The sequence below is a fragment of the Centroberyx affinis genome, unplaced genomic scaffold (genome assembly GCF_046629955.1).
Source record: "Centroberyx affinis isolate AG114_WGS23_722 - 3 ecotype Tasmania unplaced genomic scaffold, CSIRO-AGI_Caff_v1 ptg000243l_1, whole genome shotgun sequence".
Classification (NCBI taxonomy): Eukaryota; Metazoa; Chordata; class Actinopteri; order Beryciformes; family Berycidae; genus Centroberyx; species Centroberyx affinis.
This window is the reverse complement of record NW_027278927.1, coordinates 169,548-222,764: the sequence shown is the minus strand read 5'-3', so window position 1 is coordinate 222,764 and position 53,217 is coordinate 169,548. Positions and strand designations below refer to the sequence as shown.

Genomic DNA, 53,217 nt, shown 5'->3' with positions numbered 1-53,217 from the left:
ATCAAAGTTACATTCTGAGGTAGTCTATAAAAGCACATTATGCAGGATCACACAATCCTTAATTTTGCCATGGTATGCTTAAAACATCCAGAAGCAGAACGCTTGCGCTACACCAAATAGACTTAACAGCCTGTATCTCTCCGGTTCTCTCACTCTTTAAATGAAGAAAAATGAAACACCCGCTGTGCAACAATAGAAATGTAAATTTTAGCTGTTCCACTCAATAAACAGGTAATGTAATTGCAGATTTGCATTAGGAATTCCATAGACCTTCTGATCTTATGTAAATGAAACCCATTGGTTGTTTATTATAACGGAGGCCTGTAGGTTAGGCTGCAGTAAAGGGGTAAATGTGAATAAATGACTACATTAACACATGGACAAGGGTCAATGGGCAACGGAAGAAGATAATAGAAAACCAAACCAGGCTTTGCATCAAACCTCAGGCCAGATTGGCTGAGAACGGACATCAATAACCTTCCACCGGTGCCGGCAATATTTCATGGTGCTGTCAGAGACTAAGTGGCCCACTGCTCTCCATTCATAGCAGAAGATACCGCACCCGTCATGGAAACAGCCTTTATGTCTCAACCGCCATACATCTACACTGACCATATGGTGCTGCTGTGGTCTGCACCTTGCATCAGAGAAACACAGCGGTTGTTCCACGTCAGCAAAAGCCTGCAAAAACAATGGGCTGCATTTTTACATGCATGTCCAGGATGCTTATTAATCCCATTTCGCCGCCATCCAGCCTACCTTGACTCTCTGAGATGAGACTTCCGTCTAGATGGAAGGGCAGCCTTGTATTTCCATGTTATTGATAACGATGGCGGCAGGTGCAGCGCCGGGGGCCAGATGCAGCCCGGGGATGCTGATCCTCTCTGAAGCGGTGATAATGGAGAAGAGCGCGGAGCGGCTTTGCCGTTAACGGCGCATCGCCGTGGACTGCGGCTGTGCAAGAAGCAGCGAGCAGAGCAGCGGCGGAAGAGAAGGAGGGAGGGGGAGGGAGAGGGGGGTGAGAGTCCCAAACGGGCCAGACTCCGAGAGACTGAACAACTCCGCTGAACAGCTCAATGGTCCCTGCCGTCTCAAGGGCACAGACAGATGCGCGCGCGTGCGTGTGCGTGTGAACTCACCTATAGGCCATCTTACCCTATATATTGTTACATGCATTGTGAGAAGGTAAAATTCGTGTAGATGTTTATAACATTGCAAAACATCGTTTACTGCACCATTATTTAAATTAAAATGTTTATTTTGAAAGATTTGTTCCTCAACCATTCATGCCAATAACGTTCATTTTGACTCGAGTCACCTGCAGAATGCATGAGATATGACACATGTTATCTGCAGTCCGATGTTAGTTTCAGTAACTGCGCTTTTGGATTGTCCGGGTTCAGTTTCAGATGCCAATAAGACGCGGAGACTTTCTTTCCTCCAAGCCTCCTGTGTCGCCCTGCTATTCTGGTCCTGTCTGTGCTATTAACAGTAACCATGATCTGTGTCACCAACCCCCTCCCCTCTCCCACTTTCTCTGTCTCCCCCGTCCTCCATCTTCTCTCCCTCACCTCTCCATCCATGTGGCAGTGCTTTCAAAACGCCTCCAAGAAAGAATAAATTAGTTCAAAAGTAAATTCTGGGTGAGCTGCTACTGCCATGCATACATATGTCCGCAGTAAGCTGACCAAGCATTATCTCGCTAGTGTGTGGGCGGTTTAATGGAGTACCTGATGCCTTTAGGTCTGAATGGATTAAAAATAGCTCCTGTTGCAGTAGAAGGCAGGGCTACCACGTACCACCGCTAAGGGGCGATGCTGAGCTCATATGAGTCATCAGTGCGCACCTGTGGGAGAGAGACAGACAGACAGGCACGCACACCCAGCCTGAATCTTATTGGCTTTATTTATTTTTCTTTAAAACAGAAAATGATCGCTTCACAACAGGCCTTTCAAGCAAACCCTCACGTTAAACTTGCCAACACCTACAAAACGGTATCAAAAGTGCACCATAGTGTTAATACATCTGCTTAAGGTCTAACATTTTCCAATGATAATATTATCTTCTTGTAATATTTATACAAATACCATTCTGTACACTGTAGAAATACACAACCTGGTGTGTCCCATACTTGGGACACTCACACCCCCCATTCTCCTCCTCCTCTTCTTTCTATCCACACTCCAAAAGATGACCCGCTCCAAGTAAAACCCATTGCAGAATTACAGTGTGAGCGGGGGTGAAGACACCAGGCCAATATTACATCATATGAATTATTAAATACCCATTCACCCCACACCCAAGGCAAAAACCAGCACGCCACTCATACAACCAACCGACTTCTGTACAACCCTCATTCAACGTCTTTTAAAAACAATCTTGACACGATTTTCATTCATCATCGCCACGGCTCATTGTCCCTGCAGCAGCAGCGGCGGCAGCATCCAGCCAGAATGAGGAGGGGAGTCGGCAGGAGGGACGCGGCCAGGAGGGGCAGCTGGTGCTGAGGGGAAGTTCCACAGCTGAGCTGCGGCAACTGTGCGCGTAAAGCACAGGTATGAATTACAGCTGTGCAGGCAGGGGTCACACCACATGGGCCGTTGTGGTGTGTTTATGGTCCACGACTCCCCTCAGACAGGGAACAGAGCTTTTCTCCGCTCCACTTTCAGTCTCTGGACTGGTAAAAGAGGATGTAGCCCGACTCAGAGTTCTTGGAGATTTCAGAGGTGAGACCGTAGAATTCTTCTATGGCCTGGGCATCAATTTTCTACAGGAGGGGAAAGATGAAATTTAGCAGGGTTACAAAAAACAAAACAAAACAGAATCCCTAAAGAGGCATGCAATGCTATTGTGAATAAATCAAACTTCAGAAAAATCAGACTGAGGAGTCACTCACCTCTACAATATCATCGTCAAACAGCAGCCAGAAGTCATGACTCTTCACGATGGCAATGTAGTGACCCCTGTTTGGACCACTGGAAATGAAAGACATTTGTGTCAGTTCTAGAAAGTAAAAGTTAGCCTATCCTATCTTATTACCCTGACCTGTATGGAAAGTGAAACACGTGTGCTGCCACAAACTAGATGTAAAAATTGGAGGACACCTAATGCCTAGGACGGACTAAACAGACTCTGGCCGTTTGTCATGACACTTTTTTTTCCCAAACATCTTTGACTTTGCCAGGTCGGGCTCATGTTGTGTGAAGTGGTCCAAGACTTTAGCTCAAGGGGAAAAACTGATGCAACAGTGCTAACCACTGAGCTACTGTGGTGTCCCTCTTGATAAGTTGCTATCTGGAGGAATAAATCTCATATAAAATGGTATAAAATGACAGTGTCTTTGGATCAATCCACATGAGCAGAAAATTACAAACGAAGTTAAGGGCTTAAGAACATCTTTAAGAGACTGTGCCAGGGTGTGGGACTGCTTTTTAGCAGGTTTTAGGGTGTTGTTTGCAGGTCGGCTATTCTGGGGGTTTTGAGGCAGTTTTCAGGCAGCATGTCATCCCACACACCTCCCACAATGCACCACCACAGCAACCAGGTCGTAGAGCCTCTCAGGATTGGTGGCGTCTCCGGAGGTGTTGAAGAGGCGGAGCTCCAGCGGGAAGACGACGCGATAGGACAGCTTGGTGTAGCGCTGCAGCTGTTCCATGTACTTGAAGCGCTTCAGGTGCAGTGCCAGGATCATTGGCAGCTTCTTTACACGCATCCTACATCACAAATACAACAGTGGATCAAACATAAATGCCCAGACACATAAAGAAATGCTTAAACATACACACCAGCCTAACAGTACACTTAAAGAATTAACCTGTATACTGACCTTTTGTGTGCCTCCTGCTTACTTCTACATTCTTCACAGTAGTATTTGTACTCGCTGCACAGAGTCTCTGTGTTACTGAAACCTCTGGATGGAGAAGGAAAGAGCCACAAAGATAAAATTAGTCCAGATGCATTGTGGAGTCCTCATCTACAAATCAAGGTTTTGATTTCAAAACAATATCCATTCCCTTCCTGCAGTTTGGTGTGCTACTCCCTGATGAAAGCCACAGCATAGCTGAAACACGTCGGGACATGTTTTTTTATTAGGTTCTTCTTAAATAGCCATGCAATAAAGGCTTTTTAAAATTTCTGCTTGAACACTTCACTGGAAGTCAATTATCATTGAAAGCCCAAACCAAACAGTAGAAACACTCTATCCTCTCTTCTTTGAATCACTATAACATCCATTTTGGGAACAAAAACAACAACTGATGATTATAAGCTCTAAAATAGTATTTTGTAAGTTTTGTGCTCAAGATAACTAATAACCTCAATATTCAATACTGAGTGGTACTGTCATGTCAGCAAACATTTTGTCTGTGTAGTCTTCATATTTTTCAAATTGCGGATATCATTTTGGAATGAAACTCTTCATGTACAAAGCCTGGTGCTGCTCTATTTGTGCATGTTGTGGTGTTGCCTTACCTGAGGCAGTGTGTGATGGAGGTATTCTGTTCTACATCCACTGAAAGGTCCAGAAAGTCCTCATCTTTGCTGCTTATCTGAAGACAAAAGTGAACATCAAACCATGCTAACATAAACAATCCCAAATAATTAGCCAGATACATCAACCTGGTCAATTCTGATGTAGTTTTACAGTGAAAACTAATAGTCTTCACAATGTTAACTAAGCATTTCAAATGGTTGGACAACTGATAATACATTTATTCAATAATACTGAAAAGGAGGCCACTGCACTTTAAACAATACACAATGAAGGTTGTGTATGGCAATAAAAATCCTATTCTATTCAGTTTTATCAAAAACACATGTGCACACACACACACACACACACACACACACACACACACACACACACACACACATAGAATCTGGTGCAAACAGTATAGGCCAGTGCAATCAGTGTCAGAAATCTCACTGGTCCAAGGTGTACTAATCAGTGAAATCAGCGGCTGTAGCGTTTGGCTGGAACGAAAACTTCAGTAAACATGGCTCTTGATGTGTAAGCCACTGAAATGTCCCACTCACACACCGACATCAGCGAGGTATCTTACCGTTTCACAGGTGAGACAGCGTGTCTCGTTGGTCAGCGTGCCTTGGAAGATCTCGTGGACCCAGGTGGGAGCGGGTGTGGCGTTGCTGTTGTTGTTCTGGGAGTCCAACGTGCCATTGGCCAGGCGGCCGTTGGTCTTGTCCTGCTTCCTCTCCTCCTGCAGCAGATCAGCGATGGTGTTGAGCAGGTAGTTCAGGAACTCGTGGGCATCCTGTTGCATGTAGTTGTCAAACAGCTCTGAGGTAGAAAATGACAGATAGAGAGCGACAGTTAAAATTCAGCTATTTTAGGTGTTCAGCGAATCGTTCAGGAACTTCTGGGCATCTTGTCTAGCAGCTCTGCAGGAGTCAGCAGCCAACAAGTGGCAAGGAGTTTTGAAGCAGCTGATAAAGTGATGATTTGACACAGTGTTCTCTGCTACCGTTACAGTTTACCTCCATGCCTGTCTCCTTCACACACTGTTGAACTCCAAGGGAAAATAATCCTGTCTATCTCATTCCTTAGCTCTTATTTTGCCAACAGTTCTCTCTTACATTATCATTCTTTGGTCAGAGGAATATTGTAAACGTAACCTTTGCTTTCCTTAGTATTGTTTGCTTGTAATTTCGGTGATCTAGGAATTTAAGTTTATTCTACAGTTGCACTCATTCTAAGCTGCTACGGATAAGAGCGTCAAGTCAATGCTTAAAATGCAGATGTAAATTACAGCCTTTTGCCTTTAACTTCTACTGTTCTCTCTCCTACAACTGTGTATTCTAAGCGGAGCACATCCACCCTCCCAGGGTTCATCAAGGCTACATCCCTTCCCTGTCTCACCATTCTCCTTGCGTAGCCGTGTGATGAACTTCTTGGGCGGTATGACGCCCACCTTCCTCTTCTGGTTGGCGATACTGTGGAAAAGGTCGGCCAGGCAAGTGAGCAGGTTCTCCTTCCGCCGTGGCTGACTGCGGTACGCCAAGATCTTCTCCCGGAAAGGTCGGCAGAAGTACAGAGCCTGCAGCACTGAGTTACAGTAGCAGGTGTTCCCAAACTGAAAGGAGTAACACATAAGACACAGACTCAGTATGAGTCAGGCAGACACACACAAAGCAGTGACGCAGAACCAGCAGAGTATATCATGTACTTACATTGACCAGGCCAAAGTAGTGCTCATTGACGGGAAACTGCTCAGAGCCAATCTCTTTCTCCAGAGCAGAGGCATTGGCGCCCTGCAAATACACAGGAGCCAAACAATTCAGTATTTTCCTGATACAAGATAGGATACACCTCTGCTATTATTTTGATAAGGACAACTGTAAAAACACACAAACACTGTACTTTAATCAGTAAGCAAATCACCAAATCACCCTCAAGGTCATCTATTGCTGGGATCACATAAAATCAGATAACTGTTGTGTGGTTAAAAGATCAAAGACTAAGCATTTTTGCATCCCCACTTTATGCTATTAATAATTTACCATTTGGCAAATAATAATACAAAAAGTGTACACCAATTATCTTTAACTGACGGTTGAAAATTATTGCAGATGTAACATGAAACTGTCCCTGGCCAAAGCTTACACCCATCCAAACGGGCTTTAAAAATGCAACAAATCTGTACGGATGACGACACTGGGAAAATTACATGTGTCAGGACAGGATGTTGTCAAGTGCAGACGGTTTTAATATTAGCCCAGTAATCACTGGTTGTTTTAAGCATTGCGTAATCACTCGTGTATGATTTCACAAGATCAATTAATATCCACTGATGCGATATATAGGAAGCGATCAGCTGTACATGGACCTGGACCTGGACCGAGCCCCCAACTGCGCAGCTAACCATGTCGCCATTCGCTGCGCTAATTACGTTAGCTTGTCAAAGGCCAGCGCGTAAATCTAGCTTCTTCTTTTTTTGAACGGTTGGGCTAAATATATTTCAGCTTAACTGACTATTCATCTGAAATCACCTATCCAGCTGTTTGTTCCAGCTGTTGGCAAGCAGGAAGATTAGCTAGCTTGAGTAACATTAGCTAGTTAGCTGCGAGTCACAGCTGCAGCAGGTGCACTGTCACTGTGCAAAATCATGCTGCACCAAGGAAGCGGTCATAAATTATACCCGGACAAGTCGTTACATTAGATGAGTTAAAGTGGAAATAGTCAGGATTCAACTATCCATCTACTAACGTTAGCAAAGGAACCAGCGGAGAAGATAGTGGGTGGCTGCTGTGCTCGGAAAAGTGCTTGGCTAGCATAGAGACCAGAGTTGAATGTTTTTGATCATTTCACGGCTCAGAACACAAATAGTAATAAAGCCACGGTTGTCCTGTTACCCTATGGCCTAATTAATAATCGAACGAGAATGCCATGTACTCACCATGGTACAAAAAGAGGCAAATTTGGAGACTGTCATTAGGATTTCCATTCGGCTAGCGCCATCTTCCACCCAATCGCCGCGAGTAGGCGAGGACAGGGCTCCCTCGTGAGAGCAAGCAGGTCTGTTCTGCTGAGCTCGCGATGGAAGGTCCTTCGTCCTATCTCAAGAAACTATGCGGGCGAAGCGAGAGGTTTCACTCCTGCGTACTTCCGCCTTCGCTTAAATCCAGTCTACCGCAATAATAAAGAAGAAGAAGAGTGACATTTTGCGGGAGGCGTATCTGATTTAGCCAGAGTAATGTTTCAAGTCTTAAGTTAGTAAGCTACCGATGACATTATGAGACCTAGGCAGGTTTTTAAATTATATATGTATATAAAAAAAAGTTTAGCTTGCGCACTTGTTTCGCGCGTGCGTAGTATCGAGATGTCTGACTTTTGCAATAAATATTCACTCACAATTTCTTGCATGAATTTGCTGCTGTATGTATTATCTACTATCCTGATAGTTGAGTAATTTTAGGTAATTAATTTTAGCTAGTTGTACGGTGTTCTGGCGCAGTGGCCACGGATTTCCATAGGCTGGAATAGGATGTGAACTATCTATATAGATATGTTTTTTGCTATGGTAGTGTAAGAATCAGTTTATCTTTGGTAGTACTCGTTAATATAGAACCTCCTTGGTATGTAGGCCTGCTGTACTAAGTGCGAGAAACCTCATTTACATACTGTAGCATAGCTGGCTAATGTGCCTAAGAAAATAACACCAAAGGAAGTAGCAGGGTCACAAAGTTTCAGCTTGTAAACATGAGTCAGTCTCTTTTTAGAAAACGTGTAGCCCTCTTGCTCAGATTGTCAACTGAGGTAAACAAACCAGGGAAAACCGCAAAATATCAACGACTATATCTGATCAAGGACCAGTTTATATATAGAATTAATGGTTGGAGTACATTAATATCTGTGAATGCGCTGACTGTGGGTCTGCTGGCCGCTTCCATTCCTTCAGTTCCGCATGCATTTGGTTCAGGCAATATTACGGCACGCCTAAATTATATTTTACAAGGCGGAGTTTCGGGTCCTTCAATCTCTCTTTCCGCCGTACCCGCCATCTTGTAGTGACCGGGGGTAAGATATGCTCCGTATTTATAGATCATTTTTACATTTATTCGAATAGTATGTGTACACAATTCCACACATGTAAACACGCAAAATTTTTCTTTACATCTCAGTTGGTTAATCTGCCTTTAAATCGCGTCCCAAAGAGAGATTAATCCGTTATAAGTGAACAGGAGCAGCAGCGTGTCTCTCCATGTGGGCCTATCGGGCTATTCCAATAGGCCACGAAAGGCTCATTAGAAACAGCATTTTACCCTGACAGTCTCCTAAGTCTGCTCTGTTATAACCCGGCGTTGCAGTTGTCACGATATTTGTTCGTTTTATTTACTAGACATTGTAAAATTGTAGATCCAGTGCCGCCTATTGTTTTGGTGAAACGCACGACTAACTAACGTTCACGTTGACGTTTTTCCCTAACACAGTCGGTGTTATCACCGTTTAGTACCCTCTTCATGCGTTGAAACAAACCCCTGGAAAACTAAAGATTGATTGGGATATACTTATAATTTGTTGCCGTACACTTGGATCAGCTAAGAGAGCAGAATTAACTCTCCTTCCACTTCTGTAGCAGTATCTCATTTACTCCCTATCTGTGGAATACACCTACTATAACTACAGTCTGTTCTCCCACAGTAATCAGGCATCATGACGAACACCAGAGGCAAGAGGAGGGGGACGAGGTACATGTTCAGCAGGCAGTTCCGCAAACATGGTGAGTCCTTATTTTAAATGTGTAACTTTATAATACCAGCCTCACAGTCCATGTCTTTGTGTTGTAGAGGAATGCCAATGGTTTACACTCTTAAGACAAGCAGTGCAACATGCATCAGTAACTTGGCTGAATGTTTTACAGGCCCGATTCCCCTGTCCACATACATGCGCATCTACAAGAAGGGAGATATCGTAGACATCAAGGTAAGACTTCATGGGCGTCTTAGATGTTTTTAATAGATGACAGTGAATTGCGTACAATAGTGTTTTATCTGTATCTCGGAAAGATCATCACATCAAACTCTTGCAAATTCTGGCTGTTAATTGTTGCTAATAGGCAAACATGCACACCTTTCAGAACATCACTGCAAGGTTACTGAATCCTTGCAGTGCACTGGTAAATTTGACATATTTTCAATTAGCTCTACTTTAAGAAAAGTAGTAGTGAAAAGTGCAAATTAAAAGTTGACATTTCATCAAGTAAGAGCTGCTTGGAGTAATATATGGGAAAATTACCAGTGTCCTGTAAGGATTTGGAAAAGGCATAAAGTCATTTTCTGCTAGGTAAATATGCTTGCCAATCACCTAGACAACTTTAAACTGCCTGAACTTTCAATTAACTTAAACATAACATTCTCTTTCACACAAAAGAGAACAAACTTTGAACAGCATGTTTTGGCTTGCAGCAAATACCCTTGCACTTATGAATTGGTGTCCTGGGTACATTAGTTTGAACGGGCACCATGCATTTTGTTGTTGCCGCATGTTTTCATTGTTTAAATATCTAAAATCTTAATATGTGACTCTCTCCAGGGCACAGGTACCATTCAGAAAGGAATGCCTCATAAGTGCTATCACGGCAAGACGGGACGTGTTTACAATGTAACCCAACATGCTGTGGGTATCATCGTCAACAAGCAGGTCAAGTAAGTAGAAAATATCCTTGATGTATACACTCCTAATTTAGACGTCATCTAGAAATGATTGATGATAACCCCATCTTCACTTTGCCACCAGGACTGTGTTTATGTCCTCAGTGGTCATTCATGTGGGGCAAAGTATTTTATCCTTAAGCATCCCAGCCTTACTGCTGTTTGAACTGGAGTTGCAATGAGGAGACAGCAGAGAACTACAGATATTCAGACTCATGATAAATAACTCTTAGCCACTTATCCAGTTTCTTCAGTATAACGTTTTGATTCCCTCGTGGGATGTGAGCTCATTTGTGCTCTCTGCCCTTGCAGGGGCAAGATCCTGGCCAAGAGGATTAACGTGCGTATTGAGCACGTGAAGCACTCAAAGAGCAGGGACAGTTTCCTGCAGCGCGTCAAGGAGAACGAGAAGAAGAAGCTGGAGGCCAAGCAGCAGGGCACCTGGGTGGAACTGAAGCGTCAGGTATGAACGGACCCAAAATGCCTTGTTTCCTTTTTAATTTTGGCTGTTATTAAATTGTTAGTATTTTAGTTGTAACTTAGGAAGTTGATTGAAAAGCTCAGTGGAAGTGTTTGAGACAGAACTTAAGAATAAGATTCAACTATAGAGTGATAATGCCTAGTAGACTGTCATATTTCCCAGCTGCCATAAGCATACATGAATACTGGTCAAGGTCTCAAATGTCTGGAATTTTTAAATGGTAAATGTGTAGGAATCCTGATATTATAATTGGTGTTCTGAATAAATGGTAGTGTAACTCTTCTGTTTGGAAACTCAAACGGCAACAAATACAGTAGTACAGACAAATCTTGATACATTTGCGTTACTTGTATTCAGGAATACGGTAATGGTCAGTCTTTTAGTTTTGTTTGGGTTTTTCTTGCCTATCACAGATTTAACATCAGTGGTGAAAAATGCTCAGTCACATCTACTTTTTGATCTCCTGAAATTCTTTGTCGTTTCTCTTCTCTGCAGCCTGCTGCTCCCCGTGAAGCCCACTTTGTCACCACCAAGAACAACGTGCCCCAGCTGCTGGAGCCCATCCCCTATGAGTTCATGGCCTAAAGTGCTGACCAAAATAAAAAATGTTTGTACACATGCTCCTTGTCCTGCGTTGTTCTTTCACACACTGACTTGTCCTGTATGTTTAGATGACATGGTATGCTGTCGCTCAGTGATGATTCTCCTCCTATGATTGCAACAATGAAATTAAATGCAATTTTTATTTCACCGGCGAACTGAGAGTGACCAGCAAACATGTCACAAGCATACCACATTATACCACTTATACCTTTGAAGTCTAGCACACACAGCTGGTTTATCCTACTGGGCTTGTCCATTGCTCTGCCAGCAATCACCACTTGACCATGTACATAGTGCATCTGCCCTGTCAAGTACACACACAATTAGATAGGTTGGGCTAAAGTAGAATTGCTCAATGTACAGCTATTGAAGACAGCTGAGATGGCATCTGTTTTTAGAAGGCAATTTAAACTTTAATTGTGTGATCTCGGCATTTAGCGGTACAACCCCAGATGGCATCTAGGCATGCTAGTGAATTGAGAACAAAGTTGTAGACAAGGTAACCACAGTCCCATTTTATTCGTGTAGGCCCCAAGTTATTTGGGTAATATAGAGTTATGCTGTTTTGCAGCTGGTGCACTAGATGGCAGCGTGCACAAGGATATGGGCCAAGATCTGAATAAGCAGCAGGTTTCATTCTGCTGTAGGACAATGGCAAATTCATTATAGTGTATATGACTTGACAATATTGAAGAACAGTTGGAGATAGGTGTACAACAGAAAGTCTTGCTTGGACTGAGCAGTGGATCTGACTATTTACAGTTCAGTATGAGCAATGGCTTCTTGTATATTCTGTTACTCCTGGAATAGCTATGGACTTCAACAGATATATCCAAATGGTGGACAATAGAGGGCAGTGTGCACAAAGATAAAGTCTATTTCCCTGGTCAAGAGGTAGAGTGCAGTTACATTTGTGTGTCATCAGGTGTAATGTAGTGTTAAAAGCCCTTGCATGTCATTTCCATAAATTTTTCTTGTTATATGGATTTATAAAGATGCAAAAAGAAAAGACTGTGGCCCTTAATTCTACAGCGAATATATAGACTAAATTCTTATGCATTTCTATAATAGTTATTCTGTATCTTGTTGTAACCTGTTTTCCTTTGGACTGAAAAATATAATTGATCAGTCATAGCTGCTCTCTGTGATGCTGCTGCAGGAGTGTGTGTGGACACCCCCTGTCCTACCATGATGTGTGCTATTTAATCAGTGGAGGCTGAATGGCTGACTGGTTATGTGACAAATAGGTTATCTCATCCCACCTCAGTACTTTACCCAATATTTACACCAATTAGGACCAGTTTGCAGAGATAGTGGCAGCAGCTGGGAGGATGAAGTGGGTGTGTGAGAGAGAAAAATCAGGAGAGAAGAGGCTAACAGAAAATCTGTGTTCAATGAGGATTATTTTTTCGTGTATATAGGTGTATAAATTGTAGAATATTCTGAAAACAGATTAAGAACTGAAAAGATGGCCCAAGGATTATTTTGCAAAAAGGGGACATTTTTTGTCTAAAGGGGATACAGGGGATATTTGAGTATACAAAGTATATATTCAAAAAAAGGATAAGGTGCAAAATGAATGTGGAAATCCCCCATCGGACCTCAGTGGCCCCCCACAGAGATAAACATTCAGAGGTTGTGCTCCCCGCTCATAACCCAAGGCCTAAGGTCAGGGAATCTAGACACAGGTCTTATCAGGACAGAGTAATAAGTATCCAACAACCTAAATAGATAATACCAGGAAACAGAAAGCAAAATAAAATGCAATCAATCAATGAATGGGTGGCACCCAAAGCCCTTGTTATTGATCGGCAAGGGCTGGATTTAGCTTGTAGTATTTAGATAAGGTAAGCGGTGCTGGTTAGTAAGTTGCCTGTGTGTTTTTGTATATTCCCACAGCTTTCAGCAATGGTTACACATCTTGAATGCATCAATTCAGCATCGATGGAGTTGGATTCAGAATATGCATTTACATGGAACCTGTTGTTGAATGACTACCATGAAAGATCAAATAGTAATACTAAATCTAATCTAATCATCATAAGAGGACTTTACACCTCTATTACACACTATTGGAAGGTTACTCCAAATACCACAATATGAATTTCAGCCTGCCTATACATCTACAGTAAGCCCTTTGTGTGTGTATGTGTATGTTCTCTCAGATAAACTGGACTGTCATGTGTGGCGCTGAGTCATGGAAGTTACTGATTGAAGGAACAAAAAGTAAACAGAGAGAGCGAGAGAGAGAAGGCAAGCGAGAGGGAGGAGGGCAGAAGGGGCACGAGGCTTGTGGATAAAAGCTGTGCAGCACTATGAACTCCTTAATCACACACGTTTGACACACACAGATTGAGTCTGTCAGCTCACCCAGCAGCCCAGAGCAGCTGTATCGACCCTGTGTGTTACATATTAACCACACACACACACACACACACACAAACAGTAGATAATTAGATATGGACATAGAGGCTTGCACCTCTGATGCAAGAGGAGTTGTGTGGAAATGTTGAATTGCGTGATAGGCAGACACGAAATTATATGAGTAGCTGGTAACGTTTTTTCTTATTCCCCCTCATCACCTCATCCTGATACACCCTTTCCTCTGCAGCTCATTTAAAGTAAAGACACATTCAGTGGCCAAGAGAGTAGTATTTGTGGTTGTGATGCAAGTGTGGGTGTGATCACATATGTCCACATGATGTGTGTGTGTGTGTTTGGGATAGGCCATGAAGGTTTGACAAAAGCACAAGGAAATCCGATCCCAGGCCAAACAGAGCTCACACTGTATCTCTGTGGGTGATAGGTGGGGTGATATAGGCTGTGTGGCTTGGTGGTTATCAGGTGGGGGGGGGGGGGGGGGGGGGGGCATGGTCATATATATGCACATATATACAGAGCCAGCTGTATTGATCCTGTCCCTGGCAGTGGGGGACCGGAAGGGGGGAGGAGGAGGCTGATAACCGTGTCAACTGACCCGCGCCTGCTTACCTGGAGCGTGGGAGGGCACTGAGGTAACGCCCTACAGCTTCTCAATAGGCCTTATTCACATAAGTCAGTCAAAGGTTTCGCATGAGATCATGGCATGGGTGCAGAGGGTAATCTCTAATGTTTAGATAGGTAGATAGTGTTATTGGATTGTCAGCGTCCCATTGCTAATAAAGAGTCACCCCTTCAATCTGTCTTTGTTTTTATGTCCAAAGCCTTAGCATAGTTGTTATGAGAGCAGTTTGAGGGTTTTAATAATGTATTTTGGATTTGATTGTCAATTTAAATCGTAGTTTAGCATTTTCAATGGCCTGTAGGTCAGAGAAAGGTTGACTTAGTTGAGGTTTGTGGGTTACAAAGGATTTCACTGAAGACTAATTTCTGACAACAATAAATCACACCTATCAGAAAACAATATTGGAGGGTTGATAAGATTAAGATTAGAGCAATAAATTCCGTGTGTGTGTGATTAATGGAGACAGACAGTCGCCTCTCTCTCTCTCTCTCTCTCGCACACACATGCACACACACACACACACACAGTAGATCAGCAGATAGGGACACACTGCAAGGAGCCTGGATGACATTTTTAAAGCCTGTATCAATCAAAGTGTAGGAAAAAGTCATGGACCTTTACAATGTTTGTGTACAGTATAAATGGGATGACTATTAACAGCTAAACTGCTGTAAAAACTGCTGTTAAATGTTTCATCACCTGTACTACAATCTTACACAGGTGAGTGTTGGTGGTCTTCCTACTCCACCTGCTCATCCCCTGAACAGAAGAACCAATCAAGCAGTGGGAGGCTTTGTAAGTGTGTAAAAATTTCAAAAATGTTTTGTGTTGTAGTAAAAAAAAAGTTTAAGTCAACAAATATCTCTTGTTTAAGTTATTTTTTACAGTATTGCTCAATTAAGTTTTGTTTATGGACCTAGGACACCCCCCTTCTGTCCCTAATTGGTATATTCCAATAAGTTAAATTATGCACAGGTGAGTAGCTGGTGGTAGGTCAGTAAACGTCCTGCCCCTTGACTGATTTGATCTGTAGCCACAACACCACGTCTAACGTCTGTTATTAAAGATGGGGGAGAGGTTGCCAAGTCAGAAAAGCTATGTTTGCTCTTTTTTTGATTGTAAAGCCACGTTCAGTAAGTCATGGAAGCTAGAGGCTCACCTTTGCAAACACACAGGATTGGTAAGTGGTTCTGATCTGCTATGGCAAGCCAAACAGATGCAAAGCCTGAGATGCAAATACTTGTTTGACAAGATGAAAGTAAAGTACAGCAGTCAAACAGCTGACATGTATTATATGACAGTTTGCTTAACAATTAATGTTGTCCAATGATTGTTGGGTTTATCTGTGTGTAATGTTTCTCAATCTCAAGAGACCATTCTCCTGTGAGAATTGTGACAAGAGCTTTTGCACCCGCTATCAACTCACCAGACATGAGCTCAGCCACAGTGGGGATAAGCCGCACAGGTAAGCAACTGCATCCCTTTGTGATCACTAAGAAACTTCATACAACTTTGTTCAACCCCTGCACCTATCTGCTGCGGTCTACAGGTGTCTGACTGACGGATGCTCTGAGGCCTTTGTCACAAATGCCAGCATGAAGAACCACATGGCTCGAGTTCACCAGCACCAGGAGAAGCGATATCGGGTAAGAAAGTCTGTCCCTGACCCTTTGTTTTGTCATGTATAACCTGGAAAAGGCTTTTAAAAAAAAAACACAATTCAAAGTGACACTGACTTACTCCATCACTGGGATTTTGCTTTACTGTCCTCAGTGTGACCATCTGGGCTGCGGAAAGGACTTCAACAAGAGGAACCAACTGAATGCCCATAAGTGTGAGCACACACAGCTTCTGTCATTTCAGTGAGTACAGCTATGCAAATGGTACATTGATAACTGGAATTCTTATATGTACCCCATGATCACCAATCTGAACTTGTATAATTTGTTACAGCTGTACTTTCAATGGCTGTACAAGGGAATTCTCTACTTGTGGAAAACTGAAGCACCATGAGAAAGTGCATGAAGGTTGGTTGTTTTTAACCAGAACTCTGTAGTCTGTTTTTCCTTTTTTTAATTGATGTAAAAACAAGTGCATCTGGTCCCCTATTACAGGTTACCCTTGCGAGGATGAAGGCTGTCCCTTCCAGGGGAAGACATGGACAGAATACCAGAAGCACAGAAAGATTCACAGAGGTATGAATACACTGATGTGAATACACTGATGTGAAGTGCTAGTCTCCTTTCTTGGCGTATTACATGCCTTGCTACTCCTCAAGACTTACTGAGTCACAATAGCAGCCCATAAAATTGACTATGCAGATACCACTTGATGTATTTCAGTGCATGCCATTGAATGGAAGCATGACTTTGTGTTCTCAGTCAAGCTGCAGTGTGGAGAGTGCAAAAAGCTGTTTAACAATGCCTGGTTCTTGCACCAGCATGCACTACATGTCCACTCTGGGGAGAAGAGGGTGTTCTGCTGCCCCAAAGAAGGGTGTGACAAAAAGTTCAGTCAGCGCTTCAACTTGGAGAGTCATGTCCTGGGTGATCATGAGGGCAAGAAGCCCTTCAGCTGTGCCTATGCTGGCTGTGGAAAGAGCTTTGCCATGAAGGTAAATCTGCACACTATTGTCAGTATGTGATGCTTGGATAAACGTGAACAGTTGGATTCCCACAGACTAATCAATGCTTGGCCAACAGAGGTCCTGTAATCAGAACTGGCACCCTCAACATGAACATTACCTGAGCTTTTCTTAAGATTTGATGGCTGTAACTTGCTGCAGCAGTGTACTAGTTGGTGACTTGGTTTGTTCAATGTACTCTGTTCATTAGGAGAGTCTGTGGCGACATGGAGTGGTACATGACCCGGCAAAGAAAAAGCTGCAGGTAATTTGTCCTTTCCCAGCCCCTTTTTCCACAAAGAGAAATGTTTTTCCAAACTTGCATAAGTTCTCTTGGCTTTCCAGAAACTACGTCCCAAAAGGAATCACCCCTGGCGTACGGCACAGCAACTCAGAACGGCAGCTGCATCCACACAAGCGGAGACCCACAAACTTGCTGCAAAGCTGCGCAATACAAAGTTGGTGGATACCAACCCATGAGGCTGCACTGTACATATCTGGGTCTATTAATGTTTAAGGGTGGAACAAACCATTCAATATGTTTCTTTTCAGATGCACTTTTTGTTTATCCAAATATGAAATAAAGCCTCACTACTACAGCACTATGCTTAGCAATTCCTTTTAAACCTGTTTCAAATGGTCTGACGGTGACTCATAATTGGAGTACAGTATATTAATAAACTGTCTCTGCTCATATCAAACATGCTGAACTAGCTTCCAACAGTGTGTACACTTGCATGGTGGATTAGAGTCATTAATCCTTTGAAGGAAATCTTTATTAAACAAACAGAACACACATTCACACATGTATAAAACTCCAGCTGACTGGACAGCTGGTTGTCATGGTGATGAGGCCTAAGGGCAGTTGAGCCCCCAGGGTGCGGCAGGTTTCTAATAAGGCCTGGGGCTTATTCAGCTGGATACAACGTTAGTGTTGCAGATAAAAAATCTTGATTAAAGTGATTATAGGTAATTATCCTAGATGACGGAGGATCAGAGGCTATGTTTTAGTACTATGTAATTCTATCTATACCTATAACGTTGCATCCATCTGAATACAGCCCTGGATTCTACTACAGCCCGGTGAGGTGAATACAGCCCAGATAGTCTGCTACGGTTACAGTACCATTCTCCCTGTGGGAGTGAAGACAACATGACCATATGAACACAGCAGTGTGTGTGTGAGTGCAGTCTGTCAAGTGACGTGGCACGATCTGGAACAGTCCCCACCTGGTCAGGACAGGCTTGGCCCGGTCGGGTCCTGCTGGGTCTACAACAGTTCTGAATGGATTTGGTCCTGGATAAACCCAGTATGGAGCGATGTAGCATGTACCAGTTCACTTTGGCCGAGCTTGTTCCCAATATAGAACAGTCTGGTTGGATTCAGTCTGGTGCGGCGCAGCTTTGCTCAGCTTGCCTGTGATCTATGCCAGGCTGCCAGGCCAGGAGACCACAGTGAGCCCCACCCGGCTGCGCTGCTCCTTAAGCATGGGCACCAGTGCTGAGTGGCTCATTCCTGCTGTTGACAGCCCGTTGACCGCTACTATCATGTCACCACACCTAGGACGACACACCAGGAGACAAGTCAGCAGGGATTACAAACAGCACCTGACAGCTTGGAGTGATACGCCATTCAAATAGCATTATATGGCGATGTATCATATGAGGATAACTCATTTGAGATGACAGAAGCATTTGATACGGCCGTAGCTTACATTACATTAATTACATTAATTCATTTTAAGGAGAGACCACCCTCCACTTCACTTTTTTGCTATTGAGACATTAAGGAAAAGATACAGAGTAAGGAAGACCAGGGGAGAAAATCCTGATGGATTGCGACCCAGTTCAGTGGAAGGAAATTACTTTTCAGATCCAGGGGTATTAACAACTACACAGTCTCTGGGCATTGTTCTTACACTTTAAGATTAATCAATGAATCCTCCAGAGAGCAGAAGCCTCCATTCACTTACATCTAGGGCTATAGCGGAGGGTAAATCCACCTTAACTCTGTTCTTACACCTTTTAACTTGCAGAATAGCGTTTACTCCCCTTTTTAGCCTGACATATATCTATATGACATAAATTCATAGTATGTATAAAGATGGGGTGGTTTAAGGAAAAAAGCGTTGTGCGTTATGATGATCACCAAATGGAGGTCATAGTTTTTCTACATTCTTATTCATCACTACATCACACCGGCCACAGTCAGTCATGTGAAGGACGACTGATCACTCACTTGAGGCGGCCGTCGTAGTATGCAGGTGTTCCAAGGACAATGGTCTTGATAAAGAATGCCTGGTTGCTATGGTTTTCCTCGTATCCCCCGACGATGCTGAAGCCCCAACTGCCAGGATGGCTTCTACGCAGTACAATCTCATGACTACTGTGCAGGTAGCTGGAAGACAAGAGGAAACTACTGATGAGAAAGAATGGAGGGTGTAGGGGAGGGAGGTAGGGCTGCCACAAAAGTGACAAACACTTATGTTGATTGGAGATTATGTGGAAAATTGGGATTATGCTATGAACTGCAATGCAGGTGGACATGCAGGTGGGCTCATGTTCAAGATTTGCTCAGTTAGAATTTAGTTATTTCATTTTAAATGAGAAACAGGGCAGGGATTATTCACAACAGCAGAACACTTTTTAAAGCAAAAAGAAGAAGGTACTGTCTGTACCAGTCTGAGTCAGATAGACAGCAGACCACCACATGCCTCTCCAATGATAATCCGCATTTTATATCACAGTTCAACGCAACACACAGCCATAATGGCCACACGGACATACAACAACACATACATTCAGTGTGATCTGCCGAGGTGCTCAGACATCACATCATAGTGTCACACAATTCACACAATCACACAATTCTTCAAGCACATTCAAATCCACACCACATGATTACATTCAAAGACAACTACATACCTAAGCCACCCTCCGTCTCCTCTTACATGTCTCCCGGCTTCTTACCTGGGCAGGCCCAGCCACATGACCCAGGAGGGGGACCAGCTGGCGTCGTAGTCGCTGTCGTGGGTGTGAGACAGCAGCTGGTCATGGCCGTGCTCCTCCACCATGCTGACCTCCAGGGCCCGCAGCTGGACGGAGGGCGAGGCAGCGCTGGCCTTCAAGGTGCCCACTGCCTCGCTGTGGCTCAGGTAGGTCAAGTCTTGCCCATTGATACTCAGCAGGACGTCACCTGAAGCATGGAGTGGAAAGAGAGGGTGAGGAAGAGAGGCTGTTGCCTTCAATTCCTGGAATTGGAATTGGAATGTCACCCAGCTCTAAGGAAACAGAACTGGAACTGAATTGGAATGACAAGAGACAGAATTGAATTCCATTAAATTCCATTAAATTCCACTTCTAAGAGAGGTTGTCTTGACTTAAATGACTTAAACATAAATCAAACATTAGGAATCAAATAAGACAGTTAAACAAAACAAATACACTCAATCATAATGTATGTATTCCGATTACATAGGCATCAAACACCATCTGAAAGGTTTCTTTTATGATATTCAGTATTGAAAATATATAACACTACATGTAATATCAGATATGTGGTAAGGAAAAAACAAAAAAAAACATGGAATTTCACAGAATTTCATTGAAATAAATTAAACTTCCAGAAATTCTAATTCAATTCCAATTCTGTTTTCTATAGGTTTTTTCGCATTCCAATTCCAATTCCAATTCCTCAGTTGAATTGGAATTGATGAGTTCATTCATGAATTGACCCCAACACTGAGTTGCATTCCTATCATGCCAATAATGCGTATTTGACTGAACACTACTGTTATTTCACTTTTACAAGGCAAAACAGCACTCACCTCGTTTGATTCGTCCGTCCCTCGACAAGCAGCCGTGTGGTTGGACACTGGTCACAAAGATTGGCAGCTCCCCGCTCTTGCTGCCCCGCCCCCCTGCCACAGTCATGCCCAGAGACTCATGGGGCTCCTTCTTCACAGTGATATGTTTCTCCTTACAGGTCACACACTGGGAGAGGTCCTGGACGTCACGCAGAGGCAACACACACACACACACACACAAACACACACACACATAGGTTCAATCCCTACCACAGCCAGTTTGTCCTTTAACAGCTGTGTGTCTAAATGTCCTTGAGCATGCTTAGTCATTGTAAGTCACACTGGAGGATAGATCATAATGTAAATATTAAAGCACAAACACATTAAAATTCACACACAGGTACATATCTAGGCTACACACACTCTCCAACCAACCCACCCACCCACAAAACACATACAGTTTACACACACACACACACACACACAGCTCATCCCCTCACTCTATGGGTGCTGGTGCGGGACAGGTGCATGGGCACAGGACTCGGGGTGGAGCTGTGGTTGGGCAGGAAGTGATCAAGGCAGTAGAGGTCTCTGGTGGAGCTGGACTTTGGTGGTGGAGGAGGAGTTGGTTTGCTGGGTCGGCCAATCAGCAGATGGACTCTCTCTCCGCTGGCCTATGAAGTCAGAGTCAGCGCTTTAGGATCAACCCCGAATAAACAGAGCTGCCTTATCCTTTGCTCCTCACTCTATCGGTCAAATTTCTGCATCTGTCTTGCATCGCTTTTATCTGCAACCAGTATCCATTCTTACCTGTATGATCTGTGCGGCCTGTTCTGGAGTGCCGTGGCGAAGGTCCTGGTCATTGACCGCCAACACGCGGTCGTTACTGCACAGCCTGCCGTCCTTGGCTGCCAGACCTCCCTCCAGCAGGTCCAACACAAACACTCCTGCCTCATCAGTGCGTCGCACCAGCTTGATGCCTAGCTGCTCCGACGAGTCCCGCTTGTGTAGGGTGATTCTCAGGCTGGCGGGGCTGGAGGGGGTGCCCTCGGGGGTGGAGCAAGGGGCGTGGGGCACAGCCGGGGTGGAGGAGGAAGAGGAGGGAGGGGCCCGGGACGCACAACGGCGCTCCCGAAGTACAGTCAGCTGCAGAGTGGTGCAGGGGCGGGCCAGCGTCGAGCGGGCAAAGCTGTGGGGCACGTTACTGATGTCCACATTGTTCACCTTGGGAGAGAGGGAAGTTAGAGAGAAGTTAGAAGGTGTATAAAGGTAAAACAGTGATGGATGGTGGTTATAGGAGGAGGAAGACAAGATGATTTGCAAGGCATAGGAAAAGAAAGATCAAGACAGGACTGAGAGGAAGTGTGATGGAAATATGGTGGCAGTGGGAGCCTGAAGGTTAGAGAAGCGGGATCGCGATGGGAAGAAAAATCTCCACATAGGAAGTGAATGAATAATACTATAGCCTCCCTTAACAGCTACGATCAAGGTGAACCTTGAGGAAAGCACTTAACCACTAATTGCTCAAGTGAAGCTGAACAGTGGCCAACAGCACTCCCTTCCTCACTGTATGAAAATGAGGCAAGATGCTGTGAAAAAGAGCGTACATGTTCAGTAAATCTTCCCTGGATAAAGGCAAAACAGCAGTGAAGAAAGACAATAGAAATTGACGTTCGAAGGTTCTCACCTGTAGTATCTGATCCCCAGCCAGCAGCCTGCCATCTCGTGCGATGACCCCGTCACGGTACACTTCCTGAATCACAATGTTAATGAGAGGCGTCTCGTTTCCCCCCACGATGCTGATGCCCAGCTCAACATAAGGGTTTGCACGGTGGACCTCTATGGTGGTTATCTCTCCTTCAGGAAGGGAGGGCAACTTCACACAGCCTAACGGACACACATGAAATCACATTACAAAGTCGCATTGCAAATTTCAATTTCAGACCTTCCTAGCCTATAGGATAATCATGCCTGAATGTGATTATCCTATGTCCTAAAATCACTGCTGTCAGAGAACGTGTGGATGGGGAAAGTAATGCCCTCCTTTCCCTCAACAGCTTTCTTGATGTCCCATTGAGCAAGGCACGAAGGAAGACTGTGGTTGTATTGGGCAGGTGTGAATATGAAGTAGGGTGTTGGAAAAGAGAACAGTCGAATTTCCCTGGATACTTTAAGGTTTAAAATAAACTCTCACACTACTCAGACTCACACAAAAGGTATCATTTTATATCTTATATCTCTAGTATTCAACCCTAGGGAAGACGCTCAGTCAAATGGAAGAGGTGATGCCGTACCCTCTTCAGCGGAGAGAGGCGGCGACTCGGGGCAGTCCCAGCCAGAGGAGGCGGAGCTAACAGAGCGGAGGAGGTGGATGCAGGGATTACTGAGGGGCCGCTTCACCCTGGGCACAACACACTCCAACCCTACCACACCTAGAAAGAGAGAGAGAGACAGAGAAAGAGGAACAGAGAGAGAGAGAGACAAAGAGAGACTAAGAATGAGAGGTCAATAACTCACACATACACCCACTCGGCGAGCAAAAAAGCGAAATGTGTAAGAAATCAGCTGATTAAAGCAGTTACGTGGATATCTTTGCTACTGTGCCTTATCACTAGATTTAGTCTCAAGCTCAACTGGATTTTATGTACAATCTAAAGGTCTTCACTTTATCTTATCATCTGAGGCTGACAGAAGTTTCAAGCAAGGACAAGGCCAGCGGATGGACTCACTGTCTTCCTCGGTGCTTTCCTCGAAGGCGGGGTTGTCGAGGCCGGGGTCGTCGGTCCATATGGGCCCGCTGCTGCAGGCGGTGGGGGGGCCCGAGGGTGGCGAGGGGGTGCTCTCCCTCAGGTCTGTCTGCGGCGAGCGGGGCGACCTGGGAGGGCTGGTCGCCATCGCTCGCTCATCCCCACTCTCAGACCGGGGGCCGTCCACGCTCGTCTGCTGACACTGCGTCCCGGGACACCTTTCACCGAGCAACAGACGGGTTTAATAAAACACCTATCTGGTGTCAGTCAGCCAGTCTGTTAGACATGTACGGAAAATCAAGTTCCATGTCAATTAATGTAATGTGATACTTTATTGATCCGCGCAGGGAAATTCTCTTCTTGCTTGCCCCCTCCACTCTCGCTCATGGACCAGCAGATTCTTGCTCATATGGGGGCTTAAACCCGGGTAAAATAGACACTTGCTGTCTCCAGCGTTTAACCTGTCTACACACGCACACCCTCTGTAATAAGATCAACCGCTCCACCTTGACCACCACAGAACACTGTGGCCTGGCCTGTCATTTAATCTAATAGACGGTGTCCAATCCTTAATCTCAACACAAACAATGCAATACAAGTCACACAGCGGCAGCCGAGTCATCCCACCCTTGGTTCCTGTTCCTATCTTAGACCTAAGTCTGCATGGTAGAGGAGAGGCGAGCACACGTGGGCCAGAGGTTTAATCTTTACCCTACTAAAGAATGTCACGTCAGCCCTCACACTGAGCTCTTTTGTCTGAAACCATCTTGCCCTGTCTTTACATGGCATGGCGAAAGCAAAGATTTCTTCCCGAGCCTACGTTGGGATGTACCCTTCTCCAAATGTGATTGATTAAAAGGTTTGGACAAGGAGACTGTTGACAGTGAAGGTTAAATGGGTTGGAGCTATGAAATACTGAGCCATAGGTTTGACGGCTTGTCACCAGAACCGAGAAGGGCTACAGAACATACTTTCTGTTTCTTTGGACTATCGCCACACTTGGATACAATTTCCAAGGCATACAATTGACAGGGCTAGGGGCTGTGGTAGGGGTCTCATGTCAAAACAGCTGACTAAGAAAAAGCCTTTTAGTTTAAGCAACAGCTTGTTAGCAATAGCTTGTTAGTGTGAGCTTGTTAAGGAAAATCTCCTCTTAAAGGTGTTAAGTGGGTATTGTATAACCGGTCAAAAAGCAAGTGTCAACACAGCAATGGAAGTTTCCTTAGCAACAGACACTGGTTTAAGGAATTCAACCAATCAGAGGTCTGTTCCTGAATCAATAATCATTAGATCATGCTAAGTGAACGCTAATTATAATCTTGTTGCACTCAACTGGAGCTACACACTGGAAGCCTTTTCCCACATTTACAGCATGATAAAAAGATAGGTACCAAGCAAAGTAACATCACTGTTTTAGCAATAAATTCTCCAAGTACTGCTACATTTATTCAGACAGCCTTTCACATGTTGGATTGACACTATTTTCATCCACGTAACAGCCAACAACATGTTCATCTGGGCTCTCCTTGGCCCCCCTACCCTCACACTCATACATAAACACACACATACAATTGTCTTTCTCACTGACAAAGAGAGAGGCACAGAGAAAGAAGAGAGCGAGAGAGAGAGAGAGAGAAGAGAGAGAGAGAGAGAGAGAGAGAGAGAGTAGCTAGATCAGAGAGAAAGCGAGAAAGCGGGTGAGAGAAAGATCTTCCCATCTTGCCATCCCAAGTACGGCTGACCTGACGTCCCGCAGTGTTGAACTCACCACAGCCCCGGGTTGCCCTTGGCTGTTTCACAGAAGAAATGGTTGAAAAGGTCTCTGGTGTTGAAGTTGCTCAGCATGGTTGCAGAATGAGAACATGGAGCTTCTTGTCAGCCAACCCATGACTGCGGTAGGGAAACACTAATCCCCCGTCACATGACCTACAGCCAAATAATCCCCTCAGGGTCTCACAGCACCTGGTCCAAATGGGTCAAAAGCCAAACCATGTGGATGGACCCTTAAGATGACAGCGGTTGAGTCTAACCATTCTGGACTAAGATCTACGGTACAGAGTGAATCTCGCCTGGTTCCCACCGGAAAAGAGCCAATTGCAAGTATGGAGGTGTTTCAAATGCACATCACTCTTCGACCAATGGCTATTAAGATGATGAGAATATACATGTATGTGTGCCCTAGGTGACATACTAGTCAGTAAGTGTCCAATCCATCTGGTGTCTTTGCTAGTCATCTGATTGACACCACCATAACTGCAGCTCATACCTGTATTAGGCTTATGTGTCAGAAATGTGTGTGCAAAGATTAACGTGCACTGATGTGTGAAAAAGGGGCATGAATCAAATCTGTGTCATGTGTAGCCTGCCTGTCCTGTCCATGTTCATAGCATCTAATCTGTGAGTGTGAGTGTGTGTTTGTGCACATGCTCGCTCACTCATGCATGGGTCCATCTAGTATGTCTGCCTGTATGTGCATGAATATGTCATTGCAGTCCCTAGTACCTGTGTTTGAGGTGTGCCTCCAGGTCACAGCGGGGCATGCTGAGGGAGCACACTGGGGTCAAAGGGCAGGACACAGACAGCTTGTCCAGCAGCTTGTGAACCAGGATGCTGGACCTACGGCACGCCTGCAGCTGGAGCCGCGCCCTGTCCAGCGGGCAGAAGTCCCGTTCCTGCAGGAAGCTCCGTAGGCAGCGGGCACAGAAGGTGTGGCCGCACGGCGTGTCCAGCGGCTGGACCAGCGGCTGCAGGCAGATGTGGCACACCAGGTCATCGTCCACTTCCAGGCGGTAGTTGTAAAGGTGGTTCTCCCAGCTGCGGTGGATCTGGCCGCACTCGGGACACAGAGCCTCCAGGGCCGGCTCCGCTGGCCCGGCTGGACCCACCTCACAGCCTGGGCTGCCCATCCCTGCTCCTCCGACCCGATTTGGCTTTGGCACAAATGACTCCAGCGGGGGCTGCGGCGGGGGGTCGGGATGGGGCACGTGCTCCTATCCCATAAGCTTCAGAGGATGAGCCGGTTACGGAGAGGACAGATGCCCCCCAGTGGCCAATGGCACATCACCCTGCGGGTCAAAGGGCAAAGACGGAGGGTTAAACAGCTGTTTCAGAAAGACAACAAGTGTCTGCTTACGTGCTCGTGCATTTATTCATGTGGCAAATGCTTTGTGCACATGAGCCCACGTGTTTGCGTGAATGTGTGTGTCAGGGAGACAGGGAGATGCACTGCGTGTGTGTGTGTGTGTGTGTGTGTGTGTGAGTGAATGTGTGAGTGCGCTGAGATTATGTATTGCTGCTCCTGCCTACTAATCTGGCAGTATAATCTCTCTTTTGCTCTCGCCTGCTGCAATCTTCCAATTCCACAGAGAGGGAATTATCTGGGATTGAGGCAGAGAGAGGACACAGATCAGAGGAAGTGGGATTGGGAGAGCAATAGATAGGAAAATAGTGCCAGGGAGAGGTAGAGAGGGTTACAGAAAGAGAACAGGGAGAGGAAGAAAGAGAGAAAGAGTGCAAGAGATTCATGGGATGCAGAAACCTGAAAGAGGAGATAGGAATGGGGAAAGAAAATGACAGGAAAAGGGATGGTGGGGAGACGAGGGAGGCGGGTGAGGCTCCAGAAGGGAATCAGACACACAGACGGTAAAGATGGTCACAGCCAAGAAAATGGCAGGAATTCTTGAAAGACTCTTCATAGCAAACAATTACTACGGCTTGATATTTTCTCTTTCATTGCAAGCTGTGTGTATGCGCTCTTTCTCATCTACAGCAGAAACAGAAGCATTTCTAAGGGAGACATCCTGCCGCCTTGAAACACCGGCCCGCTCACCACTCTACCAAGCACAGTGGATCCTGAGAACTCATTTCCACCGGGCGTCACATCCAAAGCGATGTAGACCTTCTGCTAGTCTATTAGCCGAGACCCTCTGGGGGCTAATAAATAGCCATCGGCAGGCAGCAGGGGGCGTTCTTCAACACATAGCGGGCCGGCCAAGCCACAGTGACTACCTGCCTCTGTTCCACTGAGGGTCTGCTCCTGTCTCCATGACGACCTGGAGCCTGTTCAGTGGGGCTTGACATTCAGAGTGTAGCCGGGGAAGGATGCAGCGGAGCCACACAACAGATGCACTTCTCTCAGCAGGACACTCCGCTCCTCCCTGCTACAGGCTGAAAGCTTGTCAGAGAGTGGAGACGATGAGAGCCCCTTGTTTTCTCCTTTTTTTTGTGTGTTGTTTTTCCTCTTGTCTCCGTGACTACCCATTTCTGTGACAACCTGTCTCTGTCTCCTTGACTACCGGACCGGTAGTACTTATTTCAGTCTCCTTAAGTACGTGCTCCTGTCTCTGTGTGACTGGCTGCTTCTGTCTCTATCCCGCAGCTGGACATGAATTAATCATGAGGACACAAGGCTTCTCTGTTCCTATAACAAAGCTCTGACATCACCACATCACACGCGCACAGACGCACACACACAGACACACACACACGCACAGACAGAGTTGTCCACATGCAGGCACGCAAGCATAAATCTAAACAAGCAAGAGCAAACATGCACACACACAGACACACACACATGCACAGGGTCCTGTTGGGGGTATCAGAGCCTGTGAATGCTGTTTATCAATAAGTTAAGTCTTTAGGTCTTCACTGTGCCAGCAGTTTAGAGTGCCAGCCACAAAAGCACTTAAATCTATTTTAAACATTGTTGGACTCAGTAGCAACAGATTCCCTTACACACGCCATTTGAAGACTGGTAAATGCTTAATAGCTGCCATGAAATATCTCTCTTTTAATCCCAGAAGAGACTGTGTGTGTGTGTGTGTGTGTGTGTGTGTGTGTGTCCAAGGCCACAGAGTTATTGTCAGTGCACTCATTGGCTTCCTTTGCTTTCTATTGATAAATAACTGTCTGGGCCCTGCACCTGCCCATGCTAGCAGATCAGTCATTTTTCAAAGATGACATCTACTCAATATAGACAATATAGAACATGCAATAAACTACCTCATATGCACAAATGACATTTTCAACTAAGATAAAATGATGTTTTAGGCCATAAATCTCAATCTGATGTCCTGTCAGCTTAGCCTACATTTTCATAAAGCCCTATCGTCGTCTCTTATCTTCAGCAATTTTCCAGAAAGGCTATTGGCTACTTGGAAGAATATGCCTGCTACTATTTTGCAAGGTCCGTTGCAATAGGCTGCTTTTTTCAAAACAGTCAGATATGCAATGAAAACAACAAAAAATGACATTGATTTAATTGAAAATTGCAGTCTTTTCTTCACTGCCATAGCCCTAATTTGCTTTAGCTATGCACCAACTGCAGTGTCATGATCTATAAGCTACCCAAACGCGTTCAGCACATTTGATCAGACGAGAGCATTTTTTTTTTTTTATCATTGCCCCCATCTGTCTGACTCCATCCCACCCTCCAGAAGCGGAATAGGACAGATGAAGCGACAATGGCAATCTCAATGCAAAGCTAGACACAGTGACACTGGATGTGCAAGCAGAATATATGCAGTGGTCATATTACCTATTCCGGCTTCTCCTTCGTGCCGTGAACTCCGGCCCCGGGAAGGGGACAATTAGCTACGGGACCTCAATCACACATTCACCGCAACGGACCGTTCCGCAACCGCACGAAAACGCCCCCGTGCCTTTCGCGGCGGTGGACCGCCCATCGCTTCAGTTCCCCTGTCCGTCAGGAAGAGGGGCGGGACCTGAAGCTGTCAATCCAAAGCCGAATTAGAGGTGGCTTTCAAACTGCCTGATCAAAAAGGCAGGGGGGACAAAACCCAACAGAAATACATTAGTTTCATTTATTTAAATATTTATCTCAACCATACAATGTAAGTAAGCGTGTTTCTAAATACATTTGATCCATACTGGCTAGGCAGTTATTGTATTGTGTCAAAAACGACTTGAAATTGTTATTGGAACTGGCGAGGCATCGCTAAGGTCAGAAAATCACGGGGTCCTCGGTTGAAAGTCCCCGCGGAGAAGTAAACAAAGATGTACATGTTTCAATTTTAGTCTCCAGACTTATTAAGTTAGCTTAACTCATAACCTGTGTGTGATCACGACACGATGGCAGACGAGGGTGAACTGGAGAAGTATGTTACCTTGGTAACGCATTAGCTTCTGTGTATATGCTCTACATTTCAAGCTAGGTTTCTTCCGTAACCCTAAAATCCATCCGTCCCTAACTAGGACGGGTATTTTTGGTCGACAGCTGCTGTGTTTTTTATGTTGTACGTGTGTGTGTGTGTGTGTGTGTGTGTGTGTGTGTGTGTGTGTGTGTGTGTGAGAGAGAGAGAGAGAGAGCGAGGGAGAGAGAGTGTGTGTGTGTGTGAGAGAGAGTGAGAGTGTATGTGTGTGTGAGAGAGAGTGAGAAAGGTGGAATGAGGGGGAGAAGGAGAGAGAGAGGGAGATTTAGAGGTGGTGGTTGTGAAGAAATACTGCCTCATACCTCCCTGCACATTACTAACGTTAGTCTGTGCTGTGTGGTTAAAGGTCGGCGGCTAAAACAGTCTCCTCTACCGAGACTGCTGATTCAGCAGCGCAGGTCAAACCAGGACACGCTGTCCCTCATTCACTGACTAATGATTCACTCTCTCTCCTCTCCTGCATCCCTCTGTTTTCTCTCACTTAATTAAATTGTTCCCCCACTTGGCTCCCTCCTTACGTCTTTGTGCCATCTCTATCCTCAACTCTCACAAACACTTCTTCTCCTTTGCATGACTCAATTTCTTTTTATGAATCATCTTATTGCTCTTTATTTTTATCCACCCAGGCGTGCAGTAGAGGAGCTCCTGAGGGAGACTAGCAGGGCTCGGGTGAGAGCTGAGACCATGGGCCCTGCAGGGTGGTGAGTATCTGACCTGTCATCTGTATCAGCCTTGACATATTTGTAATTTATGCATGTTGTGCTGTTACTTATCAGCTTAGCTGTACTTTGTGCATCTGTGACTGTACCGACACTGACGCCTGCTGTGCCAATGCTGCTACACTGGAACGATTCTTCTGCTTTGAACATATACTTGTGGTGTATATTTGTGTTTAGTCTGCTGTCATACAGTTTGTGTTGTCTGCACTGCACCCAGTGTGTCAATGCTCTAGATTTCAGATTCAGGTTCAGAGAAAGCTTTATTGGCATGAACCAAGTAGTATTGAGTGTTGCCAAAGCATATTACAATAGCACAGGATAAAATAAGATACAGTACATATTAATATAGTACAGTAAAGGATAGGCACTCTAATTATAGGAACTCCTTTAGCTCTATTTAGCTCTATTGTGTAACTGGCTTGTTATGTGTCAGCACCAATTAACCAGTTAATACTTCTTGTGCACCTGTTGAACTTGGCAAAATGGGATGGTTAATATATGAGTTAATATTTCTTGATATATACAAATTTTTATTTACTAAGGGAAACCCACTAACCCTTAAGCTCCTAGAGGGTTTTAGGGGACTCTCCCTGCATACATGTGTTGATCTTGCTTGTTAGTATTTATTAATGTGTAAATAAAGCCAAACCAAATTAAAGTGATTCTTATTGGCAGTGGTGGAAAGAGTGCTAAAATATCCTACTGAAGTAGAAATATTGTTACTTTGTTGATATTTTACTTAAGTAGAAGTAAAAGCACTGGTGTAAAAATCTACTTAAGTAAAAGTAAAAAGAAGCTCATTTAAAATGTACTTTAAGTTACTGAGATAGCCTACTTTTTTGAAAAGAGAACATTGTTAGATGGATAGAGGACAGAGCTCAAACTGGATTATTTTAATTGGAAAATTTGGTTACAAACAAAGTAAAGACAGATTACTGTTCTGTTCTGTGTTGACTGGACATTTACTGTCAATAGCTCCACAACTGAACAATTTATGATTGTCCAGTTTCTTTTGCTTATGGAGAGCCACAAAGTTTGTACTCTGTAATGGATGTGGTTTAAAATGTAGTGAAGTGCAATACTTTAGTGAAAATGTACTTAAGTAGAAGTAAAATTACTGACTTTAAACAATACTCAAAAAAGTATAGTACACACAAAGGCTACTCAATTACAGTGACGTGAGTAAATGTGATTACTTCCACCCTTGCTTATTTGTCACTGGACTGGCAGACTAGTAGAATTTTACACTTGTGTAACTTAGTGTGTCAGGCTGCCAGATGTCGGAGTTGAAAGTGTGTCCCGTTCCCTCTGGTCTGTCAGGATGAAGTGTCCGCTGCGGAGCACCAACAAGCGCTTCCTCCTCAACACGTTGCGCTCCACCGGCCTGCAGCGCCGCTCCACTGGGCCCGGGGCGGGACAGTCCACCACAAGAGGGCGCCTGAGGAGCGAGTCCCAGTCCCGGGACAGGAGCCGCAGCAGAACACCTCCCAGAGATCACAGAGCTAATGGAGGCCACACGGAGCAGAAGTATCACCACAGGGACGGCGGCGATAATGATAAGCGACACGACAGAGACAGAAGCCATAGGCATAAAGACAAAGACAACAGAGACCAGAGACACAGGAAAGATGTTCAGAACAGAGACAGTGACACACACAGATTTGATAAAGACCTCTCTCCTGGTGAGGCGCACTCCTCCTCCGGGGAATACGGCCGTTCCCACCACAGCTGCCCTCTGACCGGCCGACACGCCCCGCAGAGCTGCCGGCAGGTCGATAGGAGCTGCTCACGCTCACCTGTTGGGCACGCGCACAGCGGAAGGAGCCAGAAATGACGTTACAGTATATACTTTGCTTTTTATTGCAAAGGTCTGCAGCTGCTTCCTGCTGCCTTTCTGATACTGAAGAAAAAAAAGACTAGAGCTTTTTTTTCCTCTTTTTTCAGAGAGTCAGGGAAGAGAACTGAGTGATATGTTGTCAAAGGGTAAAGCTGGTGTTTTTAATTAAAGTATCTTTTCTTCCTGGACTGAAGTATTCATCATTCAAATACCAGCCCTAAAATTGCGTCTCATTCTCCTGCAACAAGTGTTAGCTTTTGATGAGATTGGATAGGAACTTATTTTTTTTATTAATGAATTGGGTCTTGAAGTCACAGCCGTGTCGTACTGGTGCAGGTTTAGTTGAATTAATTGCAGCATCATTCCCTTAAATTGCTCTTACAGCCAGTGACCAAGATAATGCAGTGTTGTTTGTGTCAAACTATACTTTCATTTAAAGGGTTTCCACTGAATTGAGAGCGTATCAAATGTCAGGTGTCCTCTCTAGCCTCTTGAATCATATGGACGTTTGACAAAATTGAATGGCAAGCCCAGTAGGCTGCACACTTTGATTTTTTGATTTAGTTTGTTTTTTGTGAGGTGTAATTTACAATGCTCTCCTCTCTCACATTGAGTGATTAATGGTTTGCTGTATTTTTTTTCACCTAGAGGAGGTTTGATTTCAATTATAATGTCATTAGCATTCTTCTGTCATTACTCACTGTTGGCAATGTTTACTTAAGCCATGCTGTCGCCACTGGGTAAGCACATTTTATCGTGTCTCCAACTTTTTGACATGTATATACCAGCTATCAGAAACGGCTTTGTTTGTGAAAGAAAAGGAATAGTCTTGTTTCCCTGACACTCCTACAGGTTCCTGACACTTCTGGTAGCATGGTTTCGACATGCTATTAAATAGTAATCAGTTTAATAACGCTATAATAACAACTAATAATAATAGCAATAGGGTAGTAATAATAATATTAATAATAAGAATAATAACACCGATACATATAGGCCTACATAGATTCATAAATGTAAAAAGTTAAATTATAAATGAATAAATATAGATTCATTAATAAGATTAAATAACCTATAAGTTAATATAAATTAATATATAACCTATACTGTACTGAAGTAGGCTTAGGATAGTTGTAGCCCAAATTAATTGATTAAAACAGGCATGTAGGCTGTATTGGTGAACTGTGCTGTTCTCAACTCCATTTATTTTGTTGGCCCAATAGTTTGTGCAAACGTTTTAGCGGGTCATGGGCTTCCAGGACAACAGGTGGACATTTGCTCAAGCGTTGAAAGTATCGAGGCTGTAGTCTGTTCCATCTGCTGTTTATACCTGTTCTGTCCATTTGGCCTGTCTCCATGCAGTTAAGCTTTACCATTTTATTGTTCCTCAACCACAGAGCTTTTTATAAACATTGAAACTGTCAATCTCTTTGGTCAATAACTTGGCCTGATTACCCATAGGCCTATTATGAAGCAAAGTGGCGCTGCATTACTTCTCGCTTAAGCCATTACGCAAAATACTGTAGCTGGAAAGTCGACTAAATTGCGTTTTACGCCCGTCATGCTTCATAAACCACGTTGTCCATCTCCATTGTAGTGGAGAATAGCTTCGGTTAACTGTTTCCTTCCTCTTTGAAACAATGATCAAATATAAACACCATTAAGCCACAGTACATGGGGTGATTTGTATGGAATTGGTTTACTTGAACTTTATTGCATCGCTGAGTGCCCCATTAAGATACCGTGGAAAGTGCTATAATTGCTTTTGAAGAACTCAGTGCAAATAGCCTGTTGATATTCCTATCAAGGTAAAAGCCTGGTCGTCCTGTACAATTTGCCTGAAAAATATAGGTATACACCGAACATGTGGCAAAGGCTTAAAATGTTGCATTATGATCCAGTGAGCTCACGGGTTGTGGAGAGAGGGTTCACGCGCCACACTCGTTAATTGAGTTCTGTTCCTCACTCCAACCTAATTGGTTTACCACGAGGGGTGTTGTTTAATGGGGCGAAAACACGGCGGCATAATGGCCAGCAAACATGGCGAGAGTGCAGTGAGTAAGCGAGAGCTGCAGGTCTGTTTGTTATTGCCGAGGACCATGCAGCGACCATGGGCCTAGACACGTTAAATGGTGTTAAATGATGCATTTACAGAAGTGTAATGGGTACATTTTAAAAGTCACCAAGTTAGATGTTAGGTGTAGACACATGAAAAAGGTTGTGGAAACAGGCCTGGTGTTTGAGCCTTTCATCCTAGTTTCCAAGACAACTGTCTCTCCATCCAAGTCTGTTATCTCGGAGGTCAACCAATGCTTGCGCCCATACCTATCGATTTCCCCATATCCTATCAGCCACAGTATACTGACAAGCGCCATACTATCCATATAAATTGTCGATGGCTTCATTGTTTGACGACAGTCCAAGAAAATCTCGAGACTAGACGATCTTGTTTCTTTCGTGCTCTCTAGGGGTTGATACGGACCTCATTAACCCTCTTCTCCGCGTGCAGAGGTGGGCTCCCGGGTCCGGCAGATTCTCACGATCACCTGTCTATTGCCGCCGCGGGGGCGAGCGCAGGTGGATGCAGGTAAACAGTGCGGTGTTTACCGAGAGGCATTGATTTGCGCGCTGACGGTCAGCTCCGTTCAACTGCTGAAAACCCGAGAAGCTGCAGTCCCAAGGAGAATATCCTGGAAACTAGGGACTAGGTCTGCCGTTTTGAGTAAACAGTGAAACCAATGGCTTAGGCGCTGCAGAGTCACATGGTGACTGTGTGACACACCTGTGGAGCTGCAAGGGCCTGCAGTTGCGCCAGAAGCAGGTAGAGCAGAAGGTCCACGCCGAGGAGGGCGCAGGTACATGTGTGCGCAAACCGCTCCAGATCCTCGGTTCCTCGGCAGCCATGAATCGGGAAGATCATTATTACCCGTCGCAGGTTTTTAAAGACTCCTGCGCCTACCAGAGATCGCAGGGTGAGGACTACAGCCACAGCCCGCCGCCCTGCCTCTACATGAGCAGGCAGGTCCACTCTGTCTACAGCACGCCGTCCATGGGAGCCTTGGACCAGGCCGGCCTTCCTGACATTGCCCCCTCTTATAGTTTACCCATGCGGGATGATCCAGGTGTGCCTCAGCTCCACCACCCTCAGGGGCCGCAGCAGCAGCCTCTCCCAGCTACTGGAGGGTACGGAGACACGGGGGAACAGAGCAGATATCACCTCCCTTTCCCCTGGATGAAAACCACCAAATCCCACGCACACACCTGGAAGGGCCAATGGGCAGGTAATTCCTCACACACCGCTTCAAATCACTACGCCGTTTATTTGAGATCATAACAACAGGAAGAGGAACGAACAGGTCTAAGAATGAAAGTAAGACTGGCAGAAAAAAAGTTCACTGAATAGCCTACAGGTCAAATGTAAGATATAGGGAGTTTCTCAGGAACTGGTTCTCTTTGATTTATCAGTCCTGAAAATAACAAACAAAGCCATGTTTCATTTCATAAGTAGCCTACATATGTGACATTTTAGTTCAAACATTTAGCCTACTCTAGTGCATTCTAGAGCGCTAACGAGTGGTGAAATTTGAATTGACTGTTTCTGAGGCCTAAATGACATCATGTTCCCAACAATATTATCCTGGGTGTTTCAGTTTACCTTGTCAGTCATTTTGTAAAAGGCCGGGAAGGTCAGTGCTTGCTTTCATCAGGTCTTATCGTCATAAAAATGTGCGTTTTGTCTATAAGGCCTACTAAAGATTTTCACAAATCATGGCAGCGATATCGTAAGCCGCCAACCTGTATGTAGTAGGCTGTTATTACAAAATGCTCCAATATTTTACAGTCGTTTTTTGATTGATGTAGTGATAAATAAATAAAAAAACATTTAGGGATTAACAGTGAATAGCTGTATCCGGCCATTTTATAAACTTTGTTATCCAGCCAAAGCTTGCAGCCTAAACAAAGTTATCGATCCAAACAATTTAATTTATCAAACTTTTCTGCCTGACAGGTGGGGTGGCATTTTATTTATAGACATTTCCCTTTAATTACACCAGATGGAAGTTTGTTCCTAATAAGCGGGCTTGCCCAAGGGAAAAGTATAAAGTTTTAGGCCACAAACTTTCTTCAGATGAAATAGCCTGCGCATGGACTCCACAAGTTCTTCCCGTCAAATAAAAGTCCATCTTGGCAAATGATTCAGCAGAATTTCTCCCTGCTTATTATTATTTGCTTATTTGCTTATTATTTAGTTGATTTGATAAGACAAAGTCTTACTTGATCAATTAACCTAGTCTTAAAAGTTGACAGGCTACAAAGGCCTCCTGCGACATTGTAATTTTGTGGTCATTTTTTTCCACGATGTTATTAAAAATATGATAAATAAGCCACAATGAATTCTAACTGTTGTTACTCCTTTGATTGGGCATAGTAATTATGCCTATTATTATTAATTTATATCCTATAGCTTAATTCCAGTAAATTGAGCTATCTCATGATAAGCTTTGAAGAAACTTCGATTTTTTTTTCTTTCACTCTAAAGAACTGAACTTGTATCTAGGGCGATACAAAGCCTCTGAAGGTTGTGCGTAAAAAGTGAGAGCGCCCAAAAACTCTCATTCAAAATCGCAATATCTTGCCATACAAAATGAATACTTGCGTCAGTGTAGACTACACGTGATTGCTTTCATTCACAAAAATGGTTACAACAGGCTTGTTATATTTTATAAGTAAAAAATATATATATTTAAACAAACGTGGGCAACTGTTCAGGCATAGGTCTATGTGTTTTCATTTTTAATCAACGCAAATATTATCTGTGTCAAGGCTACATTGTTTTGATCTTCAAAATGTGATCCACTTAGTTTTACGCAGAAGGAACACGTAGCCTGGCCCTACGGATCATAGAAATGTTGGTACTCGTATATTTTTCAGTTACATTTCTAAGTAATTAGTTTAATTCTTTAATTTTATTTGGGGGAGTATTTAGTCATTAGAATGTTTGCAGGTTTTAAATTTAAATTTAGAAAGCTATATTGTCCAGCAACTGTCCAAAATGGCTCCAAATATCTGTGTAACTGTGAAATGTATTTGTCCATAAGCTCAATCAATATTATTCCTTATCACTTTGTTGCTGATGGAATAAAATATCTTTTCGCTAGGCTGTTGAACACTGCTTTACGCTCATTATAGCGTGAGCCGCCAGGCTCCTCAGAGGCAGTGGTTCTCTGGTCCGGGGATTCGCGGGGCTCCTTGAGGGGATCAGGGGGGCCAGCAAAATGAAGAATAGTTTAATTTCACTATAATTTAATTTACTAGAAATTATCCCCATGAGGGAATGTATAAGAATGAGTATTGGAATCAGTGGTTTCACTATCACAACTATGATCTCCCCCACGTAGCAGTTTAACATAGCAGGCTATACAAAATCAGTGACAACAAAAAATTTGCCCGTTTGGGTCCCTGGGACAAAACCTCATTAAACGGGGGTCCTTGGCCTAATGTGGGTCTGTTGGAGTCTGTGACATGAAAATGTCTGAGTATCTCTGCCTTCTGGTATGGCACAGCCCCGGGATCTAATAGCCTATCATCTAATAAACGCTGCTTTTATCGACTTAATTTCTGCATGGGACAAGTGGAGCAATGACTTCTGACGGGCAAGATGTGAAGCTATTTTTGGTCACTGTGATGAATTTTTAGACTAGGTCACCAAATGCGCACAGCTCAGGGGGAACACTGGTCCTGAGTGCTTCCCTCCTGTGACTTTTTTTTTTAGATGGGCTTATGCTTCCAAATAGATTTATGATCCAAGTGAGATCAATTGGGATTCACTTAGGCTAAGGTTGCCTATGGCGGAGTTTAGTTTGATATATTGGGCTATAGTCTATATATTTGCTATCTCTGATATTAACATTGTAGGCCTATAAAACATAGAAGCTCACTCTCTCCTCTCTTCTCCTTTGTCTGTCTGTGTGTCTGTTTGTCTTTCTCTATCTAGGGCCGTACGTGATGGCGGAGACGGAGGAGAACAAGCGCACGAGGACAGCCTACACGCGCGCGCAGCTGCTGGAGCTCGAGAAGGAGTTCCTGTTCAACCGCTACATCTCGAGGCCGCGGCGCGTGGAGCTGGCGCTGACCCTTAGCCTCACCGAGCGCCACATCAAGATCTGGTTCCAGAACCGGCGCATGAAGTGGAAGAAAGAGGAGGACCGGAGGAGGGCGCGTGGGACCGACCCTGACCAGGACTCCTCCATCACTTCCGGGGACCTGAGGGAGTCTGCCGGCGGGGTCACCTCCACTAACGGACCCCACACCACCCCGCCTCTTTCTCCGCTGCACGGTCACGCTCTCTCCGGCTCCGGAGAGCCCGCCTAGACCCCCAGGAGGGCAGACACACCAAGAGGCACTTATTCTCAAGACTGGCGTCCAAACCCAGATCACAGGAATCCCCAAACTTTTTTTTTTATATTAAGAACCAAATAGACACACATTAGACCCCCATCTGATAAGATTATGTCCAAGGAACCCACATCTGAGAGGATTTATGTTGTTAGATATAACTTTGTACAAAATGATATATTGTAGGTGGGGCGATGAGAGGATGAAACCTATAATCACAAGTCACAAGTGAAATAATATTGACATGAATCTATTCCTCATTTTACTGCGGGCTCAATGGAACCCCCTCGTGGACCCCTGGTGGACCCCAGACCCCAACTTTGGGAGCCACTGTCATAAATGACTAGAGGGGCATTTCTGTGATCTCACTTTGCCATGGGTCTGAGCTTCTGTTGGGACACAGGCTACAACCAAATGACAATGATGTGAACATTACCAAATCATGCAAGGACCACCTATCTTTTTTGTCATAGGAGGCAGAACCATGGATTCAGCTGCTTACACAAACTGTGGTGTTATGGGCTAATCTGTCTGCCATGAGTACGCCTTTGTATTCTTTTTGACCTCAGAGAAATGAGTGGCAGTACAATCAAGTTTAGTTTATGAATGTATATAGTATGACTATGTCACGAATAAAGTATAGGCCATATTATCAATGTTCAGTTTTATACATATCAATTGTTAAACTAAAATCAATGATCCATTTGTCACATTGCTTGAAGAATTCAATATGGATGAATGATGGAAGCATGAATGAATGTTTACTAGATGTTTAAAAACAATAACATCGTGCGTAATTCAGAATAAACTAATCATCCCAGTTTACAATATACATCATAGGGCATTAATGTTAGGCTTTACATAGAGATGGTAAGAAAATTGGCACCGGTGAAATGCCATGTTAATCCAAAAATAAGTTAAAGGTTCATAACTTGTGTGCGTCAGTGAGCACGAGCCCTTGGAGACGCAGGTGACAGATCTTTTTCACCTCCTCGACGCCGCGCGCTCTCTCCACTGCGCACTCGTTTCCAAGGCGCTCGGACAGCTGCCGTAAGATGGTCTCCTTGTCGCTCATCCGGGCGCAGATAACAAACGGGAACCCGAAGCGCTCCTTGTATTCCTCGTTGAGTCGGGCCATGCGCGAGACCTCCGCAGAGTTCAACGTGTCCAGTCCGGCTCGTGCCTGTTCCTCGCGCGACTCCCGGGTCAGAGTGCCACTCTGGAGGTCCCTGCCCGCGAGGTCGGGGTGACACCTGAGGATCCCCTCTTTACCTGAACACACATGGAGACTGATTACTGCACTGCGTCTGCACTGCACAACATGCTGCTTGGTATCACATTTACATTTTCGACATTTAGATGACGCTCTTATACGACTTGAATCAGCAGCTCAGCAGGTTCAGTGCCTTGCTCAAGAGCACTTCCATAGGCCGTGTGGATGTAATGGGATTGAACGTGAGATCTTCTAATGACGGGACGGTCTCCCTAACCACTAGACTATTAAAGCTGAATTTATGTAAATCAGTCAAGTTTATTAGGAGAGCGTTTTTAAACAGGTTTGTCATAAACAAGGATATTAAAAGAAGGGCAACAAAAACTCCCAAGTCGCAGGAAAATATCTTGTGTTTTGTGCGCAACTAGCCTGGGAAAGCTATGTTGAACAGCCAGTCTAACCCTCAGCAGGGCTAAAACGCAGATTAATGATGATTTGTGAATAAAATAAAATGCATGACCAACCTGATTCTGGAAGAGCCTCGATGAAATCATTGATGGCGGCCTCCAAGACAGCCAGGCTCGCAAAGGGACGCCTCGACCACACCGCGGCCGTTATAATGGGGCATTTCTCCACCACATTACCGAGAATATTCACAAAGTCCTCGTAGGAGAGAGCATTTAGTGCGCTGATGTCCATGTTGTTTGTGGGGACGCTCTCCAGTTATTCCACAGGCAGTGGCCGACTGACCTTCGGACATGCCAAAGTAAAAGCCCCCTGCCGTGGGGGTTAATGCTCTGTTGGACACCATGCACATGCACGGGGGGTGGGGCTTGGGCACCTGCCCTTTTGGTTTCCATTGCAAAAAGTGTCCTTTTTGGCCAGGTCTAAATTTTAAGTTTGTGCCCTCAGCCAGCCCCCACTTTTTTTAATTTTTATTTATTATTATTATTTTTTACAGTTGAGCACCTGCCCTCCTAAAAGTCTGCGCACGGGCCTGTCGGACACACACAGAACTACAGACCCTACCCCTGGCTGTGGTTAATATTTCTCCTAATTCAATTGCCAGTCGTTGCCAATCTGTCGTTGGAAAGAGGAGCTTACTAAAAGGTTGACAGTCACCGTTCGTCAAGCACAAAACCCCAAACATGATGCACATTTTAGATGCCAATGGCCACAGAGCCTCTTATGCGAACTGCAACATGCAAACTCTGATCTCTGGCGCCATCTAGCGCACAGACAGAGCCTCATGTTATCCTAGACGACTTCTGTTTGCAATCTACAGCGTTTTACTTTCAATATGCAAACATTTTTGGATTTTTTTTAAAATACTTTATTGCAGGTAGCCTATAGACTAATACTCAATCTTCAAAAGAACAAACGCACAGTGTAATATAGTATAAATCCCATTAAAATCTCTCAAGGAAGCATCAGAATCAACTGGTTTAAAAATGTGTAAAAAGGTATAAAAAAAAAAAAAAGTCTGGGCTGAATCTGTTAGTAACAATTAGCTGCTGATGTGATAAAAGAAACACAACAAGAACACTGTAATCACATTTCACTGCCCAAAAATATTAAAAGGCAAACGGTTGCAGTCATAACAGTAGCCTATATTATCATGAAATCTAAAACCAACAGTTGATTTATTGCCAAATAATGTAGAACAAAAAGCTATAATTCTGTGCCTACAAGTGCACATATGGTCCTGAGAATATCTGACACTGTTTTATGAAACCTGTTGGAGGCAGTTAGCTGCGCTGATGAAAACTCAGAGAATACAATAATACTGTACTTACATCAATACCATATTTTCATTGTTCAAATATTATAAGCTGAAATCCCAGTCCTACACATACTGATAAAAAAACTTCTCATACAGCAAAATAAAAATATATAAATGTAAAATGTAAAATATGTAAAATAAATGCTACATATATTATTCAATCCCACCTGGTACCCTGAAAATGCTGACAATATTTTAATTGTGTGTAGAATATGAAGCAACTACATTCCAACTCTTCTGCTACATACAGTTGGAGATTATTATCATGAAGAGGATCTTATATAAGCTGCTTTAAAATAAAGCTAAGGTGGGGTTTTTTTGTAAATTGCCTCCAGAAAAGACCACTGGGTCAACCTCAGCATGCATTCAGTGAGCGGAAATAACTGAAGCTCAATTCCATCAGAGATGCTCACTCTGACTCTGTATCATATGGTTTCAGATATTTGTCATCAGCTGTCTTGGTGGCAGAGTCAGACGTTGTTGCTGTTGTAATTTCTTCAGTGGCATGGGTCCGACAATACTGATTGCACGACTGCGTCGGATTCTCCTTCTCTTTTGTCAAAGCTGAGATGTCCAAGATGGCAGGTCCATTCTGGTAGTCTGAGTCATTGGAGTTCCGGTCTGGTATATTGTGGTAGAGCTGAAAGAGACGGGAGCTTGGTTAGGTAATGGCATGAGGTTTGATAATTATGCTCCTAATGTCCTGTCTGAGAGAGATGTCTGCATTCTCTGTCCAATGGTATAGATGAAGGAGAACACTACGCTTCAAATAAACTATTTCTATAGCATTATTTGGGTAAAGTCCACCAAAAAATATTCATGTATCTGTCCCCAGTCAGCAGGTTCCTACCTTCTCCTCCATGTCTGCCAGCTGGTCGTCCATAAAGGCCGCCAACTTGGAGAACGGAGGGCGGTTGCAAGGCTCCAGGTCCCAGCACTTACATATCATCCCATACCTGGAGGAGAGGGGAGATGAAGTATTCACAGATTTATGTGGTGTTCTTGCATCAAAATAGATATTATACATTTTGGCAGGATTCAGGTGGCTGGGTCTGCCCTTGTGCTTATCATATGCTTGCAACCATATAGATTATTTTCACTTTCACTCATTGTACTTATTGTGCATGCAATTAAAATATCTAAGATGTGATAACAGTGTGCAATGTTGACTAGAACTATAGGCCAATATCACTAAATCATTCATATATTGTGCCCATTTACTGGAGAAACAGATGGGTTGAATATGGACTGAAGACACCTACACAGACTCGCCGGCATAGTATGGACACTCCATCTTAAACCCTCTCTCAATCATGGAGTAGAATTTGTTATCCACCTTCATGCCGGGGTATGGAGTGATGCCTGAGAGAGAGAAAAGGAAAGAGACAGAGACGGTCAGAGAGTGAGATAGTGTTCATGTTTATCATTGTGCAGGAATTGTGACAGTAACTGTCTTTTAAATGTGTTCTGCCCGGAGAATGCTTGTTTGAGAAGGCTACCGAGTGAGAAGATTTCCCACAGCAGTATGCCGTAAGCCCAGACGTCACTCTTCATGGTGTACATCCCCTGGAAGATGCTCTCTGGCGCCATCCACTTCACCGGCAAACGCACCTGAAAGACAGCCCAGCCATATCACATAACATACTGTCTGAGAAGCGACAGACAATACCCAGACGACAGACAATACCCAGATCTTAAGTAAAAGCACTTTAAGAATAATGGGAAACAAGATGGAAAAGTCATCTTGTCATATGATGTGACATACGTTTCCTCTCACGACGTAGTTGGAGTCGTTGTCGATGTCCCGGGCCAGTCCAAAGTCCGCAATTTTCACCAGTCTGCTCTTTGTCACCAACACGTTCCGGGCTGCCAGGTCGCGATGGATACACTGGAGACAGACAGGACCAAATAACACAATATTACTTCAGTCACATCACTCATCATCCTCAAACACCAAGCCCATAATTGTGTTATGGCATATATGTTATCTTGCCCCACTGTTGGCTTTGTTTAAATAGTGATTTGCTGGATTGAAATGTACTGTGTGAACTTTTGATGGAAAAAGCAGACGGTACATGTCAGCTAAACAGGAGTTTTACACAAAATTAGAGGTTGTAGTTTTGTTTACGTTTGTAAACATTGGATGAAAACAGACCAGCAGTTGGAGTTATGATGGGTTAAGAAAGCTTATTTCCTATCTACAAGTCAAAATCCTCAAAAACATAAACGTACATTGGTAAAATAATTTCTGGCTCTATTTTTGAGGAACAAATATGCAGGAGAGAATGTGGGAGGGATAGGATATGGGAGAATCGTTCTTATCCTTTTTAGAAAAATGCAGTGGTGTATATGGTATGTTGCATGGAAAAAAAAAGGATCTCTGTGTGGGGGTGTGGGCTTAAAAGATGTAATGTGTGAGCCTTGCCACAGTGTGGCCCTGTGTCCTTACATTCTTGGAGGAGAGGAACTCCATGCCCTGGGCCACCTGGTAGGCAAAGCTCAGCAGGTCATCGTAGGTCAGCGCTTCCAACTCCTCCCGCTGTTCCTCCGACTCCTCAAAGATCACTGGGTCTGGAGATAAACCGGGATCAGTTGGGATCTACACAGCTCAGAGGGATCCACTACACACACTGCTCAGCTAGATGCCATTAATAGGCTCTGCATGTTGGTAAATAACATCTGCTTGACAACATGTATGTTCTCCTGGGTTTAGGGTTCAACTGAGGGAGAGGCTGATGGTATGCTGACCTTCACAGCTGTCCATGGGGCCGGAGTTGAGGTTGAGGAGGGCTACGTTCTCCTGCCCCCTCATGGTGGCGGGGTACATGGGTATATAGTTATCCACCGGTATCTGGAACTCGCTGAGAAAACACAAGCATGTATTACTGTAATGCAAGGGTGGAATCAACTAATTACATTTACTCACATTACTGTAATTGAGTAGCTTTTTTGTGTACTTGTACTTTCTTCTTCAAAGTCAATAATTTTACTTTTACTTAAGTATGTTTTTACTGAAGTATTATACCTCACTACATCTTAAATCACATCCATTACAGAGTACAAATTTTGTGTCTCTCCATAAACAACAGAAACTGGACAATGGTAAATTGGCCAAATGTGGAGCTATTTACAGTGAACAATCAGTCAGCAAAGAAGAAAAGAGTAAACTGGCCTTACTTTGTTTGTGCACTTTATTTTGTAATCTCCAAATTTGCAAATTAAAAGAATCAAGTTTGAACTCTGTACGTTTAGAATTGCATGGGAAAGATCATCTAACAATGTTCTCTTTTCTAAAAAGTAACTCAGTAACTTATACTCTGAGTACAGAGTTTTAAAAAAGCTACTTTTTACTTTTACTTAAATAGATTTTTGCACCAGTACTTTTACTTCTACTTAAGTAAAATATCAGCAAAGTAACAGTGAGTAGGACATTCTAATACTCTTTCCACCACTGCTGTAATGTTAAACCTACCCTGAAAACAGAGCCTTAACAGAGAATCATTTCACAAATATGGCTGTGCCTCTACACATATATCTGTCTACATATTTGACACACCCTGTGTTGACCTATACCCAGTGTTATTCTCCCTTTCCCCCCTGTTCCCACCTAGAGCTTCTCTTGGGCAGGTTGTGGTACAGGCTGCTAAAACGGTCCTTGTTGAAGGCATCGGTCAGAGACTTGTGGTAGCGCTCCCTGTTGTTCTTTAGATAGTTCAACAGGTCTCCATAACAACAGTACTGGAAGATCAGGTATATGGGTCCTAAAAGACAATAGACAAATAATTCTCTTTGACCTCCTTGTGCAGGATGTGTGGGGGTTGGCTCCATCAAGACAACTCTGATAGAGTCAGATAAGTTCACACTCCAAAGGTATACTAAATTGATTTTCAAATACTCTTTTGTGATCATCTGAAATTTTGTCACCATTTTTTGTATCATCCAAGTGGCAAACTCCTACCACCTAATTAGGATAAAATCAGATGTAATAAGTGTGTACAAATTCTATTTGGTCCAAGACTGTAAGACACACACAAATCACATAATTAAGACTTGTTTGTTCAATATAAGTTCAGTCATTTTAATTTCTTTGTTAGTTCTGATTGAAATTACCATTACTGATTGGTTATATTTGTTGTGCGTGTCAGTAATTGGGTGTGGTAAATGTACCTAAGCCTGTGCACGCCCCGAGCAGGTTAACGATGTTGGCATGGTGACCGATGTGAGTCAGCATCTTTAGCTCTGACATCAGAGCCTCCTTCTCCACCGTCTGGTGTTTCTCTGCAGGGCCAAACACCAGATCAGCTAGCCTTATCGAAATTACCTCAGTAAAATTTTGCAGTTCAGTCATGGAATAGAGGGCGTCCTAAACACTGACCTTTAAGCATCTTGACAGCCACCTGCTGTGAGACTCCAGGTCTGTTGATGCCATAGGCTGTAGCTTGGACCACCATGCCAAAGGCCCCGGAGCCAAGTTCTTTACCTGGGGGGATGCACATACAACATTAATGTGAGTATCATTCTAATGAGCTCCACTTTAAAATGCTAAATCATCTGTTGTACCGTGGCAAGTCAGCAGGGAGTTTACCAGCCTGTAAGCTCTTTACTGCACAGCAAAGATATGGACCTTACAGACAGGAAGTTTGTCTCATTCATACCCAGTTCCAGGTTCTCCCTGGGAAACTCCCATTTCTGGTCGTACTGGAAGTCCTTGAAGTTGATGTAGATGTAGTCATTATCATTGGGTCCAACCATCTGGATCATCTGTAGCTGGGTCTGATACTGGGGTTTCTATTGAAAAAACAAACAAACAGGTTTGATGCATGTTTTTTGTGTGTGTGCACATGCATGTGTGTGTGTATAGATGTGTAATGCATACCTTTTTTTTGACAGTGTACATGAGCACCACAGTGACTACTGCCAAAGCCAGAAGCAGGAACAAGCTGCCTACTTTCAGCACCATAGAGTTGCCTTTGTCAGGGTCTGCGACACCTAAACAACAGCTATTTATGACCACCAGTTTCTAATCACAGTAAAAAAAAACGAACACGGCAATTTCATTTAATCATTTTGTAATGTAAAACTGATCTTCCTACCTGTGGAGGCCTGGACAGAAGGGCTGTTGAACAGCTGATGGCTGCACCAGGAGCCAACTGAATTAGTAAGGCAAAACTTAAAGTGGTCTCCATCCACTTGATTTGTGTTGAGTGAGCTGTTGAGCGTCTTGTTGCAGAACAGATCAGAGTCTTGTTGGAAGGAGCCTGGGATCTCTTTCCAGACAGCAGAGCTGCAAAGAGACATACAATATAGCAGGGACTTGAAGAAACTCAAAGCTTAGTTTTTGTTTTTTCTTTGTTTGTGTGTGCACATCAGGGCAGCAATACCCTCCGACAGTAAACATACCTGCCATTGGACAGAGAGCTGGACATCCAAGTGAAATTTGCTGGTCTGGGACTTGTAGTCTCACAGGTGAAATTCTTGACAGCCTGGTTAAAATAGCATTTGAACTCTGGAGGCTCTGAAACAAAGGTGTTTTCAGTGGGACTTTGTGTCATATAAAACAGTGAATAGGCACTTTTAAATTGTGATAAATTGTGCAGAGGTTATATAAATGATAGAAAACACACACACAAACATAAACACAAAAACACACACACATAGACACATACACACATACACACGCACCAGGTGTATCCATCTTACCTGCCACACACAGTGATATATTCTTTGTTTCTGTTTGTCCTCCCGCCTCCAGGTGCAACTTATATTCTCCTGATTTTTGCTGATTACATAGCTCCAGAGTCCTGAGGAGACGACCATGTCATGGCCAACAATTTCATATGAAACCTTCCAAAAGTCATGCCCCTTTGATTATACATGTCATATCATCATATGATTGAGATGATTAATTTGTGGCTGTCTCCGTTTGCTTAGAACATCTATAATTTTAGTGTTTTGTGCATTTATACCTGCTGATGGTCAGTGAACTATGGGAAATACTTAGGATTGAGTTCTTAGATAGAATTGAGCCCCGGCAAAAAGCAGCTTTACAGAACTACCTGTGATTCGATATCCGTGTTGGCCTGCGGCACTCAGTTTTGTTTTTATCAGGGTGTTCCCAGACACAGCGCTGGAGCACAGGGTGAAAGGAGACATTGGCTTGCAAGCAGAAGCTGGATGCCCTCTGGGCCGATATGGTTTTGCTCTTATCTAGCTGGACAAAGAGGAAACCCTCAGCTGAGGAAACACAAGAATGAAATCAGTCAGCTGAGCGTTGTGATTAATGAACATCAACTTGAGCATCTCAGTCTAAAGCTATTATATACCAAATGCATTCTGAGCCTAAATATTAGAAAGAACAAGACGAGAATCGTTCAGAATTATGATTATATGGTAACATTTGAAATAATCATACACAATATTTACAGACAGTAAAAAGGTAAATTGACAAGAGATGAGTTCTACTAACCCAGGATGCGAATGTGGACAGACTTAGTTTTGTTTTTGTTATTCCTACATGTATATGTGCCACTGTGGTTCACATGAACTGATTCGATGAACAGGTAGGCCATTTTATGACCGGCATGCGAATCAGTCTTCATGCAAATCTGGAAAGAAAAGATAATGCTGTATTGATTTGAATGGGGAAGATCAATACAGTGATTCTTCATGATGAGCTTGGGTAAATATGAATGAAATATGGAAGGCTAGTTTTATGAAAAGCACAAAGGAAAAAAACTCTATTCACAAGAAAATTCAAAGAACATCACAGAAACTGAAGACACCGTCAGTGGTCACACACTCTACAGCAGGAATTACCTCCTCCTTGGTGTTAGTTGGGCATTCTACTGCAGAGTTAACTGTTTTACTGTCTCTCTCCCACACTGGCAATGGTTTCTTGTAGTTTCTGCAGCGAAGCAGCAGGGGCTGACCGGGGCTCAGGGTCACCTCGGAAACCTCGTCATTCTTCCTCCAGTCACTGTCCATATCTGAAAAACACATACAGCAGGGCCACAATAAGTCATACAATGGACAATGATTACATGGTCAGTGTCTAGGGTGTTTTCATTTACGGGGTTAAATTGTGCACATATTAAGCCCTTTGAGACTGTAGCTGTGATTAGGGGCTAGACAAATACATTTCAGTTGATTGACAATAATTCCTTATATGCAATTTAAAAAGCAAGGCAGTTTGACCAGGTTAGAGAGACCAGCTAGATGCTGGAAGGCTGCTGTGTTTTATTCATGTGTTTGTGTTTGGTTCTTAAGGTGTGTATATGAAAGAAAACGAAAATGACTAAATTTCTCTGCAAGTGGATAAACCTCTCTTCTTCTGACGTTTATGTTTCATTTTTGGACTTCACAGTCATTTATTATATGGGATTATGAACTGATATTTTGTAGGACATATTTGGTTACTTTGGTGATTATTTGAATTACCATAGTCATACAGCTGGGAGCATTCTTCTCCTTCAGTGTTAGTGGCACAGCACATCACTGCTTTATTGACATATGAACTGCCGTCTATTGTGCTCGCTGTCCTCTCACTGTATGTAGAAGGATTTCTCCCATCAGTACCGCTTCTGTTTAAAGGGAGGAGAAACATCATTATTTAGATAATCAGGATTATTTCTGTCTGATGATATGGGAAAGTGATGTGATTTGCTGTGTTTTTAGTGAAATTAATATAAACAGACTACATTATTAACAAATTGTTGTCGGGTGAAATCTTTGTGACTCCAGTTTTGGTTATTTTCATGTTTTAACTTACTGGGTTGAGAAAATTCTACCACCCTTGGTTTGATGAAAGCCTCTCAAAACCCATTGGTTAAACTGAAAAATACATGGTGGTCAAGCTGAAAACAAGGCTTTTTTTCTTAGTTCCTCAAAAGGTGACATTTTGGAGATTTTCACCCGACAACAGCGATTCTTTGACATGTGCATCCACATGCAATGCGTGACATCTTACCCAGACCTGTCCATGTGGTCAAACCATTTTATTGTGGGCTTTGGGCAGCCCTCTGAGACACACTTAAACTCCGGAGAGGAGAGTGGGATGTTTTTAGAGACCAATTTCAGCTGTGGTATTGCGGGGCGTTCTAGACAAAAAAAACACAAGGTAAAATGATAGCTTCATTACCATCGATTACATGAAGGCTATGTTTATATAAGCAAAACTTTTCTCAGCATCCAAAAGTCTAGCGTTGTTTTTCTGCTTAGTCATGCTTTGACAGGACCAAAAGGTGAGGTGAGAGAGCGCTATGCTGTTACTCACTCAGCACAACGTGGAGAGACACAGTCAGTGAGGATCGGGTCCCGTTGCTTGTTTCACAGCTCAGTGTGTATTCCCCCGAGTCTGCCTCAGAAAGAGGTGGTAGGACCATGGAGTAACTCCCATTCCTGATGACGTTTCAGGGAAAAGCTCTGTTTGTTGCTTCAATTTAAGTATAGTCAACACAAAAGAAGGGAATAGACCTACACACACACACACACACACACACACACATTCACTTACGTTGTCAGTATTAGGTCCGTTCCTCGGCTCCAGTTGCAGGCAGAGTCTCCAGAGAAACGCTCTAGGGATATGCTGAGTTTCTTACCAACACACACCTCTATACGGACAGGACCAGAGGCTTCAAGATAATCAGCTGGCAGAAGACATGACACCTGAAAGATAAGACTCACCTGTTAATTACCCAGCATTCAGTGTGGTTAGCACCATCCCATTCAACGTTGGCATTTCATGATAATAACCCCTATATTTTGCAAGAACGGACTAAAAAAAAAGATATGGCATATTTAGGATTTTACATAAAGAACATGTTACATTGAGATGGCAATTGGGACTCTTTGCTGTTTCATCACACTGTAATGAAATGAGTCTACTTCAAAAAAGGGGGAAATGCAGCTTTCACCGGTCCAAGCACACTTTTAAGGTTCTGCGTTCAAATGGTTGGCTAACTTGTATACAATTTGATATTCACAATACACTATCTTTAGTTGAACTTTGGGAAGAATAATATAAGAATATGGTAATAGTGAAGAATAGTAGTAGATGGCAATTAAACTGCTTAGTCTTAAATTGCCTCTTATCTATGCAGATGAATTATGCAAATAGGGTAAAATTTATCCTGTTGACTGACAAACTCTTTTTGTGGTAAGCTTGATAGAATTAAGTCTACAAGAGCATGATCATATGGTGCTTGTGCGACCAAACTATTAACAAAAATAATAATTTAAGAACATCCATTTATGTGTGAGTCTTTGACATAGTGTTTAATAACATGCAATATAGGTCTAAAATAGTCTTTTAAAAGTATATGCTCTTTCCATCTTTTGTGGCTCCTAGAGTCACCAAATGTAACCGAATCACACAACATGATTTATTTCTAACCTGTCCCCAGTGTAAATGACTTGTGGTCAAACTCAAATCTTGTAATACCTGAGAGGCTTTCATTCTGATAAACAGAAATGAAACAGGAATAGGTTCATTCACTTTTGAGTTATTTCCCATCTGGTGATGTTCCACAACCTCTTATGTTCTGCACTTTTGTTTTTCTTTTTTTCTGGTAGAACAAGACGCTCACATCCATGCTAAAAATGTATGCACTGGACCTATAATGCACTTTGGATAAAAGCATCCATCAAATTGCGTCTAATGTATGTCCAGCACCATCTCTCTTAGAATATAGCTGAGGTTGTGTCATGAATGTCAATTCTTGCACATTTAAAGTCAGATTCCTTGTATATCCCTTGTACCTTGCCAAAGTACAAAGTAAATCTGATTGTGACTCTGAATGTTGATTCAGAAATAAACTCAAGAAAGACTAAGCCTAGTACATATATACTCTGAGTTTACTGGTGATTAGCCACCTAAAACAAAATAAGGATGCTGGCTCTTACCTCCTGACCAGGTACGCAGGCCAGATTCTGTGCTGCCGCTCCATCAAAGCTGTGTGCGCTGACAGCACACAGCATGAGAACAGCTTGAAAGACAAAAAAAATACAGGTTGATTTCTAGAATTCACCCTGTGTGGATGTGTGTTTTATGAAAAGCCCTAAGCAATAACACAAAGTTCATTGGCTATGTTAAAGTGAGACACATGTCATGTAAAAGCTATAAACTTGATGAAGTAATTTAGGTAAGTGAATACTTAAGATAGCTAAGCCTATTTCTTTCAACTGCTTAAGTTATTGGCTATAGCGGCCCAAGGAATTGATATTAATTTTATGCTTCCATATTTAACATTGCTCTCTATATGACAACATGCTTCTATATTTGCAATCAATTTGTTAGGCCAATCATTTGGTAATTAATGGGACAGTAGGCTGATATGCTTAGCCTATGTATCAACTGTGGTTCTGGTTTTTTATAGTTCTTCACAAGACAACACAGTTTGCATGAAAGGATGAAGCAGCCTTCATGCTTCACAGCATTCTTGAAGGCTTTTTATTGAGTTTCCTCATGCTGTCTAAAGAGCAGAACGGACTGAATGTTTTCAGTTTACTAATCATGAACCATTTTGTCCTAAGATAGTGCCATGTAGCATCATGTCAAGGTGCACATGACTTTCCATTGAGTATGTAGGCTATACACTGGACTCATAGATATAGAGTATAATGTACTGGATAAAGCAGAATATTCTAGTAGAAAATCAACAGCCCAACACAATCATGAAGAACTTAACATGCAAAATCAAATATCACCATCATTTCTGATAACATGAAACAGCAAAGTTATATTGCCTACATTAAAAATTCAACTGTAAATATCTTTGAAATGCACAGGCCTTAAAAGTCAGAAAATGTGACAATTATTTAATGACTATCCAAGTGAAACATCATCATCAGCCCACACAAGAGAGACTTCAAATGGCCTGACTCACCCACAATCATTTCCCACTTTCCTCGCATTTATGCACAACTGTCGCTTGTCACATAGCCTACTCATCAACTGGTTAGAAACCCCGAAATTTTGATTGGGCGCGATGTCTGAGAGCCTTTTAAACAGGGGGAAGTTTCACTGGAGGTGTTAACGCTCTCAGCAGCCTATAAGCTTCGACTGGCTCACGATATTTAGAAGGAAAAAAAAAAACCCTGACCCGTCGGAAAAAATAACTATGGTAATCATTTAACACAGTTTACAAGGGTGCCATAACAACATCACTTATGTATAATACCACACAGGAATAAGAATATTATAGTTATGGGAGATAAAACAGCCTACCATAAACTACAATGAAGTCGTTCACATACACACTTCCTTTTAAGAATATTATGCCTATAGAAATGCCATAGTAATTTTTCAAGTATGTTTGTGATGTAGATTAATGGAAACGGACAGAAACTTGCTAAAAATGTGTTTTTTCTACATGCATGTTTTCAAAATTTAGTGATATTTGATTTTCCCTTATTTTGCGCTATATTATTATATAAAGTATAGTATGAAGTATAGTATGAAGAGCTTCTTAATTGTTCCCCCCCCCATATCTTGGTTTGTGTGGTGTCCTGATCACATCTCGGGTAATCCAGCGAGGTTGTATTCTGACGCTGTGTCTGGTTTTCCTGTCATTTTCCTGCTGTAGTAGGATATTAACACAACTGTATCTAGCATAGCCCTGACTGAATCCACAATCTGCAGCAGTTTCTACAGGTTCACAAAAATTAAAAT

At 43.4% G+C, this 53,217-nt stretch overlaps 8 protein-coding genes across 8 annotated transcripts; 4 read left to right on the top strand and 4 right to left on the bottom strand.

Moving 5' to 3' along the window:
• Positions 1-1,876: 1,876 nt before the first annotated feature.
• Positions 1,877-7,529, bottom strand: usp12a (ubiquitin specific peptidase 12a). The gene is made up of 9 exons (XM_071544151.1): positions 7,413-7,529; positions 6,187-6,267; positions 5,876-6,089; positions 5,061-5,296; positions 4,471-4,547; positions 3,827-3,910; positions 3,516-3,713; positions 2,897-2,975; positions 1,877-2,767 (listed from the first exon to the last, which is right to left on the bottom strand). Exons 1-9 carry the CDS (start codon positions 7,458-7,460, stop codon positions 2,666-2,668), a joined length of 1,119 nt encoding a protein of 372 aa, XP_071400252.1. The 5' UTR covers positions 7,461-7,529; the 3' UTR covers positions 1,877-2,665.
• Positions 7,530-8,461: 932 nt separating this feature from the next.
• Positions 8,462-11,267, top strand: rpl21 (ribosomal protein L21). The gene is made up of 6 exons (XM_071544214.1): positions 8,462-8,533; positions 9,158-9,236; positions 9,378-9,439; positions 10,049-10,161; positions 10,480-10,630; positions 11,144-11,267. The coding sequence occupies exons 2-6, from the start codon at positions 9,170-9,172 to the stop codon at positions 11,231-11,233; spliced, it is 483 nt and encodes a 160-aa protein (XP_071400315.1). The 5' UTR covers positions 8,462-8,533; positions 9,158-9,169; the 3' UTR covers positions 11,234-11,267.
• Positions 11,268-15,321: 4,054 nt separating this feature from the next.
• On the top strand, positions 15,322-17,358 carry gtf3ab (general transcription factor IIIA, b). The gene is made up of 9 exons (XM_071544289.1): positions 15,322-15,435; positions 15,626-15,720; positions 15,805-15,901; positions 16,029-16,117; positions 16,209-16,282; positions 16,370-16,450; positions 16,637-16,869; positions 17,090-17,143; positions 17,224-17,358. Exons 1-9 carry the CDS (start codon positions 15,322-15,324, stop codon positions 17,356-17,358), a joined length of 972 nt encoding a protein of 323 aa, XP_071400390.1.
• A 944-nt stretch (positions 17,359-18,302) lies between these two features.
• Positions 18,303-26,337, bottom strand: lnx2a (ligand of numb-protein X 2a). The gene is made up of 10 exons (XM_071544257.1): positions 25,934-26,337; positions 23,414-23,649; positions 22,979-23,116; positions 22,372-22,571; positions 21,495-21,908; positions 21,185-21,358; positions 20,706-20,883; positions 19,849-20,074; positions 19,118-19,276; positions 18,303-18,438 (listed from the first exon to the last, which is right to left on the bottom strand). Exons 1-10 carry the CDS (start codon positions 26,335-26,337, stop codon positions 18,303-18,305), a joined length of 2,265 nt encoding a protein of 754 aa, XP_071400358.1.
• A 3,084-nt stretch (positions 26,338-29,421) lies between these two features.
• Positions 29,422-32,822, top strand: LOC139665303 (protein POLR1D). The gene is made up of 3 exons (XM_071544324.1): positions 29,422-29,547; positions 30,228-30,302; positions 31,641-32,822. The coding sequence occupies exons 1-3, from the start codon at positions 29,522-29,524 to the stop codon at positions 32,152-32,154; spliced, it is 615 nt and encodes a 204-aa protein (XP_071400425.1). The 5' UTR covers positions 29,422-29,521; the 3' UTR covers positions 32,155-32,822.
• Positions 32,823-35,016: 2,194 nt separating this feature from the next.
• On the top strand, positions 35,017-38,529 carry pdx1 (pancreatic and duodenal homeobox 1). The gene is made up of 2 exons (XM_071544312.1): positions 35,017-35,438; positions 38,153-38,529. The coding sequence occupies exons 1-2, from the start codon at positions 35,060-35,062 to the stop codon at positions 38,527-38,529; spliced, it is 756 nt and encodes a 251-aa protein (XP_071400413.1). The 5' UTR covers positions 35,017-35,059.
• Positions 38,530-39,478: 949 nt separating this feature from the next.
• urad (ureidoimidazoline (2-oxo-4-hydroxy-4-carboxy-5-) decarboxylase) lies at positions 39,479-40,465 on the bottom strand. The gene is made up of 2 exons (XM_071544329.1): positions 40,291-40,465; positions 39,479-39,825 (listed from the first exon to the last, which is right to left on the bottom strand). Exons 1-2 carry the CDS (start codon positions 40,463-40,465, stop codon positions 39,479-39,481), a joined length of 522 nt encoding a protein of 173 aa, XP_071400430.1.
• A 510-nt stretch (positions 40,466-40,975) lies between these two features.
• flt3 (fms related receptor tyrosine kinase 3) lies at positions 40,976-52,541 on the bottom strand. Its single transcript, XM_071544058.1, has 24 exons — positions 52,433-52,541; positions 51,450-51,532; positions 50,062-50,213; positions 49,822-49,946; positions 49,516-49,645; positions 48,987-49,129; positions 48,366-48,535; positions 48,016-48,154; positions 47,606-47,783; positions 47,250-47,350; positions 46,950-47,064; positions 46,643-46,833; positions 46,426-46,538; positions 46,205-46,337; positions 45,925-46,029; positions 45,717-45,827; positions 45,157-45,310; positions 44,298-44,410; positions 43,999-44,120; positions 43,315-43,437; positions 43,049-43,160; positions 42,812-42,911; positions 42,400-42,505; positions 40,976-42,189 (listed from the first exon to the last, which is right to left on the bottom strand). Exons 1-24 carry the CDS (start codon positions 52,458-52,460, stop codon positions 41,959-41,961), a joined length of 3,078 nt encoding a protein of 1,025 aa, XP_071400159.1. The 5' UTR covers positions 52,461-52,541; the 3' UTR covers positions 40,976-41,958.
• Positions 52,542-53,217: the final 676 nt, after the last annotated feature.

Bases quoted from the DNA above. Each gene is read 5' to 3' on its own strand.
- gtf3ab (XM_071544289.1), top strand. From the start codon at position 15,322: ATGGGGGAGAGGTTGCCAAGTCAGAAAAGCTATGTTTGCTCTTTTTTT. The intron at 15,436-15,625 runs GTAAGTGGTTCT...CTCAATCTCAAG, and splicing joins TTTGCAAACACACAGGATTG to AGACCATTCTCCTGTGAGAA. The intron at 16,118-16,208 runs GTGAGTACAGCT...AATTTGTTACAG, and splicing joins ACACAGCTTCTGTCATTTCA to CTGTACTTTCAATGGCTGTA.
- flt3 (XM_071544058.1), bottom strand. From the start codon at position 52,460: ATGCGAGGAAAGTGGGAAATGATTGTGG. The intron at 44,121-44,297 runs GTCAGCATACCA...GTTTATCTCCAG, and splicing joins CCCCATGGACAGCTGTGAAG to ACCCAGTGATCTTTGAGGAG. The intron at 42,912-43,048 runs GTAGCCTTCTCA...TCTCTCTCTCAG, and splicing joins GTGGGAAATCTTCTCACTCG to GCATCACTCCATACCCCGGC.
- lnx2a (XM_071544257.1), bottom strand. From the start codon at position 26,337: ATGGGCAGCCCAGGCTGTGAGGTGGGTCCAGCCGGGCCAGCGGAGCCG. The intron at 23,650-25,933 runs GTACTAGGGACT...GCTCGGTGAAAG, and splicing joins GAGGCACACCTCAAACACAG to GTGTCCCGGGACGCAGTGTC. The intron at 19,277-19,848 runs GTAAGAAGCCGG...CTTGTCTTCCAG, and splicing joins ATGTGGCTGGGCCTGCCCAG to CTACCTGCACAGTAGTCATG.
- usp12a (XM_071544151.1), bottom strand. From the start codon at position 7,460: ATGGAAATCCTAATGACAGTCTCCAAATTTGCCTCTTTTTGTACCATG. The intron at 5,297-5,875 runs GTGAGACAGGGA...TTTCTACCTCAG, and splicing joins ACGGCTACGCAAGGAGAATG to AGCTGTTTGACAACTACATG. The intron at 3,714-3,826 runs GTCAGTATACAG...TTTGTGATGTAG, and splicing joins AAGCAGGAGGCACACAAAAG to GATGCGTGTAAAGAAGCTGC.
- rpl21 (XM_071544214.1), top strand. From the start codon at position 9,170: ATGACGAACACCAGAGGCAAGAGGAGGGGGACGAGGTACATGTTCAGC. The intron at 9,237-9,377 runs GTGAGTCCTTAT...AATGTTTTACAG, and splicing joins CAGGCAGTTCCGCAAACATG to GCCCGATTCCCCTGTCCACA. The intron at 10,162-10,479 runs GTAAGTAGAAAA...CTGCCCTTGCAG, and splicing joins ATCGTCAACAAGCAGGTCAA to GGGCAAGATCCTGGCCAAGA.
- urad (XM_071544329.1), bottom strand. From the start codon at position 40,465: ATGGACATCAGCGCACTAAATGCTCTCTCCTACGAGGACTTTGTGAAT. The intron at 39,826-40,290 runs GTTGGTCATGCA...ATGTGTGTTCAG, and splicing joins CGAGGCTCTTCCAGAATCAG to GTAAAGAGGGGATCCTCAGG.
- LOC139665303 (XM_071544324.1), top strand. From the start codon at position 29,522: ATGGCAGACGAGGGTGAACTGGAGAA. The intron at 29,548-30,227 runs GTATGTTACCTT...TTATCCACCCAG, and splicing joins GACGAGGGTGAACTGGAGAA to GCGTGCAGTAGAGGAGCTCC. The intron at 30,303-31,640 runs GTGAGTATCTGA...CTGGTCTGTCAG, and splicing joins ACCATGGGCCCTGCAGGGTG to GATGAAGTGTCCGCTGCGGA.
- pdx1 (XM_071544312.1), top strand. From the start codon at position 35,060: ATGAATCGGGAAGATCATTATTACCCGTCGCAGGTTTTTAAAGACTCC. The intron at 35,439-38,152 runs GTAATTCCTCAC...TTCTCTATCTAG, and splicing joins CTGGAAGGGCCAATGGGCAG to GGCCGTACGTGATGGCGGAG.